The sequence below is a fragment of the Amblyomma maculatum genome, chromosome 6, assembly GCF_055883805.1.
Source record: "Amblyomma maculatum isolate TAMU_Amacu chromosome 6, ASM5588380v1, whole genome shotgun sequence".
In the NCBI taxonomy this organism is placed as follows: Eukaryota; Metazoa; Arthropoda; class Arachnida; order Ixodida; family Ixodidae; genus Amblyomma; species Amblyomma maculatum.
The window spans coordinates 5455558-5527646 of NC_139349.1; the positions used below are offsets into that span (position 1 = coordinate 5455558).

At 46.3% G+C, this 72089-nt stretch overlaps 3 protein-coding genes and 1 long non-coding RNA gene across 5 annotated transcripts in view; 2 read left to right on the top strand and 2 right to left on the bottom strand.

Moving 5' to 3' along the window:
- Positions 1-12935, bottom strand: part of LOC146184970 (peptidyl-prolyl cis-trans isomerase FKBP35-like) — a 22237-nt gene extending 9302 nt beyond the window's left edge. The window contains exons 1-4 of the mRNA XM_084605853.1: positions 12897-12935; positions 5595-5728; positions 2795-3047; positions 1330-1539 (exon numbers count right to left, since the gene is read on the bottom strand). Coding sequence (XP_084461979.1) covers positions 1330-1539; positions 2795-3047; positions 5595-5728; positions 12897-12935 — 636 coding nt within the window. The remainder of the gene's footprint in view (positions 1-1329; positions 1540-2794; positions 3048-5594; positions 5729-12896) is intronic.
- A 13899-nt stretch (positions 12936-26834) lies between these two features.
- Positions 26835-48596, bottom strand: Pp2A-29B (Protein phosphatase PP2A regulatory subunit A). 2 transcript variants are annotated; one of them, XM_084605928.1, is made up of 7 exons: positions 48332-48596; positions 46154-46244; positions 39232-39332; positions 38427-38807; positions 36280-37289; positions 29957-30048; positions 26835-27007 (listed from the first exon to the last, which is right to left on the bottom strand). In XM_084605928.1, the coding sequence occupies exons 1-7, from the start codon at positions 48413-48415 to the stop codon at positions 27000-27002; spliced, it is 1767 nt and encodes a 588-aa protein (XP_084462054.1). In that variant the 5' UTR covers positions 48416-48596; the 3' UTR covers positions 26835-26999. The 2 variants fall into 2 exon arrangements, with proteins under 2 accessions (XP_084462054.1, XP_084462053.1); XM_084605927.1 differs by having other exon boundaries at positions 26835-27010; positions 48332-48594.
- Positions 48597-49127: 531 nt separating this feature from the next.
- LOC146184972 (uncharacterized) lies at positions 49128-51663 on the top strand. The gene has a single exon (XM_084605921.1). The coding sequence runs from the start codon at positions 49234-49236 to the stop codon at positions 50671-50673; it is 1440 nt and encodes a 479-aa protein (XP_084462047.1). The 5' UTR covers positions 49128-49233; the 3' UTR covers positions 50674-51663.
- Positions 51664-61156: 9493 nt separating this feature from the next.
- Positions 61157-64656, top strand: LOC146184973 (uncharacterized). Its single transcript, XR_014707955.1, has 2 exons — positions 61157-61648; positions 61744-64656. It is a non-coding gene; the product is annotated as an uncharacterized LOC146184973 (long non-coding RNA).
- The last annotated feature ends 7433 nt before the right edge of the window (positions 64657-72089 follow it).

Sequence of the window (72089 nt, forward strand, 5' to 3'; positions counted from 1 at the left end):
AATGTAATCTCAGTCACCTTTAAAGTCCCCCGTCACCATTACAGTCACAGACCCCCGTCTACGTGCCTAATTTTCACCGTCTTTTTTTATATTATTTAACAATACAGACACGGCAGAACCGCACCGCCCACACCAGCCTATAGAAAAAGAAAGCTGATTGCCAAGTTTGCCTGGACTCTACTGAGCTATAAACTTTGCAGTCCTGACTTGGCACCATATTAATTAATCCTTGAACTTTGCAGGCACTGGTTTGAGAACGAGACCGTCATTCACTCCGTTAAGGAAAGGCTGCACCAGAAGGGAAACAATAAGGGACACCTAAGCTCTACCTTTATGGGTATGACGCTATAGCTAGCGCAGGCTATACCACCCAACATGTAAGCCCCACTTTGACTAAGCCGTATGAACGTGTCTGCGTGGCCTAGGGGTAACATGTCTGACTCCGCATCCAAGAGAATTCCTGGTTGATGGTGGGGTGATAGTGGAAGGTTGATTTTTACTCCATCTTCCCACCTCAAATGAGCAACCCCAGCTGGCAGCTTTTCTCAAATTTCTGATATCATGTGATCCCGTTCAGCGGTGCTCGTCCAAGTCGGCTGCCAGCTATCCCCTGCCAGCGCCATACCCGTGAAATTTCGCTCACAACACCAACGCCGACACGGACGCCGGATTTTCGGCGCAACGTCTATTGCGCTAGCGTGTTAAAACTTCGGGGACACTATTTCGCCCTGACAGTACGCCACTATAGCAGCTAAAGAATCCCCACCATCTCATGGGGTTCTCCTGACGTATCCTATCGCAGATACTGACACGCTTCTTAACACCACATCGCGCTTTTCAACCGAACGAAGTGAATTGGTAGCGTATAGTTTGAGCAAAGTGGACTTCTGGGCAGTTGGTAGGTCATGATTCATAGGGAGGCTTCGCGCTAAACCTCCCTGCAAATCATGGGCTAGTTTGGCTCACAACCGAAGCTAAAGAGGTTCGTATCTACCACGTCCCCACCTTTCTTAATTAAGGGGTCGTGACGCGTTACTTCATAACGGCGTCACGACCCCTTTCGCCGAATCAGAATTGTCTAGCCACGCTGACGCCAAGTTTTCCGCTCAACGCACTATCGCATTAAAAGCTGCTGCGAAGCAGGCATGCATGCACGCCTTTGTACATAGATCGCGCTATACCGTACAAACTGACCGAGACTACATCGAAAAATTTATGCCCGGCAGATGCGCAGCTATAATAATTGTGAATATCAATTATGAATATTTAAATCATATCATAAATTCTGAGTAAGAAAATTCGACAACATCAAGGTTCTGTCGCACGCACCCGCTTGTAGTCACGTGCACGTAGTGCGCACTGGGCCTCGTTGGCGAGCAGCGTGGTGAGCATGTTGTTGCGGCAGTCGCGCTCCTCCTGGTCCCCGGGCTCGACGGTAAAGCCCATGATTCGCTTTGCCACCGCATAGCACCGCAAAGCGGACGAAAACTCCCCGGCCTCGTAGTACCGGTTGCCATTTCTGAGCTTCAGCCCGCACATCTGCAAACAGAAGAAAAGACCGATGCAGGGAGACCACCGAATTACGGAGCTACACGACTAAAAAAAAGGCACCACAGTCTAAGCAAGCTTTAAAAATACAGCACTACACGCCACGGGAATGACGTTTGTGCAGAACAATGCAGCGCACTAAAGCCGCGGACAAGACGGACAAAAACCTAGCTTAGTTCGCCGAGTTTCCATACGTCTTTCTTGTCCGTATTACCAATGTGCTATATCCCTCTTATCATAAACCAACAAGCCAGCCGCCACGTACTATGCTCGAGTTTTAAGCTTTCTGCTTGGTTCGAACAGCAATAATAAAACGGGGCAGGATTTTTTTTTTTAATTTTCATTTAGGTCAAATACCAAGCATAGCTTTTATATGCATGCAGCATATAATACATACCGCGTGTCCCTGGTAACTGGAGGCAAGGGGTAAAAAAAAAAAACTAAATATTAGAGGCGGCCGAGAGAAGCCATACAGTTGTATATTGTAGGTATAGCCACCTTGCACAGTACTGACAATTTGTAGTTTTAACACCGAATGCTATTTAACTTTGTTAGAATTTCTAAATAATAACTATGGGGGATAAGTGAGATTGCTATACGGAAAAGCACCTTCAGAAACCACCATTCCATTTTTCGCGATAAAGAAAACATGGCATACACCTCCTTTTCCTAGCTCCAAAGAAAACCTGCGATATATCATGAAAAGAAACCACGGGATCCGCGATCCATGCTTTACACAAAACATTACCGCATAAAAAGTGGCGATTCCCGCGACATATCAGCGATGGTAGAAATACCAGGGTTGCATTGCACTGCACATTTGAGAGATGTATAGGCAGGGGGCTATCGCTTTATAGGTTTTATAGGTTTTTATAGGCTATCGCTGGAAGGATAACTGAGCAGGGCGGGCAAGGGAAATAATTTAACTGCCCCCCCCCCCCCACCCCCCCCTCGCCTTAATGAAAGTCATCATGTTTTCCCCGTGAAAAATTCCTGGCTGTGAGGAGAGCGGCAGCACGACCCCGCTGTTTTGCCACACCCCCTCGCCAAGAGAGGAATGAGAGGGAAACGTGGAGGGCATGGGGCTGCTCATCGCCGGGCAGTGCACTTGCACTGGCTACTCGCTACCCTACCCTACCGATAGTGGATAGCATGCTTTCTTCAGAGTCGACCAGCAGCGAGTCATAACGATACTTTTGCTAACATTAAAAAGCGACAGGTCAAACGCCGTAGTGGCTATACCCACATCATAGACATATTCGAACTTCATTGTGAGAACTTCGGCGCGCTGGAGGCAGTCCAGGACTTCGTTGTCATACTCGATCTCCAGGAACGACAGAAGATGTATGTCGTACACCAGTGTCGCTCCAGGTGGGATGCGAGGAAAACAGCCTCGGTCGCCGAAACCATATTCGGGGGCCACCACCACGCGGCACCGCTCACCCCGGCGCATTGTCCGCACCGCAATGGTCAGTCCTCGCACTGTCAGGTTGTTCACGCTGTGGGTGAGAGCGAGGGGGAAGAAGGCGAAAGCGTTACTTGATGCAGGATGTCTTGCACGGCTCGCGTTACGCGCCTGTAAAAACAACTGCTGCATCGATCCCTGTCGTCAGTCGTGACAAATCTACGTATCGGAGCTCGTGAACTCTCGTCGTACCCTTTGCGACGACATACGTTTCGCTGGTCTGCCCTGCACATATTTAGAGGTTAGGTCCACTATTTTTGACAACGTTTATTTATCATTTTCAGTTCCGCACCTCCTCGGCGCGCCCGCAGGGAGCAGGCGGCCAACCTCCGTTCTCGCCTCCGCGGCCGATTTCGACCTTTGCGCCTGGCTTCGTCTGCTACAGAATCGCAGCGTTCCATTGTGCTTCCGAACTGCGCTGAAGCACCGTTCGCGCTTCGTAGCATCTGCGCCTTGTTAGTTTACGGACTTGCGACTGTAAGGACGATTTCTGTTTACGGAAAGGGGGTGTCTGCGATAATTTGGTCCCTTTCGTGCATTCCGGCATTTGATGCTAATGCCTGCGCTCGTATACGCACACGGGCACTGCCGTGTGGTACAAAACTTAGGTGTGATTCAATCTTACCAGTCGCGTTAAAATTTGAGCGAAATTTGAGTAGTAGTTGTGATCTGTACCGCGCGTCAGAAATAACCGGGGGCTGCGTGGTAATTTGTGGTTCTAGTGATTGATGACTGATTGATTTGTGATAGACGATGAGTTAATGTAACTCACTGATTATTTGAAGAAATAAAAAAAAAATGAAAAAACTGCGTTCAAAGGTGTCAAACTGCAGAGAATGGCAAGCCAACGTTTGCAAAATTAAAAAAAGAAACGGCAAGAAAATGAAAATGTTAAAAAAATACTTTTCCGTGTGTGTGAAACGCTATAGCATCATATCTTCAACGGCGGAAGCAAGTGCGTACTCGCTATGGTCGCTCTTTCCTCGAGTTCTATCAAAACGAACGTTTCTTCATCATTATTACTTTAGCAGCATGTGATAGGTCACCCTGAAAAACAATGTGAGACGTGAGAAGCCTCTAGCCATTAATGTCGTCTGAACCCGAGGCGTGAGGCGATTCAAGGAGTGTCGGTCATATAAAAGAACGCCTTTAATTACTACCTACCCTAGTCTTACAGGTCTTGTGTGCTTCCATAAGAGCCTTTGGCGTTTATCTTCCCTCTTCCCTGAGCTAGCTAATTTATCTCTGTTTCTGCTGCGGGCTAAGGCCACACGAATCAGCCAGCCTTTTCAAATGAGGGGCCGCAAGGCGCATTCTTTTCATAGACGGCCTTCGATATTCTAAAAAAACATTACATCTATTTTTTTCCTATAAATTCTCAGTTTCTCTTGTAGATAGTCCCGCCACAGTTTGTAAAGCCTGCACAATCGCCTCTACATATCTCTTAGCGAAGCAATTGCTAGATCCATATGGCCAACGTCGACAGCAGTTGTTCACGGTAAGATATCTTCCGCAACTGACGACTTCACAAACCCCGGCACTCTTTAGTAATATTGCTGCCTTAGACAAAAAACAATTAAGAAATAAACTACGGCGGATGTCTATTTTCGTCTTCGCGAGAGCTGGTGATCGGCAGCGCTCAACGTTCGGCAACCCTATCCTTCTTTTTTTTTTTTTTTTTTTTTTTTTACCAGCCGATTAGAATTTACTTAGCTGATTTGCACGGTATCTTGCGCAGGTTACTTTAGTATACCACAGCGTGTCACTTTGCTGTCTTTCTTTCTTTAGATTTTCGCCATTCGTGATCAAGAAAGAAGTACAGAGGAGGATTCTGCATCACGCCCACGGTGTAAGAAATTATTCTTACACCGTGATCACGCCTGAGGGCCACCCACAAGGTTATGACCGCTTTTTCAATCGTTGATTGCATGTTTCCTTCCCGACAGTGTTGCCCCAACGCGGTGATGCGGTGGTTAAGATGCCTGACAGGTGTGTCGGAGTACCCGGGTTCGAACCCGACCGCCGGCGGCTGCGTTTGTTTCAGTGGAGGCGAAACGGAGTGGCGTCTGCGTACTGTGCGATGTCAGTGCACGTAAAGTATATACCCCAGGTTGTCGAAATTTCCGGAGTCCTCCACTACGGCATCTGAGCAGCCTAATACGCTTTGGGACGTTAAACCCAACAAAACAAACCAAAAACCGAAAGTGCGCGTTGTTCGCAACACTGTGTGCACGAGGTATCCCGCACTTGCAATAAGAGAAACGGCCATCGGGTGGCGTCTCTTCTCATTGTTACGCCGGTGCTTGCTGGAAGAATAACGCACTGGTATACAACTTCTCATAACCTCGTAAAACATTCTAAATGAGATAATAAAAGAAAGCGCCTATCTTCCATAGAGCAACTGTTTTGAAAACTTTGCACTCAAGAAATAATGTCCGGCAGTGCATGCTACTTGTAGGTCGTCGATTAATTATTCATGCAAAATGTCATCACCCACACTGAATTGTAGGGTGACATGCGCAGTACCGATAATGCACATATTATGCAAGCGGCTTCCAAGCATATATGGCAACAGGCTCACGTGTATCGGTGGGGATCGTTTCTTAGCCACGTACAATCGAAGGGCTCGTCACGATTTCCGTCAACGTAACCATTGCAGTGAAAAACTATGCTCGCGTGCTCGGGCACAGTTGGGCCGCTCCCCGGCTCGATTATCTGCAACGACATGTAAACATGAGCGACCTTCACTCCAGTAGATAAGGAACAAGAGAGAACACAGAAACAATACGAACATGAAGCGTCCACTCGCAGCTGTGGTAGCAAACGCCAGAGTTGTCTTCGCTGTCCTTCACTACTAAGGCTGATATTCTAAGTTTGGTTCCATAAGAAATCCAAAATTCTCGTCGATTTGGCTGAAGCAGCCCAGCTGTAGCGATTAGTGCAGGTGCAACAGCGCCGTCTCTCTCCGTGGTACAGGAACCCAGAATATTCGAAATTGATTTTAAAAAATTATGTTGGACCTTATGTTATGCCTTTAAACGCATGCATAACGTGATAGCGTAGGCTACTAGCTCACATACGAAGCCCCGCTTTAATCAAGCCGTATGAAAGCGCCTGACTGGCCCAGGGGTAACGTCAGGCTGATTCTGATGACACCTCCCCATAATAAAAAAGATGCCCGAGTTGGTAGCTCCTGCCAAAAGTAACATCAAGCTACCCAACGTCCAGTCTCTGCGCTGGCATGTCAGTTGGCAGTCGCCTTCCAGCGCCGTTGTGGTGTAACTGAGGCGGAAGCTGCACTACGCCAGCCAGTTCGAGCCTTCAGCGTCAGTGTCGATGGATGCCAGACATTACGTCGGGTCGCCAGACATTACGTTTGGCAGGAGCTGCCAACTCGGGCCTTTATCCTCTCACGTGAAAGAGTGATATCAGAATCAGCTTGACAGTACCCTTGCATTCAGTTACCCCTAGGCCACGCATGCACGTTCATACGGCTTGGTTAAAGCGTCACTTTATATGTGGGCTGGTAGCCTACGCTATCGCGTCATACCCTGAAAGGCGAAGCTCAAGTGTCCCCCATAATTTTGAAGCGGAAACCTCACGAAACCACAAATTAAACCACTGCTTAAACATATCTTAAGTTCAGCCATAGGTGTAGCCATGCAAAAAAAGCTTCCGCTTCCATCCAGGTTTAACCAGAGTTAAACCACACCCTTTTTTTTCTTTTTTAGCTCACAACGCCAGCGCTGTATTTTCGGTTAACGGGGTCTTAACGCTGTCGTGTTAAAACCTCAACACGCTAATAAACAAAACAAAACAGCACGTCTGAACCAGGTTGCGTTTGCCCTTTAGTCGTGCAGAAAAGCGCTCATGGCACACATCAAGCGCTGAATCACCCGTGTGTTCAAAGACAACCGTCGCCCTTGCAACAGTTCAACGCGATAGCATTATAGGGCCTCGTTCGCATCGGCTTCTCATGCTCTTCAGCATCACAACGACATATTTTTCATAACACACCACTCCTTTTTTGTTGTGGAAGCAACACTACGCTAGGTCAGCGATTTCGCAGTCCCGGAGGGCCCCAACAGCGCATGAGCGAGAAGCAAGTGACGTCACATGGCGCACATCTGGAGAGCAGCAGCGCGGAGCCGCCGCCGACTCCCACGCTGCGCGGGTGACTCCGAGGTGCCGTCGCCTCTGTTCCAGCTATGCATTCGAGGGTTTCAACACTGCTGAACCGAATGTGGAGCGAAAGCTTTGGCTGAAGCCGACCAAGCGCTGCATCGAACTCAACCAGCGTTCCGCTGAATGCATCAAAGTTCACCGGCGTTATAGGCAGAGTACCCGGGCTCGAACTCGACCGCCGGCGGCGGCGTTTCGACGGAGGCAAAACGGAGAGGCATCCGTGTGCTGTGCGCTGTCTGTTGTTTTTGTGGCTGTAGGCACGGGCCTGCTACTGACTCTGTAGCTGAGCCATCTCCGCTGCCTCGTTCAGACAAAAGAAAAAATAAAGAAAGAAAAGGTAGAGGGAGAGAAAGACGCGCGCCGCAACAACAGCCGTCGTCCACCACCTAAACGGTGTCGGGTGCAATGACGGCCTACAACAGATAAAAATTCTGTGGCAGGCTAGCCCCCGCCGCAAGCGGCGCTGAACTACCTGTCCCAGCCCCATCAGGGGAGTACCATGTCTGTGCACGTTAAAGATCCCCAGGTGGTCGAAATTACTCCGTAGCCCTCCGCTATGGTAGAGTGGCTAGAAGGAGAGGTGTGATGAACCAACACCACCTAGACTAAGAGTAGTCTAGGTGGTGTTGGATGAACGCGGTCCGCTTTCCATAGAGAGGGATGGCCCTCCCAGCGTGACAGCCGCTGAAGCCAGGGCGCCATTAGCATTCCGGAGGAGACTTGAACACGTCCAAGGAACGCCACGCAGCAGGAGCGGTGACGTACCGTACACACACACACACTTGCCGGAGAAAGTGACAGATACTGCGCCTTTCCTTTCCTGTAAACCAATTATAATTAAATGTAGCACTGCAACGAACGCCAGTAAGAGGAAAACGATAGGGGCCACCGCCAACTCCTTCGCTACGGGCACGAGAGGAGGTCGTGCACAAAGGTGCCGCCGCCGCTGCGATTGCCGCGCCGCACATGCGCAGTGACGTCATTGCTCTTCCGATGCGCCGGAGCGAGTATATATGTGGCACCGCGCCAGTACCGGAGCAGGAGCAGAGGTGGTGAAGGGTGGCTGATCCTGGTCCTGATGCGGCTGGGACAGGTAGGTCAACGCCGCTTGCGGCGAAGGCTAGCCTGCCACCGAATTTTATCTGTTGTAGGCCGTCATTGCACCCGCCACGGCTTCGGTGGTGGACGACGGCTGTTGTTGCGGCGCACGTCTTTCTCTCTCTCTTCTTTTTCTTCTATATGTTCTCTTCTGTCCGCACGAGACAGTGGAGGTGGCTCAGCTACAGAGCAAGTAGCAGGCCCGTGCATTTTCTTTTCCTTCTTCCTACAGCCACAACAACAACAACCTGAGCAGTCGGGTTATAGTGCCTAGAATATACTGGCTAGTGTGACAAGCGCCCGCGCTTCCCTATGGGCGAGGATGGCGCTATTTGCAATGAAAGCCAATCGTTAGCGGCAGAGGGCGCTGCTTGTCGGGAGGGTGCCACCTGAGCAGACGACGCAGTTTTCTCTCTTCAGAATACGGAAATCTGTTGGTGTTGTGCGTGCGTGTTAAACCTGCTTCTGCGCGTCTTTTGCTTTCACGAAGGTGCAGTAGTTTATTTACGGTGTAGGTGTTTGCTCATGCGAGTCGTTCCACACTTCTACCTGCTCGGCGACGATTGCATCGTTTTTTTTTTTTTTTTTTCTCGTTTTGTGCGCGCGTTCTGAGCTCGCCTGTATCACTTCTTTTTTTTTGCTGTGTCGCCAGTGGTGAAGCGCGGTTCCCGATTGTTGTTTCCCCAGTGCCTCTCACTAGACTGCAGAGAAAAATGCCAAAGAGAAAGCGGTGGTGTACAGAGAAGACTTGCTTTTTTGGCAAACGGGGCTACCGCTAGAACAAGGAGCGTACTACGTATTACTGCGCTATCTGATGCTACGTAAGTACGCATTCTGTACAATGGGAACGAAGCATCGATAGAAATGACGGAAGGTAAACGGCAACTGCTTTTGTTGGCGAGAAACATTTTTAGAGCATGCAGTTATATTCACAAGGATGCAAACCTGGGCGAGTCGGTAACGGTGCTCCATGGCAGTGTGTAGCACAAAGAATGTACACAGGCGCTACAGACAGCACCTGTGTTGTGTACCTTTTCTGTGTCCCTCGATTGTCCTTTTGCGCTACACATATGTCATATGGATGCAGTTATATATTAGGCGCATGTTTCACCGTAAGCGCGGCATTACCAACGAGCTTCATCGCGATTAACCGGCCGCGTCTCGTGCATATTGTGTATCTGAGAAAAAAAAAAAAACTTCGTCAGCTTCTTCATTCAAAAAATGGTGACTTCGGCAAAACCTTGTGCAATCGCAGGCCGCGATGTACCTTAATTAGCCGCTGTAAGTAAAGGTTCCTCGTTTGTGTTCTGCTGTTTTTTTATTTTTATTTTTATTCAAATATCTCACGGGCTCCGATTGGAGTATTATGTGAGGGGGGTTACATAACTGGGGTGCGAAACAGAAGCATGTAGAAGATGGTTATTTTAACATCGTTATTTTCAAAACGTTAACATTATACCCTCCACACCTTGTGCCCAAGACGGCACCAAAAAGGAAGGAAAGAAACATATGCGAGCAGCAACCAGCTCGTAAACGCCACAAGCGGGACGCAGGGACTGGACCCGGCGATCCGGGCTCGGAAATCAACGAGGGCTCCTGTTTTCTCGAAGCTGGCTTTCAAGACTGCAACGACTCCTCCGGCTCCAGTGAAGCGGGCATTGTGGGTGAACAGAGTGGCAGCCAGGCTACACTGCAGACACCTAACCACCACGGAGGCCGTCATCCGTTTGAGGACATTCTCATTCCGGTTACATGGATGCGGATACCTTCCGTGGATGACAGCCTAGCTTATGCTTAAGACCCAATAACTTTGAAAAGATGAAGGTTGACCTTGCATTCCAACTTTTTGGAGATGACTTTTTACTTTTTTTGCACCGGCGGCATATGTGGAGACCATATACACTCGGGTGCAACCAACAGAAGACTTCGTCAAGCTAACCAATCGCCTGATACGAGTAATGACCTTCAGGATAACCAAGCGTGCACTTAAGCCGGGTAGCCCAGACATGCGTTTCTTGGAAGACTTTTTAGGATATCTGGACAAGTGGGAAGAACATGCCAGCATTGCCTTCCACTCGCATTGTCACCTTTGATTAAACATGCTGCTTTCGTTCTATTAAACCGAATCTGTGTTTCGTGACTTGTATTCTTTGAGTTTGAATTCCTCCAAACGCGAAAGCTCTCATGTGCGTTTCCCGGGTTAGCGTGTGGCTCACGTACCGATTGAGCTTACAAGTTCGAGCAATCCGCACAAAGCAATTCGATATTAACATTAGCATGTTAAAACGTTATATCAGTCCTAGCTCCTGAAAGAGCTCTAAAACAAAGTATTAAACGTGAGCCAAAGCAACGCGCAGCTCCCTTTCCAACTCTCAGCAGCGCGGCGCAATGTGCGCGAGAAACCGGCTCGCACCCTCTCGCACCACAGCGCCGCTATGCGGCCGCCGGCGGCTTTCATTGCAATTCGAGCCATCCCAGCCGGCGCGCTCAACACACTAGCCAGTATATTCTAGGCACTATAGTCGGGTGGTTGCTCCTGGCCCTACGGGGCTGCTACTGGCTCTTTAGCTAAGCCACCTCCTCTGCCTCGTGCGGACAGAAGAGAAAATAGAGAAGAAAGAAAAGGAAGAGGGCGAGAAAGACGCGCGCCGCCACAACAGCCGTCGTCCACCACCCAAGCGGTGGCAGGTTCAATGACGGCCTGCAACAGATAAAAATTCGGTGGCTGGCTAGCCCCCGCCGCAACTGGCGTTGACTTACCGTCCCAGCCCCGTAGGGCCAGGAACTGCCACCGCGATGTCAGTAAAAAACTCTAGGTGACTGAAATCTCTGGAGCCCTCCACTATGACGTCCCTCACAGTCTCAGTCCCTTTGGGACGCTAAACCCAACATACCAAAGCAAATGTTCTTAGGGGTAATAACCGCGTTCGCGGCTTGAAGCCTTCGTTTTGAGGAGCCGAACGCCGCAATAAATGAACGCTGAGCTCTAGGCAGATGCACTGGCGTCTGTTGTTCGCTAAACTCCTTGCAGGAACGCGAATCACCCCTGGAAATGGTAGAATTTCCGTAAGCACAAGATGTCATTTATATTTTATAGTGCAAATAAACGGCAACTAGAAAGACTGCACAGTCGTACAAAAGTGTCTCGCTCATGAAAAAAAAAAAAAATATATATATATATATATATATATATATATATATATATATATATATATATATATATATATATATATATATGGCTCTCAGTTCCCGAAAGAAAAGCTACAAGTTACAAATACGAAGTTGCAATAAAACGTAACGGATTTTGAAGTTTTGGACGACCTACCTAATTTTAACGTTTTTCGCTACGATCGCAAAAAACTCTCGAGGCGGGGACGTTCTTATTGCTACTAAGGAACACTTGCCGTGTTGTTGGTTTGTTGGTTGGTTGGTTTGTGGGGTTTAACATCCCAAAGCGACTCGGGCTATGAGACGCCGTGGTGGAGGAGTCCAGAAATTTCGACCATCTGGGGTCTTTTAACGTGCACTGACAACGCACAGCACACGGACGCCACTCCGTTCCGCCTCCAACGAAACGCAGCCGCCGAGGCCGGGATTCGATCCCGCTTCCTTAGGCACAAGTCGAGCGCCGTAACTACTGCGCCACCCCGGTGGGGCCGTGTTGTATAATTAACATCAATTCTGAACTTGAAATATTGCGGGTTATCTGCAGTTCGGCTCCTCAAATAGTTATATTAGGTGTTTGCTATCGGTTCGCCTTCCCCTGCAAGCTACCCGTCTACGATCTCATACTACAGCGTTCGAAGAGTCATGCTTTCCTCGCTCAGCCGTAGACTGGAATGGCCTTCCACATGACACTGCTGCAGTCACCTGCCCATAATTATATACCTGCCATATTTAACCAATAATATGTTTACTTTGTACCTGATACGTTTATATCTGTACCCACCCCTTGTGTAATATCACAAGCAAAGTGATATGATGTTTGGCGACTCTGCGGAAACGCGCATGAAGATGTCGTTGCAGTCTGCTTAGGTGCTTACTCGGAGACATGCATCCCCTAATTCTCACGCGTTAAAAAGATGTCGTTTACTTCCAGAACGGTTTCATTAACGTGCACCGATATCGCACAGCAAACTGCGTCCGCTGCGTTCACCCTCCATCGAAACGCGGTCGCTGCGGGCTGGATTGAACCATACCCTGCATACTCACTTAGGCATCGATATTGGACTTGCGTGTAATGATTTATTCAGTGTTCAGTCCGGTCACCATAAAATAAAGCGTTGAACGGCTTTTTATAAACAATCAAGTAAGAGCGAATCTGCGCTCTCTGGTTCGGAAGGTCGGCGCTGAAATGGTGTAGCCGATTTAAAGGGGGCCTCGGTGCACGGCAGCAACAAAGAACGTTGCCTCACTCTCTGTCGACCATTCTAGAAGCTCCTGCTCTATAAATAATTCAGACACAAATGTCGGCCACGACACTAATGTGGTGAGCAGAGAAGATCCTCAAGCAACGCGATCAAAGGAAATAGGTGCACAAAGTGCGTTTGGTTTCCTCGTTTAGGCACATGAGAAACGAATAACACCAACGCTCTCTTACCCTTTTCTGAACTCCGCCGTCCTGGGTGAGCCGTTCCATGAACCCTTCAGCTTGCGGCCACAGCATCAACTTCAATAGGCCTCTTCGCGCGATAAGGGCGATACCAGTGGTTCTGCCCTGGCACATCGGCGTCCGAAACACAGAGGCAGCAGCACCCCTCGAGAAAACGCCCAGGTGGGAGCGTCACGCGAGCATGCCACTGTCACTGAGTGAATGAGTGAGTGAACTTTATTAACTGCTCGGGGATCTTTTTCTTCGCCTCTCCAACCGAGGCTGACGAGCGGTTGGCGCCCCCAGTCCAGGGCACCACTGGTTTTCGCCAGTTTGCGAGCTCTTGTGACCAGGTAGAGCTGAGCCTCCGGGTCAGAGCTGGTCAGCAAAGCCTCCCACTGTCTTTCATTTGGGTTTAAAATTTCATTTAAAAAAAGATGGTGATAAATTTCTCTGTTGCGTTGGTGTATTTTTTATTTTTTTTTGTAAAAAGTGGAAATCGACCCATTTTCATACCAGGGAACAAGTCGGAGCTAGCTCACCCTGTCCTGTGGCATCCTAGACTGGGTTTTGTTGACCAAGGGGAACGCAACAGTTGGCGCGTGTCTAAACCGGTTCCTGTATTTGTCACATGACCCGGCATCGAATAAGAAAAAGGCAGGTCAAACAATGGTACAGTAAGGGAGAGGAGGAGGAATAAACTTTTATTGAAGCTTCACTACAGGTCTTCATGTGACACTAAATTCGCCCTTCACGTAAACTTGACCTAATTAAGCGTGGGTGTCCATGATTTCATGGTGTTCACCCAAATGTATCACATGCTGGGGCTGGTACAGGTGGGTCACCGCCGCTTGCAGCGGGGGCTAGCCTGCCACTGAATTTTTATCTGCTGTAGGCCGTCATTGCACCCGCCACCGCTGGTGGTGGACGACGGCTGTTGTTGCGGCGCGCGTCTTTCTTTCCCTCTTCGTTTTGTTTCTTCTCTATTTTCTCTTCTGTCTGCACGAAAAAAAACTGATTTATTTATAGGAAGGGAAAGGCGCGGTAACTGTCTCTTGTTTTCTGTGGTCACCGCAATCGTGCCGTAAGGGAAGGGAGGAAGGTAGGAATGAAAGTGGAAAGAGAGAAAGAGGCGTAGTGGAGGGCTGCGGAGTAATTTCGACCACCTGGGGATCTTTAACGTGCGCTGACATCGCACAGCACACGGACGCCTCTTGATTTCGCCTCCATCGAAACGCAGCCGCCGAGGTCGGGTTCGAACCCGGGTACTCCGGCACAGTAGTCGGGCGTCTTACCACTGCACCACCCCGGCGGGGCTCTGTCTGCACGAGGCAGTGGAGGTGGCTCAGCTACAGTCAGTAGCAGGCCCATGCATTTTATTTTCCTTCTTCCTACAGCCACAACAACAGCGCCTTCCATTCCAATGAAACTAAAAGAATTACGAGGGACTTTAGCGACTGAAGTAGTGAAAGGTGAAAGCCTGAGTGCCAGTGACAAAAGCACGCGTGTAACCATTCTACTTAGAAAGGCCTGCATGACAGCCCGAACGGGAATGCTCCTTGTACTTGGGGACTTTAACGCACCGCACGCAGAATGGGGGTACAGAAAGGCTTGTGGCCGTAAGGGAGCTAAGGTCTGGGAGACGGCTCAAATGCTGCGCCTCACTTTACTCCTCGACCAACCCACCCGTTTCGGCAACAGCGTAACGCAAGACACTTGCCCAGATCTCACATTCGCTCGTAACATCCCGGACGCCCGCTGGGAGAACCTTGGTTTGAACCTTGGTAGCGACCATTATATGCTGAGCACTACTTTTACAGCTGCACATTGTAAAGCCCCCCGCCGCACGATTACACACGTCAACTGGGACGCGTTTCGGTATGTGCGAGCTCAACGCACCCCAACCCTATATCGATGACAGCCGCATGAACAGACTCTTTGCTTCAGGACGCTACCAACGCCACCTCCACGGCCACTCAGGAGGAGGACGACCCCACGCCCGACGCCAAACTAATGCACATGTGGGCAGCTCAGCGTAGCCTCCATGCCCCGTGGCTTCGCCGTAAGCATAACCGTAAACTTAAGGTCCTTCTCGCCCGCCTTGAACGCAATATCGAGGCCTATTCAACCCATTTAAGTCAAGGGCAATGGCATCAGCTCTGCGACCGCCTCAATGGGCAGTTAGGATGCTATAAATCGTGGTTCTTGCTCAAACATCTGATAGACCCTGCCCAATTAAACGAAATACGCTTCACAAAAAAAAATCTTACCCGCGTCATACATGCTTTTTGCTTTTCAGGGCACAAATGCCGAACTTCTCAATTCTCGCAGAGTCTTGGAAGGTGAGTGAGTGAGTGAGTGAGTGAGTGAGTGAGTGAGTGAGTGAGTGAGTGAGTGAGTGAGTGAGTGAGTGAGTGAGTGAGTGAGTGAGTGAGTGAGTGAGTGAGTGAAACTTTCTTAACTGCTCGGGGATCTTTTTCTTCGCCTCTTCAACCGAGGCTGACGAGCGATTGGCACCCCCAGTCCAGGGCACCACTGGCTTTCACCAGTTTGCGAGCTCTTGTGACCAGGTAGAGCTGAGTCTCCGGGTCAGAGCTGGCCAGCAAAGCCTCCCACTGTCTTTCATTTGGGTTTTCAATTTTTTGTAGTTGATGTGAGCTGCATTCCCATGTTATGTGGTACAGGGTAGGGGTCTTCCCGCACCACGGGCACTCGTCTCTGAATGTCGTGGGATGCATCCTGTGTAATATGTGTAAATTAATGAAGGTGCCCGTCTGTAGCCGCCTCAGATCTATGGCCTCCTCGTTGCTGAGCTTTTTTATGCGGCTCAGGATATACTTTCCGCAAGCCTCTGTAGTGTTGTAGTATTTGGGTGTAGTCAGGGTCAAGCGGAATCAGGTCCTCTGTCGCGAGACTGCTGGGCGCACGGTAGGTTGCATGTCCTCGTGCTACCCTGTCTGCGTACAAATTCCCCGTGATCCCTGCATGCCCCGGAATCCACACTAGTGTTTGAGTGTATTGTTTTGTTGGCTCGCTTGTGGAAGAAAGGATTTGGTACGCTACCTTGGATAACTTACCCCGTTGAAAATTTCTGCACGCGGATTGAGAGTCTGACAGTATCGTCAGACTCTCTCCCGTTTCTCTTCCTTACCTAATGGCCAGTGCGATAGCCACTTCCTCTGCCTCCGTGACTGTACAGTTTTGGATCGAGGCGCTAACTGCCTCCCGGCCTTCGCAGTCTGTGACCGTGGCTATCGCCCTCTTTGCGTTGGTTTCGTATAAGGCTGCGTCGGTGAACCTTGACGTGTCTTGTTGGCCGAATGTTTTTTCATAATACTCTGCCCTTGCCTGCCTCCTTCCCGGGTGTAGGCGGAGGTCCATGTTTCTTGGTATGGGCCGAACTCGGTACCATTTTCTGACTTACCGCGATACCTCTCTTGTCTTGTTATAAGCCTGTAGGTGTGTGCTTGTGCTCCTCCATGGTCGCAACGCGGAACACTTCCAGGGCCTGGCGTCTCTTCCGGTCCCTCCTGGCAGAGCCATCATCACTCAGACCGCACGTGTTCATTGTCGTCCTCCACGGCTTTTCCTTCGAGGACTTGGCCAAGGGAATGGCAGAGACATTCTTTCCGGCCAAGAGCCTTCAGTCCCCAACCCCGGGCCAACACCCCCCTGACGGCCAACACCAGATTGGCGAGCGGGTACGTGTGCCCCCGCCCGCTCCCCACCAAGGACCTCTCCTACACGGACCAGGCCTTCTTCCTTCACCTCCGAGTCGGCTACACTCAGCCGGCTTCCCGTCTCCACAGGATGGGCCTCAGCCATCCCCGGCATGCCTGCGGTGTGAACATCACGATGAGGAACTCGAACACCTCATATGTGAGTGACTATCGTTCGCGCCAGCCCATTCGACGGCCTTGAACTGAATGCCAGGGCCATCGCTGGACCTTAGCTTGTCCCAAGCTTCTTTAGAGTGATCAGGCAAGAGTTCTGAGGGAGGCGTATGGGCTTTGCACGCCCAGATCGTATGCTCGTGTTATTTTTCTCCCCGCAAAACCGGCAGAAGGGATTGATATCCTTATTTATGAATTTTGATATGTAGTTTGCATTGGGGAGCGTCCCCGTCTGTAGCTGTCTCCATGTTACTTGTTGTCTGGTAAGTGTTTTATGGGGTGGTAGGAGTGTTCTTCTCATTGCTTTGTAATGTACAGTGATTTCGTGGTATGATACGGCTGGCTCATCGAAGGGTTCCAGTTCCTGATTTTGCGCCACCGCTCGGCCGACTAATTCTCGAGCGTATTGGTGGGCAGCCTCATTTCCCGGAATCCCCGCATGAGCTAGGGTCCATATTAATTCGATATCTCTATCGAGAGGAGATTCTCTCAGTTCACTGAGTATTTGTGAGGCGGGTTTGGAGACTACCTCTAGCAAAGTTACTGATTGCCAATTTGGAGTCGCTTACTGTGGTTGTTGCATTAGTAAAAGCGATGGCCGCGGCGATGGCGGCCTCCTCCGCCACTAGTGGTCTGGATGTGGAAACATAACGAGTCTCGCTGGGTTAGTGTTGGGTTGTGTGACTCCACATATCGAATATTTGTTAGGGTCTTCCGCGTCTTCTGCGGCGTCGACGTAAATGACATCCTGTAGCCGGCTCAGGGTTTTGTGCAGGCTCTTAGCTCGTGCTTTTCTTCGGCCTTGATGGGCGTGGGGGTTCATGTTCCGGATACTCTCGGATACTGCGTGGAATAGTTTGAGGGAGGTCTTGTAGGGGTTCGCCCTCAATACCTAATATCTCAAGCATTATCCTACCGGCGGGCATGCTAGATAGGCGCCTTATTTGGGTAGTTCGTTGTGCTTCCTTGAGTTCCTCGTAGGTATTGTGGACCCCGAGTTTGTGAAGCTCTTCGTTAGGAGTCGAGCGAACCAGGCCCATTGCTGTTTTGTAAGCCATTCTAAAGATGGCGTCGATTTTCTCAACTTCGTTTCTTTAGTTTTAGGTACGGGAGGGAGTATGTAATCCTGCTTATGATGAAGGCGTCTATGAGTTTGAAGAAGTCGTGTTCTTTCATGCCTCGTTTTTTATTAGTGATTTTTTGTATTAGTCTGGCTGTTTGGTGTACTGCCCATTTCAGTTTGTTGATTGCTGGCGCGTTTCCAGAGTTTGTTTGTAGCCTGAGCCCCAGGATCTTGATCTCTTGAACCTCTGTTACTTCCACGCCCTGTGTAATGACTGTCGTCAAGGGCGAATTTAATTTGCCTTTATGAAACACTATAAGCTCCGATTTTTCAGGGGAGCATTCTAGGCCCGCTCTCCTGGCCTCTTCATCGATGACGTCTGCAGCTGCTTGAAGAGCGGCCTCGATTTAACCATGACAGCCCTTAGTTGCCCCCACCGTAATATCGCCCGCGTAGAGGCTGTGCTGTACTCCTGGTATTTTGACGAGTCTATCCGGGATCTTGATTAATGCCAGATTAAAGAGGAACCGTGAGAGAGAACAGCCCCCTGAGGGGTGCCTCTGTTTCCCAGCTTTATCGAGTCGGATTTCAAATTGCCTACGTGCAGTTCCACCGAGCGCTCACTGAGAAAGGCCTTGATGTTGTAAGCTTTTTGCCCAGGGTTAATTTCGCTTAGGGCTCTAGTATAGTATAATAGGAGACATTGTCAAATGCTTTCTTTAGGTCGATAGCCAGGATTGCCTGCATATTTACCTTTTTAGATATGTTAATGATGTAATGTGACAGTTGAAGCATGACATCCTGTGTATCGAAAGTCCCCTTCTGAAGCCCACCATGGTGTGTGGTAGAAGCGAGTATTCTTCGATATAGTCCTGCAGTCTATTAAACACAACATGCGCCATTAGCTTACCTTAGCACGAGGTAAGCGAGATTGGCCTTAGGTTATTGAGGTTTATCATCTTGTTGGGTTTTGGAATAAAAATCATCTTGGCGTGCTTCAAGGATTGGGGTATGCTACCACTCTCCCAGCACTCATTCAAGTAATCCGTGAGCGCTGTGACAGACTTAGATCTAGGTTCCGCAGCATCTTATTGATTTTATCTGGTCCAGGCGCAGATTTTGTCTTTGGTTGAGACAGTGCGGCCCAGATCTCTGCGTCCAAGAAAGGCTCGTCAATATTTGGGTTGTCGAGTCCCGTGTAGTCCGGGCACAAATCTGCATCTTTGCTGGAGTTTACATATTTACTTGTAGCGACGATAACAATTGTTCCCCGCTTCCGGGATATGCATGGATGATTTGGTCTATAGCGTTTCTGTTGACTTTCTTGGACTGGGCTGGATCAAGAAGGTGGCGGAGAAGGTTCCACGTGTTCTTGTTTTCAAGCTGCACGTTAAGTTCGTCGCATACCTGATACCAGTTCTGGCATGTAAGGTTAATAGCGTGTTCTTCAATTTCCTTCGCCAACACTCAACAGACCTAGCAAAGTCGTCGTCTACGTACGACGTGAACTAACATATGTGCTCCACTCTGTTCCCCCGAACAATGACAACCAGTATGTGTGTTTGACCGTGAAGCGTCGCGCGCCCTGACATTTACGCTAGTGGCTGCATACCTGGCACCATCAAGTCACTTCGACGATGACAGATTAAGTGACCTTATAGCCATCACTTCTGGACCATGGATAATCACAGGTGACTTTAATGCTCACCACCCCGTTTGGGGAGGCGTTCGGATGAACTCTAAAGGCAGAAAGCTTGTGTCCTTCGCCTCTGACAATGGTCTACTCTGCCTTAAAGGGCCACTGTCCAGGGAAGGCCCTTTTAAGCAAAGGAGCCCAGTGTTTCGATCAGGTACCGGAGATAGTCTGTGCAAAATGCTACAGTGACACGCGCGCCGCAAAGCATCGAAAATACAATTCAAATCTCTCTCATGCTCTCCTTTGGGAAGCCAGCTTCCCCGTTTCCTGCGCTGGCCTGACGGGCCCCAGTAATGACGTACGTACCGCGAACGACGTCCATTGGTCCGTCTCGCTGACTGACGGGAGAAGGATGGGTGTCTACCGCTCGCTGCGCGCTTTTCCCTCGCCACGGCCAGACTGAATCCAGCGGCGCGCGCTCCCTCGGCCGTTTCTTTTTTTTTTTTTCGCGCTCGCGGAGTGCCACGCCCCACCTCCGGTCAAACGCGGAGGAGGAAGGGGAAATTTGTCTTGCGGAGGCTAGACGACCTCGGGCAGGAGAGTGAAAAACCTTTGCGAGGGAACGGAAGGAGAGAAGCATGACAGAATCGGGTGATTGCGGTGGCTGTAACTGCGTTATTAGTTACTCTTTTCAAAAACATTTTGCGGCCTTGCGTTCTAGGGGCGAAGTCTCACAGTCACCGGGGAAGAAAATATTTTCGACCGGAGGGTGGACAGTGCGCCTTTAACGATGGAACGCCGACCTATATTAGAGGTGTTAATTACAGCAGCTGCTTGGACTTGACTTTCGTTTCACATTGCCTTACAAAACATGTCCGGTGGTTTACAGATATAGAAACTCATGGCAGCGACCATATCCTAACCTACCTCAACATTACCGGCCATTCGACATCTCTCACAGCGACACGTATGCGGCGTATTGATTGGACACTTTTTAAAACTATTATGGAAGATACTTGCACCCAAGACTTGTCCACAAGTCTCGAACAAAAAATTAAGGACGCTATGGAGAGTGCAACCTGTACCTTTAACCCTTTCGCAAACTACACAGATTTTGACTTTGAACTACAGCAACTACGATCGCTTCGGCGCAGGGCGGAACGTAGATACCGGCGCACAAAGTCTCGTCTAGACCTCACATACGCAAGGCGCATACAGAAAAAGATCCAGCGCAAAATTCAATCCCTGGAGTCGAACCGTGGAGTCATTGTCACGTATCTGGACTGTCATTCGCGGCCTTCGTACATCACCTCAACAACGACACCCTTTCAAATCAATCGCGCTTCACCAGAGATGCAGTGAGGTCGACGTAACCGAAGAATTCTGCGCAAGAATAACAGGACCTTCAAACACACTCGCGCCACAGCAGTGTAGTGATGTTCCGCCATCGAGGGATTCACGGATGGATCTACTGTTCACACTGGAAGAACTTGACGCTGCTCTCGCTTGTTGTAAAAGGTCATCTTCGCCAGGGCCAGATGGTGTGACGTACTCTGCGCTTGCCAATCTAGGCCAAGAGCCTCGACAGGCTCTCTTGCAGACATAAAACAGGTCATGGAGCGACGGCAAAGTTCCTAGTGAATGGAAGACAAGTCGTATCATTCCACTTCTAAAACCCGGAAAATCACCGCTCGATATTAATTCATACCGCCCCATTTCGCTCTCCAGCTGCGTCGGCAAAGTAATGGAAAGGATGCTATTAACACGCATTGAGTGGTACTTGGAACGACACAAAAAATATCCAGATTTCATGTCTGGGTTTCGACGCGGCCGCTCCTCTATAGATAATGTCGTAGACCTGGTTACGTCAGTCAATGTCCAAAAGAATCTGAAAAGAATGACTGCGGCATTGTTTTTAGACAATAAAGGTGCCTACGACAATGTAACGCATGAAGCCATCCTAGATGCACTGGAAACTGCGGATATCGGAGGACGAACTTATAGCTGGATACGCAGTTATTTGTCAGACAGGTCACAGTTCATCCAGACAGAGGACGGACGAACATCCTCACATAGAACCTCTCGCGGAGTTCCGCAGGGTGGGGTACTGAGCCCCACTCTATTCAATCTTGTGCTCATCGGCCTAGTCGACCTGCTGCCTCAGTCAGCTCAGATCTCCATATATGCGGATGATATTTGCATTTGGGCCTCAAGCGTGACTCGACCCCAAGTTCGTGCAAGACTACAAAAAGCGCCATCGATTGTGATGTCATATCTTCGTGTACTATCTCAACAGAGAAGTGTTCTGTGGTGGCCTTCACACGAAGATCAATGTCACAATACGCAGTATACATAAATGGCAAAGCTATTCCTTATGAAAAGAGTCATCGCTTCCTTGGAATCGTCATTGATAGGAACCTCTCGTGGAGTCTACATATCAGTGGTATGAAGAAAAGACTGACGGCGATTGCCCATGTTCTCCTTTCTAGGAGGCAAGTCCTGGGGCGCGTCAGTGCACTCTATGCTGCAACTATACCGTTCACTTTTCCTGGGTTACATGCGGTACAGCTTTCCAATATTCAATAATATTAGGAAGACGAACATCGAGATCCTCCAAAGCGTGCAAGCTCAAGCTCTCCGCATCTGCCTTGGACTGCCAAAATGCACATCAACGGCATCAACGGTTATTCTCTCCCGCGAGCATCCCATAGCTACATATATTGCTGTTGAAACCATGAGGACACATATACGACACCTCACCCGGGTTTCCCGTCACCACCTGGCAACTGTCCCAACAATTAGACCACATACTGCATTTGCCAAAGCCATAGCAGCTCATCGCACCTACCTTCTTTCACAGTTCACTCCAGCTTCAAGACCGAGTTTACCCATATGGAGCCTACATGAACCGAAAGTTTACCTATCTATTCCGGGAGTAAAAAGGAAAACGGGTGTACCATTGCCTGCCTTGAAGCAAATGACGTTGGGTCACCTGTATTTTATGCACAATAATCGTGAACACGTCTACATCGATGGCTCAGTTGCTTCAACAAGCTCCGCGGGGTCCGTAGTGATACCGTCGAGGTCCATTGTGCTGAGGATCAAGACGACGTACCCCACCTCTTCAACTGGTGCGGAACTGGCTGCCTTACGTGCAGCTATTGAATACATCGGCCAGGAACTTCCAGGTGTCTGGTCCATTTTTACGGACTCGAAAGCAGCGCTTCAAGGCGTTCAAGCTGCGCTACGTCGTGGATCACATGAACAACTAACTGCAGAGATCCGCGTGCTATACCACGATGCTACATCAAAAGGTCATGATATAATTTTCCAGTGACTACCTGGACATTGCGGTATTGAGGGAAACCACCAGGCAGACCAAGTTGCCCGTTCTGCACACGACGGAACTACAGTGAACATTCCTATATCTAGAGTTGACGCAGCTTGTCGACTTCGTTCCTTAGCGGCGAAGCTAACGCTTTCAGCCTGGAACAAAGGAGAATTTTCCAATCGACGCCTCAGGGAACTAGACCCTGGGCTGCGCCTTCGTGTTCCCCCTAACAAAGGGCGGCGCGAAACAACACTGATGTGCCGTATGTGGCTCGGTGTTCCATTCACCAAATACGCTTGTGATGAGAATGGCGGATAGCCCTAACTGTGAAAGATGCGGCTGCAAAGAGACCACACAGCATCTCCTTTGCGAGTGCCCTGCTTTTTCAAGCGAAAGAAATGCGCTGCGTTCGGCTCTGGACCATCTTGACAGCCGTCCTTTCACAGAGAAAATCCTCGGCCCATGGACACAGAAGGCGTCTAACGACAAAGCCTTCAAAGTACTTATGTGTTTTATGAGAGACACAAACTTGAGAAACTGTGACTGTGCTCCTCGCCGCCTTACCTTTCCTATCTCTCTCCTTTAAACTCCTCATTCCCCTTCCCCAGTGCAGGGTAGCAAACCGGAAGCTTTCCTGGTTAACCTCTCTGCCTTCTCTCCAATTTTCTTCTCAAGCTGTGCAATGCATAACTTGAGCTTCCGATTCTCTGCTTTTTCCATTTCTTCAAGAGGGCGTGTCTGGCTTCCCACATGTGCGCTAGCCTGGAGTCTATGATGGTTTGCTCCCCGTCCGTTTCTATGTTACTGGTGTGCTTAAGGGCGTCTACGCATATATCCTGGACCCACTTCTCCAAGTCCGAGATGCTGCACGGCGCATTACTCTCCCTGTCTTTCCTGAATTTATCCCAGTCGGTGTGCTCACAGGAGTTTCATGCCCTCTTATTGCGACAGTTGGTTTGTATTGTAATGGCGAGAATGCCGCGAAAGCACGTTTTCGGAGCAGGACTGGCTGTTCGTCTACGTGCACCACAAGAACAGCGGCTGGCGGCGTAGTTGGGCACCATGTTGCGCAGTGCATACCAGCCATACATTAGCCCAGCATGTCCCTTGCCACTTCCGCTTGTTCGTCGATGATTGTATCATTTACCGCACAGTGACCCTTCAGGCAGACACACATGTGATAGGTGCTTGCAGTGCAAGATGACAGCGACAATTTGGTTTCATACCATTTATCTCAGCTGTCAGCTTTCCTACTCGTTGCGCAATGACGAATAGCGGACAATGATAGTGTAGTCCTGAAGTGAAGGTTTTACAATAAAACAAGGGGTATAACTGCGCTGCGCATTCTATTTGGGTTCAATGGGTCTGCCATTTGGTTTAACTTGTTCTGGCTGAGGATTTCAACAGAATTAATAAACTGGCTCCCAAGATTCCAAATCGCTTCATTACTCCCAAAATTGGGTTACCAAATTGGAGTCCTAGAAATCCGTCCCAAGCTCCAATTCATTCTCGAGGTTCCATTTGGTTTCACTTCCTATTGGACCATTTGGAACTAACTGCAGCTTCTGCAATTCGGGAACCAGTTGGAAGCACCCGTTCAATAATATTCTTAACTGGAAAATCAGTCAATGATCTCCTTAGCAGAGGTCTGCATATACAGCTCTTTATTATAAAAAGAACAGTGAAACAGGTAGTGGGTATAATTATATAACTGATCAATAGACAAAGTTCCACTGGTCCCAAAAGGAGTCACATTAATTGGGCATACAAGTCTGTGCAAAAATTGAGGGGATGCTGAAGCTGTGCCTGAAGAGTAGATGGTATTACCACCCTTTCATTCGGCAAATTTTCAAGCATTTTGTATTTAAGTTGTATCAAGTTCCTTCATTAGGGTAAGGAAGACATAGTACCTGTCTCATGTATCTGTCAACACCAACACTTACAGCTGACAGAGGTACACATGTAGTTCCTTTGCAAACTAGCCTCCAGCTTGACTAGCAGATGGATACTAAATGGCAAGCAAAATGGTAGGACACCACCCTGAATGCTATACTAAGAATAGTTGTTTAAATATTCTGATAACATAACCGCATGTAAAAGATTCTGGAGTCTGGAGGACTGTCTCTGCCTGCTGCCGATTTTTGCACAAGTACACTGACACTAGCTCTTTTGGGAAACAACATGGGGTCTCGCACTATTGTGTAGCGTCATGCAGATACGCTTGCATCTATTTTATGTGTTCCTTGTGTGTGACGCAAACTTGCCTCCAATTTCTACAAGTGCTTGCAAATCTCAATTCCGTTGAAAAAACGTTCACTCAAATGTCTTGCAGCATGTGCAAGAAAAAATCCAAATGGAATTCCCTTCTCTTTTGATTATACTCAATTTCAACTAAAACATTGAGCCCCAAAATTCCTCAAACTCTGGCATCCACGGAGATATTGAAGCACAAAATTTCCTCCTTTCATGGCAGTAGGTAACACAGGGCAATGTATTTGCCCTAAACTGCTCAGTTTAGGGCAAAGGCCGGAAGGGGACCAGTGTTGGGAACAGACTCCATTGGCTGGAAAGCACCCTTGGAGGGGTATTTGCTGCAAATGAACCATTTCTGATGGGTGGCAAGGACAACTAGACGTCAACCAATTGCTTCAAATAGACAATTTCCAATTGTACTTTTCATTTTTCGCATTCTAGGTGTGATGCAAGGCAGTATTTCAAGGGGTAATTGCCAACTGAGCATTGACTGCACTATGAGAGCTGAAGAATGGCGATGAAACCTCCACCCTTTGTCCACCTTGAAAATGGCACTGGTCTGTCCTTTCTTGCTTCCTTCTTTCTACACCAAAGGGCTTGTGTCAGACTATTTTTGCTCTCGATCCTGCTCTGCACACTTTCAAGATGTCCAGAGGGATAGCAATGTCTCTTAGTTATCTCAGCAGCATAGCTGTAGCCAACTCTACAAGGAGGCACCTCAGTTGCTTTTCCGGAAACCACTGGCAATGTGCACACCTATATCTGGTCAACTCTGCGCAGCGATGATGTGTTGCGATGCTGAGAGAGCTGAAAATACAGTTCCAGAGTTTTTAAGCCACAAGCCAATAAATGAATGCAGTTTACGCACGCATGCCTTTCAGTCAGTGGGAGGCACGTTGATGCTCACACAGTGCACCTGCACATCTTACAGAATGACATTTGCACAGCATAATGCTTTGCCTCTTCGGGTGCAAACACCAAGCGCACAAGCAAAGTTAGCATCGTTGAAGCACTGCAGTTCCAAGTGAAGCCCAAAGCTCAGGATGACACTTTCATGGTTGCAAGAATTTCTACATGGCCAAAATTATGCATACATGGAACAGCCTTTTTGCCTCGCGTTTCTTTTCTCTGCATTACCGGCTGTCAAAGTAAAGAGCAGGCCTTACACGAGTACAGCATTATTTTTACCTAACACTTTTCTCTTTTGCACAACACCACACACACTGTAGTAAACAGCTGTAGAAGAACTCTCACAAACATCATGTTCGTGAGTTGTGATGTGCATCAAACAGAGCAGCAATAACATTGATGATGCAGCTGGAGATGGAACAGAGCAGTGGAAGCAGGCATGGTTCATAGAAATGTGGCCGCTCAATAAAGGAGGGAGAGAAGAAATCAGACCGCTCCACTATTTAGTATGTCAATATTGGAGTAAGGTTTGGTGTGCAACATATTTTTCCCACTCCTCCAACATGCACCAGCTAACTGGTGCATGTTGTGAGCAACAGCAGTGTTACCAAACTAACAGTCAGAAACGCAAAAAGAAACACCAACAGTGTGGCCTCGTGAATAATGTTTTACTAATTTGTATTAACTTTGCCACAAACTTTATGGCAAGAACTTTGTTACATTTTTTTTTTCTTCCCTTCAAATGCACTTGGCTATGCTCCCAAGTCCTCACGTTATCTGTCAAGATGGACAGCAATGCTCAGGCCGCACGGCAGCAATGGGAGGCCCCTGGGTAAGGTGTAGGAGTGCGTGTACGATGTGCTGCGGCGGGCGGACACTTTTTTTATTGTCACAGGCTAAGACAGGTTCTGAACAGCAGCAGGTTGGCCAGATTGGCTAGGCTGGCCAGGTTGGCTAGGCTGACCAGGCTGGCCAGGTTGACCAGGTTGGCCGGGTTGGCCCAGTTGGCCCGCTTGGCCGGGGAGGTTCACGGCACTACTGGAATAGCGAAAGAAAAAAGCACGGTCAACATGTTTGTCCACTAGTTGGAGCCCATTCTGCACCCCCAGCAAGCCTACCTTTGTGGCTGTTTTCCGCCTTCTTTCCCTGCTGGAAGTCGTAAAGCATAGTTCGAACGCTTACTTCACATTTCTCTCGTGTGCTTACCAACATGCGCAACAGCTTGAATTGAGTAAAACTTCCGTAGAAAGCAAGGACAACTGCATCAAGCTCTAGTTCCTTGTAAAATAAAAAAGCTGGTCATTTAGCAGCTCTGTGAATATTTGGTCAGCATCGTGTATGCTTCCTTGCTGAAGTGTTTTTCATTGCCACGCTGGTTAATACTCCCGATGTCTGCGATAATATTAGGACATGTCTAGCATTTCTTTTCATCCTCTCTGCCACATATGACAGGAAGTCTGTGATAGCAATATAATCTGATTTTCCCTTTTTCTAGCTTATCAGAGTTGCTTTCAGCAGAAGTAATCTGTTTGTTTATAAAAAGTGACAACTAGTTGAAGTAGGCTAACCTGAACTGAACCAATCTGCTCTGTAAAATGCAACAGCATGCAAATACAGCTGAACCTCATTTTAATGAATACTGATATAACAAATTATAGGCTTTAATACGCCCAGTGAAGTGATATAGACTGTAACTACAAAAATATTTCGTTTGTGTGAGACTCGAAAATGAAACAGTAGCACAAAAGCAAAATAAAGTATGAAAGAAAATTCAAGACGCATCCTTTTTTTTTTTTTTCAGTTGGTGAAGATGTGGAAGTGTTCAGCTTCCAACACAAAAACTATGCGTCTCACTGGTTGCGTCATCCGTGACCAGAACAGGAAACTCAAAGTGCGCAACTGCACACGACATGACTAATAATGGCACTATCTGCCCACCGATCATCATCAATGCTCAGTTTGCTCCATGTAGCCGGATAAAACTTCGAACTGAGCGAGGCTCGCAAGCATTGATTTGAAGACTTCGTTTTGGCTGATAAAAACTTGGTCATGATGCCCGTTCTGACAAGGAAATAGAAGTTCATGCTGTGTAGCCTCAGGGGAACACAGCACTGATAGCAAAGATGATGAACAGTGTTAAGAACCACTGACAAGTGGTATGGACACTGCAGACATTGTCAGAAGGCTTTAAGTTACTTAGCCAAACCCCTGACGACTAAAACTACCAAAATAGAAAGGCCCTCTCACATATGCATGTACATTGTAGGAAGTTTCAGTGCCATTCGCTGTGAAAAGCCATCACATAACCGCTTCCTTCTTCAAATGAATGAAAAGGCAGACCCATTTCATCAAACAAATTTTGCTGTTTTAATTTGACCTTCCTACAAGTCAGCTTTATTTTGATTTTCTTAAAGTGCCGCAAAGAAACCGGTAGGATTATTTATACAGTCAGTCCCAACAGGAACCGTTACAGGAGTGGGTTGATATATACAGGATTTGAATACAATCAGACATACAACTGGAGCGAATGAGGAGGAAGATCTCGCAGTAATCTTATACAAACAAAATAACAGGCACAATAAATAATAAGACGAGGAATATCAATTTTTTTTCAGTTGATAGCACTGCTATAGCACAAATTTTTCCAGCGAAGGCTGTGAAGTAACCAGCTTATCTAGACAGTTCCATTTTTGCATATTGCCCATGAGGAAAGAAATATACATTGTTGGCACAAGTGTACTCTTAAAGCCTAAATTCTTGCTTATGGCGTGTTTCCCTGGTGTGGTTGGAATTGACATATGCAGCAGGAGTCATGTTAATTAGTAAATATAAAATCTTGAGTCTATGCAGGGTTGCACGACTTGCTAGCCTAGCTAGGTCTGCTCAGATAAGCAGTTCTGTGGGTGAGTCTGTGCACTGGTATCTATTATAGACAAAATGAAGCGCTTTTTGTTGCACTTACTAGAGCATAACTGTCATTTTGTGCGTACGGGAACCAGACAATGTTCACGTATCCTAAGATTGGTCATAGAAGAGCCTTGTATGCCAGCAGCTTTGTTTCGGAAGCAGAAAAACTCAAGAGGTGCTTAAGAAAGAGAAGACTGTTCATTGCTTTTTTGTTTATGTTTTGCACATGAGCTTTAGATTAGATGCCAGGTCTTCAGAGATAATGCGTAGGTATTTCCAACTCATTTACAATATATTTAAAGTCTAAAATAGTGCATTTTGGTATCCGATTTCCACATGGGCAGATTTCCATTTGTTTCTGCAGATTTTTATGTCTACTGTCACAGCTGGATATATGGATACAACTAGTTTATCGTCCCGATGCTATTTCGTTAAAATGAGGTTCGACTGTACTCGAAAGCATTGGTAAGTTTACGGTATTTTTGTTTAGAATCCTTCCACAGTTACAATGAGTTTGAATATCTTGAATATAAGAAAATTAAATTTTCTTGCACATATAAACAAACACCACTGCATGAGTAAAATACCTGCTGTGCAATAACTGGTTCTCATGCCATGTGTTGCAAAAAGAAATAAAACATTTCTTTACCAATTTCAAGTAAGAGTACTTGTACCTCTAATGTTCAAATCAATTTGCACCATACCGATTCACAACTCAATTTGCAACACAATTTACACTTGAACACTTACAGACTTGGAATTCCACCCGCAAATCATTTATATATCAGACGCACAAACAATGTCAAGAAAGAAAAACTCACAAATCAATGCAGAAATCACAGCCATGCCCTCTCCCAAATGTCCTAATGAACAACAAGTAGAGAATGAACACTCACAAGATGAGTGCTGCAATAACAAAATATTAGCCATCTATCTTACCACAAGCAGTAAGTGGTGCTTACCACACAATGACCGGTCTACCGTAAGACAAAATTAAAGGCTCATAAGGCATGCTGTTGCACAAAGACTTGGCTAGCAAAACTGAAGTACAGTTCTCCCCAAACTGCACTCACTCACCAGTTAAGGCTTCGGAAGCAAAGTACCGCACATCAACGTCAGGGTCTGTGTTCAGCTTCTCCAGGCAGGGCTTCACTTGGCTTTGCAGAACCCTACACAAAACCAATTAAACATGACATATGAACAGCTCAAATTCTGGTTGCAGAGTTTTCCCAACATGCAAAATGTCCAGTTCGTACCATTCTCACCAAAAGACAACTAAACGCTATCTTTACAGCCCACTGATGTGGGCTGCCTTTCCATTATACAACAGCTCTGCTGTGCAAAGCGCAGTATTAATAAATATGGCAACTCTTTCAAACAGTACATAATAAATGTTTTATGCAGGACTACAGATGCAAGCCGCAAATCTCGGGCAGTGATGTTACAGTGTATAAGGCGCTGGGAGTAAATTATTGACCAATTATTGCATTTTAGTTCTTTATTCACAAAATTCATCTATAAAAGCCAGAATATACCAAGATTTCATGTACAACTACTGCCGTTGCACCTTGATTTTGTAAATAAACTACTCGTGTTTGAGACAGTACCATCCTTTTTAGCAGTATAGACTTGAAAATTAAGTGCCAAGAAAATGTTTAGGCTTCTCAGCAATAAATTACCTTTCCAGTGCTTGACAATACATAAGCATACAAAAAAAATCTTGCAAACCTCGGGCTCATGCATCAAAACAAACCTAGCATCCCTAGTATGTGCATCTATTAAAACCACAACTGGTGCCTATTCTGGGGAAGCCAGTGGACGCTTCAACAGTGACAAATTCCTTTTTTTATTTTTCAGTTTTCAAGCCGTCGAGGACTTAGTCCTGCTTTATTTTCTTCATAGCAGCCAGAGTGTCGAACTGGAATTGAACCTGCATTTTTGCCCGGAACTGAACTGGAACAAATTGTGAGAATTTTCGCCTGGAATAAGCAATCTTAGAACCGAACCTGAACCAGAACAAATTGGAGAAACCACTCGAAACCAATCCAGGGTCCGGTTCCGACCTAATCTTGCTGCCAATTTGCCATCCTTCATTCATTTTTATTGCTATGTGCTAAGCGCTCTTGTTTGCTTCCAAAGAGCCCCTGCACGCTGTAGAAATTGCAACCGTTTTGAAAAATTGTTTGCAAAAAGATGAAAAGACTGAAGGAAACCATACTGCCATGTGCCCTGCACAAAACTTTATTGTCAGGCTATCACTTCATACCAAATGCGCGCCTCTGCACTGCACAACAGCACTGCTCATGAAGAACGTTGCACCATTAACGAGCTCCCCTAGGCAGTGAAATAACATAATTTAAAACAGAAATTAATAAATAAACAAATATTATGCACAACTCAAGCAACAGCATCATTGCTTGATGAGAGCAGAGGAACAGTGAGTGTACTTGTAATACTGATGAAGGGAAAAAAGCTGCAGGTGATGATACAATGGAATAGGTTGATCGGATTCCTGCACCCTAATTTCTGTAACACACATCATCAGAGAATATTTTATTTGTACCATGATCCCTACATCTCTCATGTACTCAGCAGATTTTGTGCAAAGAAAAATCCTCATCTCTTCAGGCTCAAGAACATAAACCAAATTGGCATCAGGCTTGGACATAGCTTCTATCCTTGGCACTGAGCATATGACTGTGTTAGCAAAACACAAATAAATCAGAACAATTGTTTTGTTCTGTCTGCAGTTATAAGTAATTCTAATACCCTGTCACATGGTTAGTTTCAATGCCTACTGAAACAAGGCATTGATCTCAATGACGATCGCCCGGCGCCACATGGCTATTTTTAATGACCACTGTACTCTATGGCATCGACTCAACAGAGGGTGACGAATAGCCATTAGGTTTCAACTCTAGCATGCTCTGTGGCAATGGAGACTAGCAAGTGCCTAACAAGTACTGGAACAATGTAGCTTGTATATGACAAAGGTGGTCACTGGTGGGTGGCAGCTTACAATGGCGAACAAAATTTAAAGATTCTGAAATGAAGGGACGAACGCTGCATAGTTGCCCCACCTTCACAGTCTCTGGATTGTGTTGTACTGTGAATTATTTGAAGGGCTTTTTCAAAAAAAAAAAAAAAAAAAGAGAAAGAAAAAAACATCAATTCTGAAATGCATTTACTGCAATGTTCTGGTCATTTAATTCAACTTCATTTCTTATTTCTAGTCACTTCTACCCCTGTCGGATCACATGCTAACTATATAATGATAACTGACAATTGCCATGTGGCAGCTCTGCACCTGTATGATCACTGAAAATTTCGACTGCCTGCATGACAGGCAGTCGAAATCTTAGGCCTGCTAGGCGCTCACCTGCACAACATAATGTGGAAATGTTTTGCAAATTAAAGTTCCTGTATTAGTCAAACAAAATGTGTGCAGTGCAAAAGCACAACCCAGCAACAACTAGAACTAAGGCTGCCAGGACAAGAATGGGCAGATGCAGTATTGGCCTGAATGTATCCAGCGTCGCCTTGCCAAATTACAAACTTAAAAAAAAAATAAATAAATAAATATTGTCCTAATTATGCATTTTTGAAGATTTTCCTGCTGTAAACTTCAAATGCTTCCATGCAGTTCTAGAGCATGCAACTGCATTGGCACTATTACGCTAATGTAATTACATTTTCAGTTTGTCTTTTCCCCAGTGGCGCCTATTTTTTTACCTGCTGGTGAAAGCAGCGGAGCATAGAAGTTCGCATCAACCGCCTCTGCCAGTGTGGCAAATGCCCTAAAATGTGAAAATCTAGTGGTTCAGCTGCGTCCACGGTCGGTTTTGTCAATGATCTAGGTAGGAGTAAGCCTGATAATGCTGCCTCATGGCACAATTTTAGCTCAAAGGGCGAAAGACATCCTAGAAACTAACACTCCAGTGCCTTAGCCAACTTTCTCATTTGGACCAGCCAAGCAGCCATATTTAAAGGGCCCATAAAAAGCTATTCACTAGAATTATAAAAACGTGCACTAACAATAGATATATTATCTCTGCAACGAAAGTATCTTTAAGCACCGAAGATATGGGCAATCGAAAATGATTCTCCTCCTCTTCCCCCTCAACTCAACCCACACCAGCGCACAAGAAAAAAAAGAAAACAATTCATGATGGCGCCCCACCACGCCCCGTCCCGCTCGCCTAATGTGGGAGCGTCCAATGAGTGGGCGCACCCAGCAGCCCCACACGGCGATGCGTCGCCTAAATCGGGTGCAAGTGGTCGCCAGGACCATGTTTAAAAATTATTTGCAAATTATCGGCACCACGTAAAGCTTTTCAGTCTGACTCGAATACATTGATGTTACGGACTTCGTCTTATCTATGTCCGGTTTCCACATCAATTGGGCAGGATTCGATACCACCTACGCTGTGAAAAGTATGCCCACCTGTTTTGCCTCATTTCACAGCTTCCTGAGAAACTTCGTAGTTAAAGAAAAATTCGTCCTGATCCGGGAATCGAACCCGGCACCACCGCCTTTCCGGGGCAGTCGCTCTACCGACTGAGCTAACCAGGACGGTCAGCAGATCAGATGGTAGGGCGAGAGCGAATTGATCTGTAACTCGAAGTGGGAATGGTGTTGGTCAAATATTTAGGGGAATCCCCCAAGGTGGAGTAGATTTGTGATAAGGGAGTAATTACTCATTGCATCCACCCAAGCGCAGCCATACGGCCACAAAGGAAAGCTGTATAGCTTTCCTTTGTGGCCGTATGGCTGCGCTTGGGTGGATGCAATGAGTAATTACTCCCTTATTAGTGTTAGATGTTAGTTCCAAGAACGTAATTGGTCTGAAAAGTGACAGCGCATGGGCACATAAATACAAGTGCCACAGTTTTACCCCTTGTCTGCAGTATTGGCTCAAAATCTGGAATGTCCCTGTCACCTACACTGCCCGTCTCTTGAGCCTTTAAAAACTACAGCTGCCCAAATTGTTAACTGCCGTACGGGATGGCCACATTTTCTGTGCTCCTGCGCCTTCAGTTCAGTTCAGTTCAGTTCAGTTGTTCAGTCGTGACCGACTCTTCGTGACCCTATTGACCATGTCACGCCACGCTTTCCGGTCTCTCACTATCTTCCTAACATCACATAACTTCATCTGCAGAGCCTCGAGGATGCCATCTAACCATCGGGTTCACTGCCTACCCCTTCTCCGGCGACCCTCAACCTTTCCCAACATCAAATATTTCTCCAGCGACTCCTCTCTTCTGATCAGATGACCAAAGTAGCTGAGCTTTAACTTTAGAATTTGACCCTCCAATGAGCAGTCAGGGTTTATGGTCGACAATATTGACTGATTTGATCTTCTGGCAGTCCAAGGAACTCTCAAGAGTCTTCGCCAGCACCACAATTCAAACGCGTCAATTCTTCGGCGGTTAGCCTTTTTCACAGTCCAACTCTCGCATCCATACATCACAACTGGAAAGACCATAGCACGAGTTATACGGATCTTGGTTGGCAGACTAATGTCTCTGCTCTTTACTAGGCGGTCAAGGCTAGCCATTGCTCTCTCTCCCAGAAGCAGGAGTCTCCTAATTTCATGGCTGCAGTCTCCTTCCGAGGTAATCTTGGAGCCCAAGAAGAGAAAATCTGTCACAGCTTCCATTTCTTGTCCCTTGATGCTCCAGGACTTGATAGGGCAAGACGCCATGATCTTTGTCTTTTTAATGTTCAGTTTAAGCCGAAACTTCTCACTCTCTTCTTGTACGCACATCAGAAGTCTCTTGAGTTCCGTTTCACTTTCTGCGCCTTAGGGCAGATAAAACTTGCTGGAAAGTCAAGATTAAGCTAAGGCTTAGTGAGCCTTTACTTATACTTGGGACATTTAGCAGAATAATTAACTCCTCTGTAGTGCTCAGAATGACGAAAATGCGGCCGTCACGCACACCAGTGGCTGTACTACGCTGCTGCATTAGTTTCCTTTTCATAACGGCGCTTCACAGAGCATTTTTGCTTTGACCGTTCGGCAGCTTAAAATTATTTTAATATGTTGTGCTGGCAGCGTCTCTTCATTTGCCCGGTGCCCTTTTTTCCTTTTTTTTTTTTTTATGCAGTCAGTATGGCATAATGGTCAGATGACGATGTGTTCCCCCATCGGATTCAGCTGCATCTGCCGCCGACTGCCCACAAAGTGGCGGTTATGGAAATGCACCACAGGAGAAATTTGTCATGTACACAGCTCTTTCCCCAAAGCACCATATTAAGTACCAGAAAGATGCAAAATGCCAACAGATGCCACTGACCTGCTGTTTCTCTCCATTCCGTGTAATGCAGACATGCATAATGACTGACGCGGATGCTAGGTAGGCGCTTTTCGTGGGGAATCTATGTTCCTCTCCGCAGCATCCAATGGCAACGCAATGCTACATATTCCACAAGAAAATGCCTATCGAAGGACACCGAACCTGATGTAATACTGAGTTCTGCAGCAGATGCGTGGGCCCCGTGCAGAAACAGCCGTACATTTAGTTTGCATTGCAACAATAAACGCAGACAATATATATGCTTGTCAGCGCAACATATTGTGCTGCTACTTTGGTCTCGTCACACGATACTACCGCTATCATGTAGTGCACATAGCCTGCTTTAAAAAGCTTCCCTCCTTTGCTGCTGTTCATTCCTTGGAAGAAATAGTTTCAATCACTAATCTCTAACCAGCGGCACGTTGCTAGCAGACGGAACCCCTTTGGAGGCACAGAAGGAGCCATCCTGACGGGGACGTGAAACTAGCCACACGGAGCGCTGAACACGGCACTGGTGGTAGCGGCGCCTGGCGGACACAGGGTACCTACATTGGCATCACCAGCACAGGCCCTTTTCACAAGGCAACTGCAATGATACCAACTAGTTTCATTTCAGACCTTTGAACTAGACCACACCACCATCTGCTTGCAGGAATCGGTCATGAAATCGATCATGAGATCCAGTATTCTCTAAGTGTTGTCATGCACTATTAATACTTTGAAATAAATAACAGGAAAAAAATGCCACCTATGCAAATCAAATCTATCAGCGGTAAATATTTTTTTCACGGCCTTATGAAAATGGAATGAAAAGACCATAAGCTGCAATTATTTAGTTTTGGGGAATCCCCCAATACAGAGTAAACTGAAATAAGAAACCAATTACTCATCATCCTGAAAGCATTGTCAAAACCTTCGCAGTTACAGAAAAGTTCATCTTGGCTGGGTATTGAATCCAGCACTATAGCCTGTCCAGTGCATTAAGGCAGTCAGCATGGCTAAAAGCTGGCACGGCAAGGCCATCTCCAATGCAACTTGGCATTCTTGAGCTAATTAAGGTTTGCTGTTCACAGAGACCACACATTGCAAGGTGGGACACTCACTGCGGGTCCAGCAGAGGGGCAATGCGCTGCAGGGTCTTGGCCACGTTGAAGCGCACATTGGCCACAGAGTCGGCGGCCAGTCCAAGCACAGTGGCAAGCATGAGACGGCCAGTGATCTCGCCGCCGCAGGCTTCAGCCAGCACGTTGATGCAGAAGAGGCAGGTCATGCGGTGCAGGTAGTTCTGGTCGCGCGACATGGTCAGCACCTTGGGGATGACCGTAGCCTGTGCCCAGTCACGGCCAAACTTGTCAACCAGCTTGCGTAGGTTCTGAGTGGCTGCTTCACGGATGGCAAACACATGGTCCACCAGCCACGTCATGCACAGCGCGTTAAGCTTCTCGTCAAAGAACTCTACACCCAGTTGCCCGGCCAGCAGGGGCATGTATTCGATGATGGCAAGGCGAACGCGCCACTTGGAGTCCTCGGCCAGCTCAACGATGGCTGGCAGCAGGGACTGGGAAAGCTGCTGGATGCCAATCACCTCATTGACACAGTCCAGGTTGGAGATGATGTTGAGGCGCACTTCGGGGCACTCGTCTTTGAGCTGCGAAAGGAAGAGTGGCAGCAGGTGCTCGACGGTATTCTGCTTGCCCAGGATAGGCGAGAGGCCCATGATGACCGAGGCCAGGGCTGACTTGACGTGTTGATTGGGGTCTGATACGAGGTCCTTGACGCATGGGAGGATGTTGCTCATGATCACCTGTTCCTGCACCTCAGCGGGTAAGTTCTGGCAGAAGTCACGGACCTTGTGGGCGGCCGCCGCGCGCACCTCAGCCTCGCAGTCCTTGAGCAGATTTTGAAAGGCCAGCACTAGGTCGGCACGTGTCACCTCGGGCCCTAGGGCCTTCTGGAGGTCAGTGAAGCGGTCAGCCACCATGTAGCGCACTCGCCAGCTCTTGTCTTCCGCTGCCTGGCGCAGGGTGGGCAGCAGCAGCGGCTCCAGCTCCTCTCGGGGCAGCAGGCCCGCCAGTGACACGCATGCCTCCACTGCCAGTAGACGCACGCTGTCCTGCAGGTGTACCAATGCAAAAAGGATGAAGAGAGAAAACTCCAATAATTAACCTCCTTGCATGTGCTTCCCCTTTCGTTGGGTTTTTATTTCACCCCCATTTTTTACAGTGGTTGTATCTGAGTGTTGTCCGTGTACTCTGGCATATTAAAGCCTATTCGAGTACGTAACTCGGTGTTTGTCCCCTCTGGGCCGAACCTGCCGCGGTGGCGACTTCTCGCACCGCAGGTTGGGAGTCATAGCTCTGTCTGTTAGGGCTGGCACACCAGGGCTAGAAGGTAACTGCAGAGTCTAGCTCCCTTCGGTACATTATTTCAAGAATAACCCCCATAACCACGGTTTGTGTCCAACAGATGCAAACATTCGTGTAACCTTGGCAACAATACAGCACAGCTTTCAAGTGGCAGTGAGAATCAGAAAACATTGCAGCAGAGCTAAGCTTGATGTGTCGGTAAAAGTGCACAAAGGATTGGAGAAAGCAAAAAGTAAAATTTTTAAATATGCTTTACAGGCCATTCCTTTTGTGGACCAAAGTCTGGACGATACCCTGCTGTTGAAGACATGGTATGAGACTGGGTTCACGACTAAAGCAGCAAGAGCCTCGGTGTTTGCTACAGTGAAATCGAAGCCAAAGTACATGCTTAAACAGCGCTTGTTAGGGACTGCCAAACAAGCATGGTCTCTAGGGCGTTCATTGCGCCCAGCATCTCATCACTGCTTCCAACAGCCAGCAGCAGCAGTGGCTCAGATGACCGTCACTGTGTCCTTCTTGCGAGAGAGAATGATTCGTAAGAGGCATTTAGCGTACGAATAAACGTCTTTGAATGACTCAGTCTTGTGAAAAACTTACAGGCGAGCTATGGCTGCAGTGCATTTTAGTGTTGACCTATATCCAGGGCCAAACTTTTTTTGCTAAGAAGGTTTCGCGAGCTCGGGTAGAGGGACGACTTAGGAACGGCAATGCTATATGGCAATTACAAAAGGCTACCACTCAACCTTTAGTTAAACCCAGGTGAACAACCGACAAGTTTTCCATAAATGGGTACTGCTTCTGCCATAAATTAACTGCCACCTGAGCAACAGAGAGTCAAACAATCAAAATTCTGCTGAAAACAAGAACAGGGTGTGATCCCTCACCTGCTCGTCCTGGGCCAGGTAACCCCACATGGCTACCAGATCTCCCTTGAGCCACTCGGGCTCTACAGCCTGGGCCAGCTCACCAAGCTTGGAGGCGGCAGCACGCCGCACCATGGGTGTGTCGTCCTGGCACAGATTACGGAAGTGGCTCCGCAGCTCTGCCTTGACGGCGGGCGACACACGCGGGTAGCAGACGGCAAACAGGCCGCAAGCAGATGTCCGCGATGTGAACCAGTCGCCCGAGGCGAGCCGCTTCACCAGTGGCACAAAGTACTGCTCCAGGTCGGCTGTGCTGTGCTGCTGCGAGATGGCGCGCAGGGACTCGACCGCCTTGTCCCGCACCACTGTCTCCTCCACGGTGGCCAGGCTCTCAAGGGGAGGCTGCACATGCACATACCACACTCGAGCGACTGCACAAGTCAGTCCAGGAAAAGTACACTTCCTGATATCACAAATGACATTGACACACCGTTGAGGAAACATGAATGCTTGCCGAGCACCGAAAAACCTTCAATAGCCTACCAAGATGTTAAATATATGAGAGCTTTAAAGCACGCATGGCAAACTTATGCAAAGAAAATTGAGAAGAAACAAGATATTAGGCCTGAGCACTTAATACTATGGCCAGGAGTTATTTTTATAATATCTGGCCACATAATCAAAACCCAAGCTGCTACTGAATGCTGACAAAAATAAAAATTAGGGGGCCGCTCAAGCTTTGTCTTAAAAAGACAATTTGACAGCGAGTGTCCCCATGTCAACTGTTCTAACATGCCATGCAAAACTGAGTCACAGCATTACTCACCAAGAGGCAATGGACAAATTCGGAGCCACCAACCAGAGGGGTGAAGTTGCCCAGTTGCTCAGCCAGCGCCAAAAGCACCTCATCCTCATCGTAGATGGTGTCTGCGGCACACCAAGAGATGGGACACTCGTTATTTGATATGCCCACACCGAACTAAAATGCAGTGTGCTACTAGTTCATGTTTCTCGCAATGTTTGCTACACAAGTGATACAAGCAAACAATCGAAAGCGTTACCTCTAACATACAACCGAAAAGAAAGCTATAGCCAATTGGGCACGAAGACGGCAAAGTGCGCAATAAAGCTTTGTCGATCACAAGAGGTTGTGTTTACCTTTGACCATGCCTAGGGTAGCCAGAGAGGTCGGCTTGTTCATGCCACCACATGCGAGCGACAGTGACAGACAAGTGTGGTGCACTGAAGCAGTACAAAGCCTCTCACAAGAGGTTTCTTTCACATGGTATTTCTTTTTCTGGCCCCACTACAAACGCCCTGGAGCCAGGATTGTAGCGTCAATTGGAACCTCATACTGCAGGTGTACTGCCTGTGAGAAGAGGAGTCAAAACACCCTTCCATTCTTTTCTCGTTATGTTCGAGTAGGATTCTGTCTACTCCAGCAATCTGCGACGTTCATAGAAGACAGTTAATCCTGTTCAAGCCAATTAAAACTGCATAACGAAACCTTGCACAGAGTGCAACTCCAGAATGACAGTTCCACAACCCTGGCACAACTAGCACACATCCCGAATCGTGAAGTAATGAAATTGACATGTACAGCAACTGCCCACTCCAGTGCCCACGAATAGCCATAAGGAGAACCTAATATAGCTACTAAATGCTGCCAATCACAGGTGGCTAAACAGGCCTTCAAGAAAGTCTGGTGGTGGAAAACAGTACACCCAAAACATGGTGTAACTGCAAGCAGTGTATTTTCTATAAGTGGTAACCGAGACAGACTGACAGAGATAGAGTAACATGTAGTCAATTCAAATTTACAGTGTATCTGCACCAACACCAAGGTCTCGTCAATAAGAAGAATATTGAAAAGGCACCCTTTAATTTCAAACTCTGCCTAATTTGCATGAACAGCTCATCCTTTTGGTTTTGAATTAATGAAAGTCAAAGTGCACATTAAAATCTCGCTATAATGAATATTGCTTTCACACACACAAAAAAAGAAACAATTCGTAAACATATATTTCCACTTCATATATTGAACATGATCACATCAAATTCTCTAGGGCGAAGCAACGTCCTGTAAAATAACAGTAGGAAGGCTTCGCTACCCTACCAGAAGTGGTGTGGCAAGCCTTGGAAACCATCTCACCCCATCTTGCATTCCTCAACAGCGGCACAAAAGATAAGAGATGAATGGAGGGCTCCAACCATGCAGTAAGTGCCCTGTGCTCATGCCTGCCATCCCTGACGTGGTGAAAATGGCAACACCTTTTGCCCGAACATACCATTTCTCCCTCAACGTGGCTGTAATGTGGGGAAGCTATCCTACCTAGCTGGAACTCACTGCTGTGGCTGCGCGGTGGTGGTGCTGCGTGGAGACACTAGCTTAACCAATGCTCAATTTCTTGAAGCCTCTGAAATCATACGCGAGTTTGAAATAGAGCTTAACGTTTGTGACAAGTCTCCACATTTCTACAGTAAGTATTGCTTGAGTTGCTATCCATTCACAGACCATATTGAAGTACGGCTGTTTTTCTTTTGGATGTTTTAAAATAAATCTTTACATTATGAACTAGGAAATTAAACTATTGAATATTTTAAAGTGTTTACTATAACAAGGCTTCACTGTGCATTATTAACCTCGTCCTGGAAGCGTCTAACTAATGGGTTGGTACAATGAAAATGAAGCTCCAAGATCAGAGCCCTGCCAGCCACTGAGAACAATGAACACAACCCGAGTCTCCAATCCTCATAAATGCACTATATTGCATCCACTTTAGCACAGACATATATAGGAAGATGCATAAGCCAGCAGGAGGCTGAAGGCATTCAACTAAAAACATCCACACACATACACACCAAGTGTTTCACACAACGCAGACCAAGCCTTACAAAGAAAGTGGAAGGTCATACATAGATGAAATATGCTGCCGATTGCTAGTGTTCATGTTATGCAACTTAGATTATGCTCTTCCATCAAACCACACATAATTTTAAGTTTTCATTGCAATTCATTGCTTACTCATTCTGACCACTCTGATGTTTTTTAAAGTTGCAGAAATATGTTCAAAAACACGAGATCCATTCACATCATCAAGCTACAATTCTACAGCTGTGTGCTTGGCTTACAATGCCCTAAGCCTGCTTTAAAAAAAATAATAAATAAATAAATAAAGGTGCCCACACATGGGAGCATTTGACCAGCCTCTCACTACAGAGCATAAAGGGGGAAGAGAGATTGTTCAAAATTACAAGTGTCCCATTCATAGTGCTAATAATGGGTGTGTCCAGCCAGGTAAGGCATACACTGTGTGAAGCTTCGGTAGAACACACACGTCCATTCCCGTATACAAAGAAGTGTTAAGCCATAATGTCATGCCAGGGTTCGTACAGATTCAAAACAGGCTAATTCAAGGATATTCAAGGCCCAGTTGGAGTATTTTCAAGGACTCAACACAATGCTACCTGCAGCAGTTTTCAATATCAGGTACCAATTTAACTGAACAAAATCGAAAAAGATACAATTCAAGGAACAGCTTGTATTGCACTAAGCCAACATAATAATGCCAGTATTGCACTAAGCCAAAATAATTTAAAAATGTTCAGTCTTGAAAAACACCCTGGAATGCATTGCAACAATGTCAAAGAGCAATCCATTCTGCAAAACTGCTAATGGCAACTTCAGGGGAGCTCCCGCCACTTTTCCTGAATCTTCTCGTTGAGGCTACACAGTTCCTCAGTCTTGCTTCGTGCAGCCTTCCTCAGGCTATTGGATTTGACAATTTACGTTTGATCATTAGCTGCCTCTGCCTTTGCAGCATACGTATCTGCTGAAGCCGGTGTGAAACCGGTGCAACAGCAAGCGGTGCAAGCCGGCGAAACCAGTGTGCCACAAAGTTCAGGGGAAAAGTCTCCTGATCGGTAACTGCTGAGAAGTCTTGCCTCCTTGCAGAAGAACCATAAAAAAGCGCGCTCAGACTGGAGAGCAGACAGTTAACTCCCCATTACTTGCTGTAACACCTGCCCTGTAGGCGTTGTGCATGGTGTGGAGGCCACAGGTCCCAATGTCCAGCATACTGGTATGCTTGATGCAGGTGCTCTTGGAAATTCTTGAGTAACTTAAAGTTAACATTGGGACCATCCATTGAAATTTGAAGAATTTTCTCAAGAGGGAAAGGCTCGAGCGCACTCAGCAGCTTTCCTTGGATGTCCTCGGATGTCGAGTGTCCCATAAACACCGAAGTATAGTACCTCGTTGCCGCCTTGTGAGACGAATTCCAAAACCGGATGTGAACATCCATTTGTTTCTGCTGCAGATAATCATTTGTGGACTCGTCGAAGAGTACCACATAGTAATCACAATCTTTTATCTCCCGCTGCAAAGCAGATAAAAAGAAGGGCCTCAGACCATGGTAAGTCACGTAGGCACATTTTTTTCTCTCCGCAAGAAAATGCTTTGGCCACGTCACTGTCCGGGAACTTACGCTGGAATAGCTGGCCTGCTTCCGATGATGACCGATAGGAGAAATGCAATGTGACAACCTTCAAAGTCCACAGAATCTCTGCGTTTGTCACCATCTCGTGTGCCTTGCAAGCATCATTTAGCTTTCCCGATTGCGAAGGAGGCGGGACGGCTGACTGTTGGCTCGTACTTGGAACTAAATACTTTCGCACCGAGCTGTTGGCTGCAATCTTCATGACACCAGCATGCTGAGCACTCTTCATATGGCTCTTTAACGCCGACTCGCCCATGGTGGTTATATCGAAGGTCTTGCTGCAAAGCCTGCATCTTGCACGGTACTCACTCGTCGTATCTGGTGCAATCCAGTCTTTGCAAGCGTCGTTGTGAAGCCACGTGCCTTGAAATTTGCATTTCCCAGGTATTAGCTTTGCAGTCGGATGCTTCAGCCGCAACAAGTCAGGTGCAGAACCGATGTAAAAATACAATGCCATCAACCACCATAACAAAGCGCCAAAATCGGATTGGACTGAATCGGCTCAAGTTGGTTGTAGAGCGAGTGGCTCCAATGTGGCTAACCGTCACACAACGTTGGCTATATTAGCACAAACTGACTTTTTACGCCTGAAACTCAGATACTGAAACACGTATTGAAAATAAAAATATTTTAACCGCATCTTTTTTTTATTAATAACCATTTGCATGCAATACGCTAGGATTCAAGGATTTTCAAGGGCCTTTAAAACGAAATTTTCAAATTCAAGGGTTCTCAAGGACCTGTGCGCACCCTGCATGCATTGGCAACGCTGGCGACAACAGTAACTTTCGTGGTATGATTAAAAGCCAGAACAGTCTGCCCGGGTGTGCTACGCTTTCTTGTTTCTGAGCACCATTCAGCAATATTTCGACAAGCTGTGGTACAGCTGGCTATGTCACGAGACACAAAAAAGGAAACGTCCATCTCTTTCAATTCTCTTCCAGTCAGATGAAGGTGAAAGCCCTGAAGGAGCTCTTCAACAACAGACCGGCTTCTCAGATAGCAAATTTTCTCATGGAAACTTGATCAATTAGTTCAAAGCTCTTAGTCCTCATGGGCTGCTTCATGGTAGTGCAATCAATGATGCAAAGAAACACCTGCTGCTCCATAATTTTGTTGAGCCCTCAACATGAGGAGCTTCGACAAGGTATTCTGTGCACCTTGTCATCTTAAGTGCAAAGCAGGAAAGTGCTGCCGGATCCCATTCATCCTAAGTCAGAGTATCTCTTCGTGCATAAAAGGAAGACACAGAAGCTGCAACCACGTATCTTCAGCATTCAGGTTTGGTTTGTGGGGTTTAACGTCCCAAAGCGACTTGGGTTATGAGAGATACTCTTCAGCGTTCACTCCGAGTCGCTAACTGTGACATTGTCGAAGCAGCATCAGATTTGGGAAGTAGTATAATGCATAATTTCTTCTCAATTGCCACCTTTATATCTAAAGAGCAATTAAATGTTGCTTATGTTTCCACAAGGTCCCACACCGTTATTTCCCGTATCTTTTGAGTTTTCTATGTGAAGGTAAGCAAGAACCTGCCGAACACACAAAACACCACACCAAAGTCACTCCGGTCAAACAGAATAATTATAATATATTATCAGAGATGTTTAACGTACCAAAGCAACACTGACGCCGCATAAGGTTAAGCAGAATAGGCCGCAAGCTTCAATAAAAATTCTACAGTACAGCACAATATATTTCTATTATTTTTATATTAAAACTATTTTTTCCCCATAATTCATGAGCTCGGGGCAATTTTGCAATGTTGGCAAAAACAAATTGTTGAAGAGCTGTCCAGTACATCTAGCTAAGCAGAGTGAGCGCACTTTTCACAAGCTCGAGAAAAACATCATTGTAAATGCTTGCGCAGCTCTCCCAAAGCCAACAAAGTAAAAGGAGATGATTCTTCCATGCCTCCATGTGTGCAATACAAGGACCTCAACTCCCGGCACGAATGATTTTTTCATCAAGCAGATGTTAAGTTGGCAGCACACTTGACAAAGCTGCAAAGAGCAAAGAATGCATTTGTGTTATTCAAAAAACTGCACGACTTAAGTTTTCAGTAACTTTCCACATTCTGTAGAGCGAAGATGCTTAGAGAAAGCAGAAAGCACACCACAAGGTTGTCACATGAAAATGCTGTTTTGCTTCATAATCCCTAGCATCATCTTCCACCTTTGCATGCACAACAACCAACCAGCAAGTTGAAAGCTGCACATGGTAAGTTTTTCTATACACCTCGAACTTTCTTGGTTTCATTTATTCAGTCAATGCATTCGCCCATCATAGCTACACAGTTGATGCCGACTAGGAGCGGAGAGGCCAATACAGTGCCCCACCTATTAATTCCATCTGGGAAAAAGGTTGCAAAGGTGCAGAAATGCTCTTCAGCACAAAAATATATCAGTCACAAGTGAAGCATGTACCTCAACATATTTGTATGCACAAGTTGGCTTTGAAGGCAGCATCACTTGGCACAATGAAGACATGCTATGGTTTTGCCCACCCTTGTGTCCCTGCTAACTCCAATGTTTACAAATATGATGTTTGCTTAAGTGATGGAAGGCTGATAAGATGAGGCCATGAATCGAAGCCGATGTTAGCCATCAGGCCAACATAGAAAGAGGCAGGCACTGATGACTTTACTCATTAAATGCACGCATTATATAGCTCTAAAACAGGTACACATTTAAAACCTTCTTTTTCCCCATGATTCATGAGCTCGGGGCATTTTTTTAAATGTTGGCAAAAACAAACTGTTGAAGAGCTGTCCAGTATGCAGTGGGTGCTTCGGAATAATAGACGTTTCAGAATACATCCTACAATTTTTACTCATTACAGTGCTCTGAAGTGGGCAGTAATGAATTGCATAATTACAATGAATTAGTCAATGGTGCACAATATATAATCGACAACCGATTCCATTTGTGCATGACACAGTCGCTTACGTTTTGCATTCGGCTTGGTCTGTGTTGAGACGCTTGCATTAACAACATACAGAACTGTGCAATATGAAAGTGTGCAACCGGCCAGGTGTTAAGATGCACCCTACATGTCGAGCTACACCATACACACTACTTTCCACCATGCTAACAAAGCCGACATAACAGTTAAGGAACCAGCACAGAAAAGGAAAAACATACTTCACAGCCCTCTGGCTCCTTATCACATTAAGCAAGAAAAATGTAAAAATAAAATAAAAAATGAAATAAAATAAAAATTGTTAGAAAAACAAACTGTGTGACGTACCAGTGAGGAAGGGAATGAGCTCGCTGCGGGTCCTCTCCACACCAAGGGCCAGCGCAATGGTTGACAGCTTCTTGATGCTGTTGAGACGTAGCTGAAAAGGGGGAACAGTTCGTTTGCTCTACAGAGTGCCGGCACAATTATGTTTCCCTGTCTTTATTGAACCAAAGTAATGAATAAGCACTAGTCATTGTTTAGCCCTCTAAAGGATAAGGTACACCGACAGATCCACACGTCTTTAAGATAAGCATATTTGACAAATAGTGGGTGTGAAGTCAGCTGAACATTTTGATTCGGTATTCGATCTCCAGCACGGAGTGTATGACGCGAAGTAGCTGCTCAGTCTGCACCTGTCCCCGGTCACTGTGATTACTAAATTGGTGGAACCACGAATGCACGACGGAGGCTCGGTGGCTGCTCTATTGTTGTCAAAGAGACCCGCCGCTGCAAAGCGCTCATTCCGTCCCCGTCTTGCCTTCCTACTATAGCTGTCATTCTAGCACACAACTTGTTGCAGTGTTCACAATGTTGAAGTCATTTCTGTGACCAGTGCGACGTTTTTTTATGCATTCTCGTTTTGCTGCATGCGCATCATTCCCTCTGCTCATGTGCATATAGGCTATTGTGCAGAAGCAGGTGTACAGTGGCTGACCAGTGTGATGAGGCACCAATGGGTCGTTCGAGCTGCAGGTGCTCAGAAGAAGAGCTTGGTTAAGCTGGAGTTGGCACTGAGCATTTCACCCCTTAGCAACGGCTTTCTTTTTTTTATAAGGAACCATAGAGATTGTTCCCGCAGCCTTTGTCCCATATGCATGTGTGCTGAGAGAAAACATCGGAGAAGGCAGAGGTTCGAATTGCAGTCACCTCAGTGCTGTTTGTATGTTTGCTTGGGACCTCTCCTTTCCCAAGTATTTAATTATCCAATATCCTTTCCCCAATCTTTGGTTAGCTGACGGAACTTTATTTCCCTTTCCCTAACTATCAATTTGTAGGAAATGTCGCCTGATTGCTTATCGGCGGCTGTCTCCGCCCTTGTCCTGAGGGCTTAAAAGTAAGCGCACTGGGTTAAACCGGGGCCAATTTTGTCTGATCAATGGGTCAGCCATGTAAACAGCTTTCTCCTCGCTTGTGTCTTTTTATTTATGTGTAAATAAGTAGTTAACCTTTCTGTCGTGTCATCAAGTAATGTGAATGTTTGAGAGTCCGAAATATATCAAGAACATCGATATCCTCATCAACAAGTGTTTTCCCAACACCACCGCATGAAAGGGAACTCAACTGTGGGTTTAACCCAATGGTTTGGGTCTACGCATTAGAGAATGCGAAAGGGAAGTAACTCCCTTTTCTAGAATTCTTGCACAATAAAATAAAGGAATAAAGGCTCCTGATGGGCGTCTGTGCAGTACACGAATTTGCTAGGAATGCTATTGCCTCTCACAGGGTGGTTCAAGTTAAACCCCACGCAGTACATCGAAAAACATAGTACACGCGCATGTATTATACGATATAAGCTTGTTGCGCTTGCTGCAAGAAGCGACGGCAACACTGCAGTAAACCTCGCACACTGAGCAACGTGATTGATAGCACAAGACCCCGACATCTGTATTGCCCCATGCAACACAGCTTTAATTATTCCCACAATTTCGTTAATGTTCATGAAGGTACGGCAACCGAATGCTTTTAAGAATCGCCACTACCTGAAAATATGCTCAACAATCATAATAATCCCGGTAAGAAATTTCCGAATCGAGAACTACTACTGAAGCTAAAGTATGAGCCGGCAGCGCCCGACTAACAGCCAACAAACGCCTTTGTAACGTTTAATTCTTTCGCAACACATTCTTTTACCTAAAACGGAAACCTCGCTCAACTCTCTTTGTGAAGAGACGACTCAACGGCGACATTCCGTCTAGGTCGCAAAGCGTCAAATCGCCCACCGGTACACCATAGCGCGGTCTCGGCAGCCGCACTGAGGCAGTCACCCAATAACGAGTACTTCGCAGGCCATAGGTTAGAACGGATAGTTCTTTAATTATAAGTAAGAGCAGGAAGAATGCCACAGTTCCTCTAAAGAAGAAAAAGGCACAACTTGCACCGCGTACAGAACCGTCGCCATACAATCCGTTAGGACTAACCTCGGAAGCCGGAGTAGGAGAAGCGACTAAAGCAGCGCCTCCTTACCTGGACATCTTCGTTCCTCAATTCGTCAATCAGCACGGCGATTGGGTAGAGAGAATCTTCCGTGTTTGTGTCGCTCGCTGCCATTTTAGCGGATCCTTACGCAGATCCAACGGGTCCAACAAGACCCGCTGTAATGAAAACAACACAGGCGACAGAGGCCGCAGCGAGGAGAGTCAGGAGAAAGACTGCGAGAGTCACTGCATTCCTAGCCCGTGCGTAGACTAATGGCAACTACGGACCTACGGGCTCCTCCTCGCTGCAGTTGTTATGGGGTTATGGCAAGTCCATGGTTATGGTGCTGCACTGCAGACAGCTGCAGCCAGCTTCCTTCTTCCATGAGTTTCAGCGCTAGTTTTAGCAGTTTTAGTCAACGTTGGTTTTAGTTATCTGTTGAACACATGTCCATATGTTTCATGAAGACATATTAATGTGTCTAGCTCGCAACAAAGTTAATATTTCTTGCAATAAATTTTATCGGTAAACTGAAATAGGAACTATTTATTATGCGTTCATAAGACTAATGAGTTTTTCACGGTAATAAAATAATACACAATCCAAAAACTTCTGTCCATCATAATGTTACAGTGTTCAAGCTGCGCCACAACCTTATCTAATTTTCGTAGAAATAAATGTTTTGTCTCTGTAATTTAACTGGGCCAGTGTTTCTAAATCACCGTTATATTATTATATAACATGATAGAACTCTTTTTTCCACTGTATGGTGTTATATGGTTATATAGCACTGTTTTAGCGAATAACAGCAGCTGACTTGCCAACAATGATTTCTGTCAGCAGGAAAAACAAACTACACGTGTCGCCGTGTTAGACGCCAGCATGAAATTTGCTGTGTTCGGGTGCGTTGCGTCAGAACGAGTTGGTTTTGTTTAAAGTGATGAATTCGTATGTTCAACGCAAAGTTGTGTATCAGAAAGCATAATATTTGTCGATTGCGTTCTTTCGAAACTTCATTTGACAGAACAAATACGATGCAACGACAGAGGCAGAGGGACACTATGGGCGTGATGCTCCTGTTGAACCACGTACTGTTTCAGGTGGGCCTGGAGGCCATTCCTCCTGTCACGCTTTTGATTGTCGTCGCACAAGCGTGTGTCTTCCTGCAGGTTTTTGATTTGCCATGGTACGACCTTTCCGGTGCGTGCATGAGTGTTGACAACGTTCTTTTCAGAAAGCAGTGGTGGCGCATCATCTATGGCACATTCGAGCACGGCGACAGCCTACATCTTTATTATAACATGGTGTCATTCATTTGGAAAGGAATGTTGCTTGAAAGCGTCCTCGGGAGCGCCCAATTTCTCTACATCATTTTCCTGTTCACAGCGCTGTGCGGTGGCGCGTTTGTTGGTTTAAATTATCTTCTGGGCACGTTCGTTGACAGCTCGTTCTACTACCAGTGTGCTGTCGGTTTCTCGGGGGTCATATTTGCACTTAAGGTGCTCAACAATTACTACTTCCCTGGCCGAAGCCGGCGAATTTTGGGCCTGGATATCAATCTGCCCTCGGGACAAGTCGTGTGGGTCGAGCTTCTGCTTATTCAGCTCATCACACCGAATGCATCGTTCGTCGGCCACCTTGCCGGTATTCTAGTCGGCCTCGCGTATGTTTGCGACATCATCAAGCCCATCTCTGACCTCGTCTGGAGCATACTTGGACAAGAACCCATGCGTTTCGCGCAGCCTCAGTACGTTCGAAGAAGTTATGCCGACCTCCCTGCTTCAATCCCTCTGGGCGCGGTCTTGCTGTCGGCGACGTTGCTTGCGCTACAGTCGAATTTCGTGCCGGGCCATTTGAAGCAACTGGTGAACAGTCCGTGCCTCACATCTTCGCTCGTGATCGGGCATCGGCAGTGGCAGCTCCTCTTCCTACCTGCGCTACACACTGCGGGAACTTTTCACCTGGCCTACACGATATTCTCATTGCTCGGTCTCGGCTACTACCTCGAGCGAAGAATGGGCAGTGTACGCTTCCTGGGCGCGGTCTTGGGCCTTACGGTGATCACCAATATCGCCTTTTGTCTGATGACCTACTATGTCTTGCCGAACTACAAGGAGATTGCTGGAGTGCACGCCTATGAGATGCACTACAAGTGTTTTCTTGGACTGACGGCTGCGCTGGTGGCTATGAAGGGCCTCTACAGTCTTTACTACCCTCATAATCAATATTTGTTCCTGTTCTTCTTGGTGCCAGTACCCAAGCTTTTAGGTGCCATTTTTGAAGTTGCAGTGCTGTATTTTGCACTACCTCACATATGGATAGTTGGCAATGTGATAGGTGCTTGTACTGGACTCTTGCTATTTCTTGTGTCCACAAATGGACAATATTGATCACATAACACTGCTGTATAAATTAATTTGCCTACCTTTCCACATGCCCTATTTCAGTCACTAACTCCATCCCATGAAAACAGTTGCTGTACTGAAATATATTGAGTGAAATGGCCTGACTGGAAGTGGTTTTCATATGTCTACTTAAGCATTAGAAGAGAATATCATTTCTGCAACCACTCATAAATGTATGACTTCAGTGGGTAAACATTACTACTGTGCTTCAATCTTTCTGTTCATTATGCCTGTTCAATGGAAGCATTGGCTGACACCAGCAGTAGCCTGCGACAAGATGAACTCATAGCCTCTTTTATAACTTAAGAGCATTGAAGGCTCCATTCTCCTGAAAATCCAGCGTGGGCATTGTTGGCATTGGTTTTGCAAGTGAAAAATCGCAGGCAAGGCTCAGGAAGGTGGTAGCTGGCAGATGAACTTTCACGCCTGCCTATTGAAAGTGCTTCAAATCAAACCGTAGACGAAGAAATAGTCTTGGTCGTGTCATCATCCGTGACAAAAGAGCAGCTGCAGACGAGCTATTGCAACAAGTTGTGGGGTATGTCACGAAAGGGTGGCCGTCGAAAAAGTCCGTGGCACTTGATGTCTTTCCTTACTTTGACGTGCGAGAGGAACTGTCTCAGGTGGATGGCTTGTTGCTCCGAGAAGAAAAAATTGTAATCCCCGATGTGCTGAAGGCTACGCTTGTCAGCTTCGCACACGAAAACCACCCTGGCATAGTGAGAACCAAGCAAAGGCTGCGTGACCTCTATTGGTGGCCTCGAATGGACAAACAAGTTGAGGAAGTTATAAGTCACTGTCACATTTGTCAGACACTCGACAAGTCTGCTAAACCATCTTTCGCGCCTGTGCAACCTGTGACAATCCCAGATAAGCCATGGCAAAAGCTCGCGATGGACATTGTCATCATCATTATCAGCCTGACTATACCCACTGCAGGGTGAAGGCCTCTCCCATATTTCTCCACTTAACCCCCGCGAACTTATTAACCTCATCCACCCACCTAACTTTCTGCCACCCCCTGCTACGCTTTCCTTCTCTTGGAATCCAGTTTGTTACCCTAAGCGACCATCGGTTATCCTCTCTTCGCACTACATGTCCTGCCCATGTCCATTTCTTCTTCTTAATTTCCACTAGAATGTCGGTAACTTGAGTTATTTCTCTGACCCACTCTGCACGCTTCCTATCTCTTAATGTTACCCCTACCATTTTTCGTTCCATAGCCCTCTGGGTTGTCCTCAACTTACGTAGAACTCTCTTGGTTAGCCTCCACGTTACAGCCCCATAGGTGAGTACAGGTAAGATGCAACTGTTGTATACTTTCCTCTTGAGCGATACCGGTAAGCTGCTAGTTAAAATTTGCGAGTGCTTGCCAAATGCGCTCCATCCCAATCTTATTCTTGTTATTTCCTTTTCATGGTCCGGATCTGTGGTTACTACCTGTCCTAAGTAGACATAATCGCCTACTACTTCCAGTACTTTGCTACCTAATGTAAACTGCTGTTCGAGGCTGTTGAACATTACCTTAGTCTTCTGCATATTGATTTTCAAGCCTACCTTTCTACTTTTCCTGTCTAGGTCATCAATCATTATTTGCAGTTCATCCCCCGAGTTGCTTAGCAAGGCAATGTCATCAGCAAATCGCAGATTACTGAGGTATTCTCCATCTACCCTTATCCCTAACTGCTCCCATTCCAAGTCTCTGAATACCTCCTCTAAGCAAGATTTGAATAGTACTGGGGAGATTGTGTCTCCTTGCCCAACTCCTTTCTTTATGGGAATTTTGTTACTTTCTTTATGCAGAACTATGGTTGCTGTGCAGCCACTATATATATCTTCCAGCACTTTCACGTATGGCTCATCTACCCCCTGATTTCGCAATGCCTGCATCACTGCTGATGTTTCAACTGAGTCAAATGCTTTTTCATAATCAATGAATGCTATGTATAAAGGCTGATTATATTCCGAGCATTTTTCTATCACCTGATTGATGGTATGGATATGATCGATAGTAGAGTACCGTTTCCGAAAACCTGCTTGATCCTTTGCTTGATTGCAGTCTAAGGTTGCCCTGATTCTATTAGTGATTACCTTAGTAAATACCTTATACGTAACAGACAGTAAGCTGATTGGTCTGTAATTTTTAAGGTCCTTAGAGTCCCCTTTCTTATGAATGAGGATAATGTTTGCATTCTTCCATGGTTCCGGTACCGTCGATGACACCAGGCACTGCGTATACAGGGTGGCCAGTTTCTCTGGCCACTGGGATGGACATTGTAGGTACTCTTGAATGGGCACCTTCCAATTGCCGATACATAATAACCCTGATTGATTACCAATCGAAGTGGCCTGAAGTTGCATTTGCACCGACGACAGTAACGTTGCATACTGCTGTTGAGTTCCTGCAAGGAGTATTCAGCCGGGAGAGTTTCCCGGACGTTGTAACTGACAACGGACTGCAGTTCAAGTCTCAAATGTTCGAGGAATGCTTGCGCGAGAGGAGTATTATACATCGTTGCTCTTCAGTGTACTACCCCCAGGGAAACGGTGCAATAGCAGGGTGCTCAAAAATTGGATACAAATGGCGAGGTTGGAGAAACACCTGTTGCAAACTTCCTTGGTTGACTACCTCGGTACATATAGATCGACTCCACACGCGACGACTGGCTTGTCACCTGCGAAAATCCTACACGGTCGTCAACCCTGAACACGGCTCAGTATTGCTGGAATGCCCTCTGGGAGCGAAGTACACTCTAATGCTGTATTGAAGCCACTTCGCGAGAGGGTTCAAGCTAAGCAGTCGTACACTCAACAGTATACGGATAGGAGACGTGATGCTAGGGCCCCAACATTTAGAAACGGTGACCTCGTTCGAGTAAGGATTCCCACAGCTGGAGGCAAGGCATCGCTCTGCCTTCAGAGCGGCCGGAATTTCTTTCTCCTAAGTGATGGCCACATCTGAAATACTTCTAAATTAGCTCGCGTACCTGAAAACAGCTCTGACTCTACACCGCCCTGGGCACTGCTTCCAGACAACGAGCCAAGTACTTCTGGAGATCGCGCGGAAGAACCAGCACCAGTTGAAACGACATCTGAACCACAGTCTACTTCTCCAGTGGTTGAAGCAAGTTCAACTCCTCCGCAAAGCAACGACACAGGACAAATGCTGCGTCGAAGTGCAAGAGACCGTCGCCCACCTGACAGACTTCAATACTGACTTTACTGTTTCTGCCCTTGTGCATACTGTGCTTTTACTTGTATTTCGTGTTTTTTTTTTTAAGCGGGAGGTGATGTTGTATCCCGCACAAGTTTCAGTTTCGCTTCCATACACCAGTGCTATCATCATCAGCACATTTCTCTCTCTCTTCTCTCGAGCTCACACGCTCACACTCTCTGACGTAAATAGACAGTCTACCCAGAGCTGCGGTCTGCACCTGTTCGTTCCCTCTGTCCGGATACCAGACACCACAGGTACTGATTGACTATAGGTTTGTGCAACATTATACTACATGTCATGCCAATTTGGCAGGAGGTGCAAACCCTGGCTTCTTATTTCAGATTGCTGGCTGAAAGGAATTGAACCCTCCAGGATCGTTGCATTTGGAGTCTGACAAGTTACTCCTAGTCATGCTTGTATGTTCATATGGCTTAGTTAAGTAGAGCATTATATCTTATTGGGTGCTTACTCAAGAGTATGGTATGCTCAATAGTACGTTTGAGATAAAGGCAATAGGTACAAGTGCCACAGGTAAAAGTACCAGTGATTAAGTGAGCTTCATGTATGCGAATAAGGATCTGCAAGAACACACAGTGGGAGCCATTAATGCTGTCATGTCATACTCTTAACAGCAGAGTTTAAGTATCCCTCTCAATTTTTTATACAGGGGTATGGGATAGATCTATTTCTGACTCTCCTAAGTTTAATATTTTCACACTGATGCTATGTTCTCAATGTAGGGAAACGTTATTGATTGTGTGGTTTGGTTACAAAACTACAATTGCCAACATGCTATTGATTAAGTTTGAGATATGAGTGGCCCACACAGTTACTATAAGTGCTCATCCACACTTGGGATGTACAAGGAAATTTTTAGGCGTTTGCAGATTAGTATTTTCCGAACTACGGAAGTTAAGTATGTGTCATCAGTACTGGAGGGTTTTACAGCAAAGCAGACGTGTGTATGATAGCACTTTATAGAGTAATGAACTAAAATATTTAACTAACTTTTTATTTTAAGCACCAGTGCTATACTGCGGAATTTCAAGTGTTGTTTTAATACTGAACATCAAAAATATGCATTTAAAATTTCAAAAGGGCTTTGTGTCATTGTGCTTTCAGGAAATGGCATGTAATGGTAGTAACAATAAAGGCTGTGGCTAAAGGTACGTCGGACGGACCCGATCAATGGTCTTAAAGGTACGTCCGACGGACCCGGTGCGTTTTTCTTCGGGATCCGTCGGATGGATCCGGGAAATATTTTTCAGAGGTACGGCGGACGGACCCGATCGGTAGGGTTCTTCCGACGGACCCAACGCATTTTTCTCCGTTATGGGCCTTGGGATCCGTCGGGAAAGCCGGACGGATCCGAGATCCCCAGATGTGGTTGTAGCAACAACATGGTAGCCATATGTAGCCAAATCGAAGTTGGTATGAGGTGTACGCATGGTGTACATACGTACGATATAGTGCCTAGAATATACGTATAGTGCCAGTATATTCTAGGCACTATACGTACGAGGTGCAAGAAGTATGTATACATACTGCATGCGTGAAATGTGAAATTACAAAGAATAGTACAGTGGCAAGAATAGTGCCTAGAATGGGTGATATACTACGTGATGGCATGATGATAGGTTTACGTGAGTTGGACCGCGGCAGGGTGGCAAGCACGACCAGAGCGCAAGCGCATGTAATCGCGGTGTTGACGGCCAGGCCGCGGCCCGCACGCCCGCTCATTTGGTCCTCGTTATCATGTGGATTAACGTCTACGACGGTCGTTATGTAATTATGTACTTTTGATTCTTCAAAGTTTCCTCACTTCCATATGTGATGAGATGCGTCACGTAACGCATCGCTTTCTGCTCGCATTGAGGTTTGGTGCTGCAAGTTCTACGTAGTACAAGCGGCGCTGAAAAAGCTGGGCACCGCCGGCGTGTCTCTAGCCCAAGCATCGCGTCATTCGTGTTTGTTGTACAACTGGAGGTGTGGTTTGTGCTTACCGTGAGATGCTGTGATTACGGATTACGTCCTACTAGAGTGCTGTGTGAGACTACGAAGAGTGCTGTGATGAGTGCGCCGATGCCCGGACGGACATCAGTGTGTCCGTTTATGATCGGCGATGTTGCACGTGCATGTCAGTGTTTATTAGGTGCAGTAGTAATTTATTTACACGCGCTGTGCAACAATCAGGCGAAAATAAGTCATCGACAATTTGTTAGCCTGTACTGCAGAGCTCAAAACTCGGAAAATGGGAATGCACATGATGCAGTTTTCGCATGTTGGAGTGGACCGAAAAATAAGTGCCCAGCCCACACCGCCGGGATGCGCATTCCTACAGGTGAAATGGTTCAGGTTTCTGTAAAATAGCTGCCTGGCACAGCACCTTTCGAAATTTTCAGGCTTTGTACTATTGTTGAAGGCCACTTTATCATTAATAAAGGAACGAATATGCTTTATGTGTTAATGACTAGTGTTTTTTTCAACATATTATGTTCATTTTTTTTTCGCTTTTCCTTAATTTCCTTTGTTTTTCATGCTAGAAAAACACAAATAGTACACTTTTAAACTTGTCAGTCCAAAGCTGAACATGAATATCTGCCATGCATGTGACAGCTTTAATGCTAGAAAGGTTGACATGTATAGCATGTACGTACACGCTGCGACATCTTAGTGGCACGTTCGGCTACTTGCCCCAAGGACGTGATGTTTAATACCAGTGATGGCAGTCGCACTTTGGTGCAGGTGAAATGCAAATGCTTCTGTTTTCTGCAAGATGTCAATGCAAAGTACAAAGCCTGGGCAGTCAAATTAGTCTGGAGCTCTCCACTACGGTATTCTTCATAGCTACATATGTCACTTTAGGATGTGAAACCCTACATGCCACAGGTAGGCTGCATTGTTTTTTAGATTTTGTAACCTCTCATCTATGTTTTGCAACATTTGGCTAATTTTAGTTCCCAAACAGTTGCTAAAGATGAAACCGAAGCAGTTCTTGGCATGGTTTGCTGCTTAGATTAATTTTCTAATTGCAGTTCTTTGAAACTTGCATCAATGCTGGACAGTTCAAATAGCAAGCAGTTGAATTACAGAAATGATGTGGATCAGTTCTGACAAGTGGAAAGTAATGGTCTCCTCCTTGCATGCATAGGTGCCTTTAGACAAATACATGCTCGGGTGTGTGATTGTGACGCATATCAAGGGCCAACAGAAAGCCATGTGGAGCCAGTGTGATATTGTTCATGAAGGCTGAAGTAAAATTGTACAACAGCTGCTGTACCATGCAGAAAAAAATTGATCATTTAGTGTATGATTAACTGACCATGAATAGCATCTTACTCAGAGTATGATGTGATATATATCTGGTTTAGCATCCCAAAATAACTACGGCTATGAGGAACACAATAGTTGAGGGCTCCGGTATAATTTCGACCACCTGGAGTTCTTTTACATGCACTGACACCGCACGGTGCATGACAGCCTATTGTTTCGCCTCTATTGAAATGCCTCTGCTGTGGCTGGAACCAAATCTGCATCTTTGGGTTCAGCAGCCAAGCACTCTAACTACTGAGCCAGCACAACGGGGCCAAGTATCAAAATGCATGCCATTACATTTCCTTCTAGCCTGTGGTTTTCTTCACAGAACTAATGTATACAAGAAAAAGTAAATAGCAATAAAACATTAGTTTTATTGCACATTATATTCACATTTCAGCAAACATTCTCTAGGAAAAAATTTCTCATAATGTTTGCATGGAAACCATGAACATCTTACAAAAACAAAACAATGCACTTACTCCACTCCAATTATTAATGGGCAAGGTTGCATCTATGCTACTACACTGCACTTATCACAAAACCACAAGCCCCATCTGCTTTGGCCAATCACTTGATGAAACTAACGGAGACAGATGTCGCACACCACAGACTGGTCGTCTCGCAACATATCTCTGCATATGTTACATTTCAATTTCATGCCTTTCCACTTAGTTTCAACTGTTGCCAGCATTACTAGTTACCCATCTTTTCTGAAATTCCTTTTTTACGCTGTTGGGATCAGCATCCTTGTTAACGATGGTCTCTGGAATTTTCGATGCTATCATTTTCGCATCTTCCTCATCTGGAAGAATGAAGGAAATGACAAGCGTTGAGCAGCAAAAAAATTAGGGAGACTCCTAATCTCCACCTTTAAGGGTATGGTGTGCCAGCATTAATGGTTCTTGTCTGCAGATCCCACTGTGGATTCCCATTAATTTACATGCCCTTTGCTACAAACATAATTACTAATTCCTTAATTCATGTCTCTGTTATCTCAGATATACTCATTAGCATACGGTCGTAGGCTGCCCTGTTAGGTGATAGACAACCTGGCATAGACCTCTGTAAGCCTCAACCTTTCTTAATTGGAGCTGAAACGTCCCAGAACATATTTCAAATATAACTTTGTAAGCTTGACTTAACAGCTCCTGCCATGTCGTGTGGCCTCGTGACATTTGGCTCGTGGCACTTTTGGCTTGTGCACAGGGGTCATCTGTTAAATACTGGTTAACATGCATGACAAATACATTTTCACACAAACTGGTGGCAAATGGTCAAGTGGTGCACTGCAGATTCTGAAATGTATACCTAATATGCATGCAAGGATCGCACCATCACATAACATGATCAAGAGTTCTATCAGTACCTGTAGTTACATAGCATTTCAATGCCCATTAAAGGACCACCTCAGACAATGGTTGTTGTTACCACAATACCTGTTCTAACAGCGTACTGACACCATTCCACTGAGCGATGGTCATGTATATGCACACCCTAGATAGCTCATGATTGTGGATCTCATTTATTTCTACGACTTCCAAGGAGTTCCTGTCGTCAGAAACCCTACACTTTATGAAATCGGGACAGTTGTCTTGAAAGGTGATGAAAAGAAATAACTAGCTTACCTTGACGCAATGCTAAATTACAGAGGGTGAATATGCTGCATGAAGATACCAAGAAGCTTGTACAAAGAAAAGTGAGAGTGAAATGGCAGGATTTTTGAAACAATGAAATAAACTACAAACTATACTTGTCAAACCTGTCATTAAGGAATGGAAATCATGTAGTAATCAAAAACACAACATGGAGGCCATTTTAGGTCATCTTCACAAAACACATATCCACACCTCACACACAGCTTCATACTTATGAAAGAGGACAAACCAATATGCAAGGAGTGTGGAGATGAACTAACAATAAACCATATCTTACACGTGCGCCAGAGTCGAGAAAATAAGAGGAAACATTTTGTACAATTTTGCAACAGATCCTTTTCCATACCAGCATGATTCTAGGAGAGACGTGCAAATTTCCTGCATTTTTGGTTTCCTAAAATGTTCCTAAACAAGCTACATCCTAAAGAACATTTTAGTCATTACACACAAAATAAATACATTACACCTTGTTCTTGGTGCATGGCAGCATTAGTTGCTTATGCACCATAAAAATCAATACAATGCTGTAAGGTATACCTTGGTTAGCTATGTTATATGAGACAAGCTTTCGGTCTGGTGTGGTCCTTATTCACGTGACAGCGCTGTCATGAGGGTCTATGTCCCAGCGATCGGAAAGTGACCTATTCCAATAATTCTACAAACTGAAGGCGATTCTACAGATTTCTAAAGACTGGAGTGCTCAACTGTTTTATCAACGTCCGCCTGCTTTGACAGCCTGGAGTGAAACTGTTGAAGAGAATACATTTTTTAACATTTAACGCGTTTCTGAAGGCGTTGCTTTCAATTACGGGGCCCACAAAAAGCAGCTGAATGTCAAACGCCGCCTAGGTAGGCTTTCTAGCTAGACAGCGGTGTAACGTGGAAAATCGCTCCGCCGGTCCATCGCTGGCGCCGCTGACTTGACAGGCGAACTGTTCAAACTTATAGCTACAGACCACACCTGAAACACTGAATTGCGCATGATCAAGGCAGAATTTCTCTAACACTGAGCACTGGTAGCTATCGATTTCGCGCCCAATATTGCGAAAATCTGTCCTCTCTTCGATCATTGATACGTCCACGGTTGAACATTTATGCGCCTCGGGGTAGGCCAGCCGTTGGAACATGGATGCGTGGTTGTAGCAACGATCACTTGCATGGCACACTCTGCAAAATTCCAAGAGTCAGCTTCTGCAACGAAATGTGCAGCGCACATTTTCTACCGCGTACCTAAGTCCGGCGATGCATGCATATCGATCCCGATCGTTTCAAAGCTGCGCGGCCGTTCAGTCGGGTCACGCTAACCTCGAGCATGCGGAGGTTTAAACTACATGTACGCAAAATTCAACGACAAGAAAAAGATGCAGGCTAAGCACAAAGAACATTGCTGTTCACATGGAAATCGGATCATTCGCGCTTCCGTCTTTCCGGTTGTGCACTCTTGCGGTGCGGTGCAGTAGGTCTCCGCCTCGACGAGTCGATGTGCAGCTCGCCGCAGTAGCAGCGCAGGCCTCTAGTAGATTCGGCATGTCTTCTGCCACGACTCTGAGGTAGAATTTAAACGAAGAATTTAGCTAGAAACATCCTGTTTCCTCGGTCTGCATGTGAGGAACAAGCATAATGCCATTTCACATACATACTTCGGACTGCTGAATGTTCTGCACGGCGAGGTGCGTGTGTGTTGTGCCAGCGCTAGATCTTCGGAGGTCGATGCACGACCTAAGACAGCGTAAATGCTAGGAATAGCTCGCTCGCATTACGGGCAGATCGAGGTGATAGTTTAGTGCGAAGCGAAAGCTGCTCGTGAATGTGCGTATCTCGATGCCAGCTGGTGGAGCTGGTGCAGTACGTAGCATCGCCTGCAGCTATGTGCGTGACAGCGATGCTTGCCGTACACAACCCTAAGTGAAGACCGTATTCTATGTTAGAACGGATGCACTCTTCGTAGCACCTCATCGAGAGTCCGGCTAGCTGATATCATAGAGGATAGGATCATTCACGCGTAGCAAGCGGAATGTGGCCGCGTTCGACGTGCATATAGCCATGAGCCTGTATATCGCCGTCCGCCGTATCTTTACGAGAATCGAATGGATACGTCGGACGTACCTTTAGACACTTCGAACAATAAATGCTAGGCGCATGTAATGTTAAGAGAGAGGAACCGTGCATAGTGGGTCAGAGAAATAACTTGAGTTAATAAGATAATAGTTAAGCCAATGAAACAACCTTTCAAATTCACATTTTTGATGTTCAGTATTGCTAACGACGTGCCGTTTAAGAAAACGAAGTGTCTAAAGGTACGTCCGACGGATCCATTCGATTCTCGTAAAGATACGGCGGACGTCGATATACAGGCTCATGGCTATATGCACGTCGAACGCGGCCCCATTCCGCTTGCTACGCGTGAATGGATCTCATCCTCTATGATATCAGCTAGCCGCGACTCTCGATGAGGTGCTACGAAGAGTGTATCCGTTCTAACATAGATCACGGTCTTCACTTAGGGTTGTGTACGGCAAACATCGCTGTCAAGCACATAGCTGCAGGCGATATGCTACGTACTGCACCAGCTCCACCAGCTGGCATCGAGATACGCACATTCACGAGCAGCTTTCGCTTCGCACTAAACTATCACCTCGATCTGCCCGTAATGCGAGCGAGCTATTCCTAGCATTTACGCTGTCTTAGGTCCAGCATCGACCTCTGAAGATCTAGCGCCGGCACAACACACACACACCTCGTCGTGCAGCTGAACATTCGGCAGTCCAAAGTATGTATGTGAAATGGCATTATGCTCGTTCCTCGCATGCAGACCGAGGAAACAGGATGTTTTTAGCTAAATTCTTCGTTTAAATTCTACCTCAGAGCCGTGGCAGAAGACATGCCGAATCTACTAGAGGCCTGCACATCGACTCGTCGAGGCGAAGACCTACTGCACCGCACCGCAAGAGTGCACAACCGGAAAGCCGGAAGCGTGAATGATCCGAATTCCCTGTGAACAGCAATGTTCTTTGGTATATAGGGGATTACTTGACTAAAGTGCTTAGGCTGCATCTTTTTCTTGTCGTTGAAGTTTGTGTACATGTAGTTTAAACCCCCGCATGCTCGAGGTTAGCGTGACCCGACTGAACGGCCGCGCAGCTTTGAAACGATCGGGATCGATATGCGCATCGCCGGGCTTAGGTACGCGGTAGAAAATGTGCGCTGCACATTTCGTTGAAGAAGCTGACTCTTGGAATTTTGCAGAGTGTGCCATGCAAGCAATCGTTGCTACAACCACGCATCCATGTTCCCACGGCTGGCCTACCCCGAGGCGCATAAATGTTCAACCGTGGACGTATCAATGATCGAAGAGAGGACAGATTTTCACAATATTGGGCGCGAAATCGATAGCTACCAGTGCTCAGTGTTAAAGAAATTCTGCCTTGATCATGCGCAATTCAGTGTTTCAGGTGTGGTCAGTAGCTATATAAGTTTGAACAGTTCGCCTTTCAAGTCAGCGGCGCCAGCGATGGATCGGCGGAGCGATTTTCCACGCTACACCGCTGTCTTGCTAGAAAGCCTATCTAGGCGGCGTTTGACATTCACCTGCTTTTTGTTGGCCCCGTAATTGAAAGCAACGCCTTCAGAAACGCGTTAAATGTTCAAAAATGTATTCTCTTCAACAGTTTCACTCCAGGCTGTCAAAGCAGGCGGACATTGATAAAACAGTTGAGCACTCCAGTCTTTAGAAATCTGTACAATCACCTTCAGTTTGTAAAATTATTGGAATAGGTCACTTTCCGATCGCTGGGACATAGACCCTCATGACAGCGCTGTCACGTGAATAAGGACCACACCAGGCCGAAAGCTTGTCTCATATAACATAGCTAACCAAGGTATACCTTACAGCATTGTGTTGATTTTTATGGTGCCTAAGCGACTAATGCTGCCATGCACCAAGAACAAGGTTTAATGTATTTATTTTGTGTGTAATGACTAAAAAAGTTCTTTAGGATGTAGCTCTTTTAGGAACATTTTAGGAAACCAAAAATGCAGGAAATTTGCACGTCTCTCCTAGGATCATGCTAGGATGGAAATGGATCTGTTGGAAATTGTACAAAATGTTTCCTCTTTTCTCGACTCTGGCGCATGTGTAAGATATGGTTTATTGTTAGTTCATCTCCACACTCCTTGCATATTGGTTTGTCCTCTTTCATAAGTATGAAGCTGTGTGTGAGGTGTGGGTATGTGTTTTGTGAAGATGACCTAAAATGGCTTCCATGTTGCGTTTTTGATTACTGCATGATTTCCATTCCTTAATGACAGGTTTGACAAGTGTAGTTTGTAGTTTATTTCAATGTTTCAAAAATCCTGCCATTTCACTCTCACTTTTCTTTGTACAAGCTTCTTGGTATCTTCATGCAGCATATTCACCCTCTAATTTAGCATTGCGTCAAGGTAACCTGGTTATTTCTTTTCATCACCTTTCAAGACTACTGCCCCGATTTCATAAAGTTTCTGACGACAGGAACTCCTTGGAAGTCATAGAAATAAATGAGATCCACAATATGAGCTATCTAGGGTATGCATATACATGTCCATCGCTCAGTGGAATGGCGTCAGTACGCTGTTAGAACAGGTCTTGAGATAACAACAACCATTGTCTGAGGTGGTCCTTTAATGGGCATTGAAATGCTATGTAACTACAGGTACTGATAGAACTCTTGATCATGTTATGTGATGATGCGATCCTTGCATGAATATAGGTATGCTATGTAACTACAGGTACTGATAGAACTCTTGATCATGTTATGTGATGATGCGATCCTTGCATGAATATAGGTATACATTTCAGAATCTTCAGTGCACCACTTGACCATTTGCCACTAGTTTGTGTGAAAATGTATTTTTCATGCATGTTAACCAGTGTTTAACAGATGACCCCTGTGCACAAGCCAAAAGTGCCACGAGCCAAATGTCACGAGGCCACACGACATGGCAGGAGCTGTTAAGCCAAGCTTACAAAGTTATATTTGAAATATTTCAGCTTCAACGTTTCAGCTCCAATTAAGAAAGGTTGAGGCTTACAGAGGTCTATGCTAGGTTGTCTATCACCTAACAGGGCAGCCTACGACCATATGCTAATGAGTATATCTGAGATAACAGAGACATGAATTAAGGAATTAGTAGTAATCTTTGTAGCAAAGGGCATGTAAATTAACGAGAATCCACAGTGGGATCTGCAGACAAGAACCATTAACGCTGGCACACCATACCCTTACAGGTGGAGATTAGGAGTCTCCCTAATTTTTTGTCTGCTCAAAGCTTGTCATTTCCTTCGTTCTTCCAGATGAGGAAGATGTGAAAATGATAGCATCTAAAATGCCAGAGACCGTCGTTAACAAGGATGCTGATCCCAACAGCGTAAAAACGAATTTCAGAAAAGATGGGTGACTAGTAATGCTGGCAACAGTTGAAACTAAGTGGAAAGGCATGAAATTGAAATGCAACATATGCAGAGATATGTTGCGAGACGACCAGTCTGTGGTGTGCGACATCTGACTCCGTTAGTTCCATCAAGTGATTGGCCAAAGCAGATGGGGCTGGTGGTTTTGTGATAAGCGCAGTGTAGTAGCATAGATGCAACCTTGCCCATTAATAATTCGAGTGGAGTAAGTGCATTGTTTTGTTTTGTTCATGGTTTCCATGAAAACATTATGAGAAATTTTTTCCTAGAGAATGTTTGCTGAAATGTGAATATAATGTGCAATAAAACTAGTGTTTTCTTGCTGTTTACTTTTCCTTGTATACATTAGTTCTGTGAAGAAAACCACAGGCTAGAAAGAAATGTAATGGCATGCATTTTGATACTTGGCCCCGTTGTGCTGGCTCAGTAGTTAGAGTGCTTGGCTGCTGAACCCAAAGATGCAGATTTGGTTCCAGCCACAGCAGGGACATTTTAATAGAGGCGAAACAATAGGCCGTCATGCACCGTGCGGTGTCAGTGCATGTAAAAGAACCCCAGATGGTCGAAATCATACCGGAGCCCTCAACTATTGTGTTCCTCATAGCCGTAGTTATTTTGGGATGCTAAACCAGATATATATCACATCATACTCTGAGTAAGATGCTATTCATGGTCAGTTAATCATACACTAAATGATCAATTTTTTTTCTGCATGGTACAGCAGCTGTTGTACAATTTTACTTTAGCCTTCATGAAGAATATCACACTGGCTCCACATGGCCTTCTGTTGACCCTTGATATGCGTCACAATCACACACCCGAGTATGTATTTGTCTAAAGGCACCTATGCATGCAAGGAGGGGACCGTTACTTTCCACTTGTCAGAACTGAAATGCATGATCCACGTCATTTCTGTAATTCAACTGCTTGCTATTTGAACTGTCCAGCATTGATGCAAGTTTCAAAGAACTTCAATTAGCAAATTAATCTAAGCAGCAAACCATGCCAAGAACTGCTTCGGTTTCATCTTTAGCAACTGTTTGGGAACTAAAATTAGCCAAATGTTGCAAAACATAGATGAGAGGTTACAAAATCTAAAAAACAATGCAGCCTACCTGTGGCATGTAGGGTTTCACATCCTAAAGTGACATATGTAGCTATGAAGAATACCGTAGTGGAGAGCTCCAGACTAATTTGACTGCCTGGGCTTTGTACTTTGAATTGACATCTTGCAGAAAACAGAAGCATTTGCATTTCACCTGCACCAAAGTGCGACTGCCATCACTGGTATTAAACATCACGACCTTGGGGCAAGTAGCCTAACGTGCCACTAAGATGTCGCAGCGTGTACGTACATGCTATACATGTCAACCTTTCTAGCATTAAAGCTGTCACATGCATGGCAGATATTCATGTTCAGCTTTGGACTGACAAGTTTAAAAGTGTACTATTTGTGTTTGTCTAGCATGAAAAACAAAGGAAACTAAGGAAAAACGAAAAAAAAAAATGAACATAATATGTTGAAAAAGCATTAGTCATTAACACATAAAGCATATTCGTTCCTTTATTAATGATAAAGTGGCCTTCAACAATAGTACAAAGCCTGAACATTTAGAAAGGTGCTGTGCCAGGCAGCTATTTTCACCATTTCACCTGTAGTAATACGCATCCCGGCGGTGTGGGCTGGGCACTTATTTTTCGGTGCACTCCAACATGCGAAAACTGCATCGTGCATTCCCATTTTCCGAGTTTTGAGCTCTGTAGTACAGGCTAACAAATTGTCGATGACTTATTTTCGTCTGATTGTTGTACAGCGCGTGTAAATAAATTACCACTGCACCTAATAAACACTGACATGCACGTGCAACATCGCCGATCATAAACGGACACACTGATGTCCGTCCGGACATCGGCGCACTCATCACAGCACTCTTCGTAGTCTCACACAGCACTCTAGTAGGACGTAATCCGTAATCACAGCATCTCACGGTAAGCACAAACCACACCTCCAGTTGTACAACAAACACGAATGACGCGATGCTTGGGCTAGAGACACGCCGGCGGTGCCCAGCTTTTTCAGCGCCGCTTGTACTACGTAGAACTTGCAGCACCAAACCTCAATGCGAGCAGAAAGCGATGCGTTACGTGACGCATCTCATCACAGATGGAAGTGAGGAAACTTTGAAGAATCAAAACTACATAATTACATAACGACCGTCGTAGACGTTAATCCACATAATAACGAGGACCAAATGAGCGGGCGTGCGGGCCGCGGGCTGGCCGTCAACACCGCGATTACATGCGCTTGCGCTCTGGTCGTGCTTGCCACCCTGCCGCGGTCCAACTCACGTAAACCTATCATCATGCCATCACGTAGTATATCACCCATTCTAGGCACTATTCTTGCCACTGTACTATTCTTTGTAATTTCACATTTCACGCATGCAGTATGTAGTACATACTTCTTACACCTCGCACGTACACCTCATACCAACTTCGATTTGGCTACATATGGCTACCATGTTGTTGCTACAACCACATCTGAGTCCGGCTTTCCCGACGGATCCCAAGGCCCATATCGGAGAAAAATGCGTTGGGTCCGTCGGAAGAACCCTACCGATCGGGTCCGTCCGCCGTACCTCTGAAAAATATTTCCCGGATCCGTCGGACGGATCCCGAAGAAAAACGCACCGGGTCCGTCGGACGTACCTTTAAGACCATTGATCGGGTCCGTCCGACGTACCTTTAGCCACAGCCTTAAGAAAATTCATAAATGGGGCCCGCCTTTGATGACTTGAAATGACAGTTAATTATCTGTTCAATTATCAAGCCAGGTAATACAGCCTTTGTAAAAAGTGTAGAGCCCGGGGGGCCTTCTTCTGAGCCGCGTAGTGGCGCTCATTTAGAATTAGTGGATGTCCTTCCCATTGGAGAGGGTAGAACGAAAAATCTTACCATCAAGAGATACGGAACTCTTGAACTTCATTACAGGCCGCACGAAGTGGCTCAGAAGCAGACCCCCTGGGCTCTACAATTTTGACAAAGACTCTACATATGTCTACCTCATATTAAAACACACCTGTGCAGACCATGCAAGTGTATCTCTTGCAGTTCCTGAAATACCTGTTTTTAAATCATAAAATGAGTCGCCCGGTGTGGGCAACACCGTTGGCCATAAGAAAATTGAACTTGTTCCCTTACTACCCCTTTGTCTTTATGGAAAACAGAAGCATGGGCTTTGGGCCTTACACAAGTAACCTATTCGCCAGACTTAAGCAAGGTGGTGGTGTGATGGTAGTTGCTGGTGGTGGTGATCTCAGAACATAAATAGTCAAACCCTGCTACAATGAACGCCACTTCAATGAACTTTTTGCTTCACTAAAATAATTCGGATAAAACAAGCACATCTTAGTATTTTTCAGATGTCAGGAGAGGTGGTGGGCCGCTATTTGGCTTCCAGAAGTCTAATCTGATGTGAAAGCAACTTTACATATGCATTCTATTAAGAAGCCGTTAATGCCTCATTGTTGTCGACAGAAAGTTGTCATCAGAAGTGTCATGCTTTCGAGAGCGCAAGTTAAAAAATAATAACCCTTGTCCCCAATGTGAACTGAACCTCCATCCCTAGGATCCTCAGCCCAACACTTTCCCAACTGCGCCACGCCCCGGATCACGAAGCACTCTTAGTACCTAATTCTCCTTGTCTACCATGATAGCGGGATTCCGCGAGTGACAGATATTGCGCCTTTCTGTTCCTGTAAACGAATTATAGAATGCCGGTGTCTCCTGGAGAAGTGAAAAAGTGAACCTGGGGTCTGACCACAGCGTGATCAGCATCACGATCCGAGGTTCCCAATATCGGGCTGTGTTGGAGACAGCGCGGATCACCGATTGGGACAAGATGAGAAAATTCACCCAGGGACAAGAAGAGGCGTCTGAGGAAGAATCGGGACAAGCTGAAACGCAACAGACCTACACCGAATGGTCGAGGGACCAGAAGAAGACCCTCCAAAAATTTACCCAAGAAATCACAACGACGTCGCAGACACACCGTACGTGGACGCCAGACTGACCCACATATGTGGGCGGCCCGGCACTCGTTAACGCGGTGATGGAAACGTCAGAGGCACAATAGAAAGCTGGCCAAGCGCATAGCAGCCTTGAACAAACAGATCGCGGAGCACGCGCCCAGACTATGCAGGGTCAATTGGCTGAAGACCTGCGACGGCCTGCAGGGCACGTTCTCAACGTGGAAGACGTGGTGTCTCTTGAGGCATCCGATCGACCTGCTGAGTAGCAAAACTGCGACCAATCGCAACCTTACGAAAGTATTGAACATGCACAAGGGAAACGGCCGCTCCTGGAAGACCTGAAGGCGAAGTACCTATAAGACAGAAGGGGCAGTACCCGCGGTGCCGAGAGGTACGAAGGACCCGACAACGAGGAGTTGGACCGGTCGTTTTCCATGACGGAACTGTGGACAGCGATAAATGAAAGTAACAAGAGAAGTGCAGCCTTCATCTCATAACCTACTGATGCCCTGAGGCAATAAATATCGACTAAAAAAAAAAGTGCACCCGGCAGGGATGCCATAACATACAAGGCTGTGACAGCTAAAGGTACGTCGGACGGGCCCGATCAATGGTCTTAAAGGTACGTCCGACGTACTCGGTGCGTTTTTTTTTTTTGAGATACGTTGGACGGATCCGGGAAATATTTTTCAGAAGTACGGCGGACGGGCCCAGTCGGTCCGATAGACCCTATGCATTTTTTTCCGGGATACGCAAGGTAGATGGATGGGGATGGGCCTTTTGGACTTGGGATACGTCGGAAAAGCCGGGTGTGTAGATTGTAGTGGTTACTTGCATAGAGTTAATACACCATATAACAAAGGCTTTGTATTAGCTCCACATTAACTCTATGGTTACTTGGTAGCGATAGCCAAATGTAGCCAAATCAAAGTTGATACGAGGTGTGCGACTATAGTGTTGCACATCATTTGGCTAATTGTAGTTCTCAAACAGTTGTTGAAGATGAAACCAAAGTAGTTATTGGCATGGTTTCCTGCTTGAATTAATTTGCTAATTGCAGTTCTTTGAAGCTTGCATCACTGCTAGACAGTTCAAATAGCGGGCAGTTGAATTACAAGAATGATGTGGATCATGCATTTCTGTTGACAAATGGAAAGTAATATGGTCCCCTCCATGCATGCACAGGTGCCCATAGATAAATACATAATTGGGTGTGTGATTGTGACAAATATCAAGGGTCTACAGAAAGCCATGTGGAGCCAGTGTGACATTCTTCATGAAAACTAAAATAAAATTCTACAACAGCTACTGTCCATTGCAGAAAAGTTTGGTCATTTTGTGTGTGATTAACTGACCATGAATAGGATTTTAATCAGAGTGATATATAATATCTGGTTTAGCATCCTAAAATAACTATGAGGGACGCAACAGTCGAGGGCTCCTGTACAATTTCGACCAAGTGGAGTTCTTTTACGTGCACTGACACCGCACAATGCATGACAGCCTATTGTTTTGCCTCTATTGAAATGCCTCTGCTGTGACTGGAATCAAATCTGCATCCATGGGTTCAGCAGCCAAGCACTTTAACTACCGAGCCAGCACAACGGGGTCAAGTAATAAAATGCGCGCCATTACATTTCCTTCACAGAACTAATGTATACAAGAAAAAGTATATAGCAAAAAAAAAAACTAGTTTTATTGCACATTATATTCACATGTTAGTAACATTCTCTAGGAAGAAATTTCTCGTAATATTTGCATTGAAACAATGAACATCTTACAAAAACAAAACAATGCACTTACTGCACTCCAATTGTTAATGGGCAAGGTTGCATCTATGCTACTAGACTGCACTTTTAACAGAAAAAAAAACCACAAGCCCCATCTGCTTTGGCCAATCACTTGATGAAACTAACAGAGACAGATGTCGCACACCACAGGCTGGTCATCTCGCAACATATCTGCATTCGTTGCATTTCAATCTCATGCCTTTCTACTTAGCTTTAACTGTTGCCAGCTTTACTAGTCACCCATCTATTGTGAAATATTTTTTTACGCTGTTCAGATCAGCATCCTTGTTAACGATAGTCTCTGGCATTCTCGATGCTATCATTTTCACATCTTCCCCACCTGGAAGAATGAAGAAAATGAAAAGCCTTGAGCAGACAAAAAATTAGGGAGGCACCTAATCTGCACCTGTAAGGGTATGATGCACCAGCGTTAATGGCTCTTGTCAGCAGATCCTACTGTGGATTCCCATTCATTTACATGCCCTTTATTTATTTATTTATTTATTTATTCATACTGCAGACCCAGTGAAGGGTCCTGGCAGGAGGGGCAATAATTCCAAAAGAAAACAGAAAAGCATAAAGTGCAAAAACATGAACATAAAATATACACGAGTACAAGCAAGACAACTTCCTACAAACTTAATCACTAATTCCTTAATTCATGTCTCTGTTATCTCACACATACTCATTTGCATATGGTCGTAGGCGGCCCTGTTATGTGATAGACAACCTGGCATAGACCTCTGTAAGCCTCGCGTTAACCAAGCTGTACAAACATGCCTCCATGGCCTCGGAGTAAGCTTTCTTACTCGAAGCTGAAACGTTCCGGAACATATTTCAAAATATTGTAGCATGCGTTGACGACAAAGAAGCGCAGAAGTGTGAGAGGAAGAAGAAGTGTGCTAACCTCGAGCCTGAACTCTGACGCTGTTCGTAGAACCACGCCTTGGACCTCGGACGCAACTGTAAGGGTCGCTGTTTGCGCGACATCTGGTGGAGGTGCCGGGTACGATTTTCATGAGCCGGACGCCCCCTACAAGCCCAGGACGCACCCCTAAGGTGGAGACCCCAGTACACCAGAGCAGCCGCCGACTACAAGGTCTGCCTCCCGAGTGTGGTCCTCTCCCTGACCACAGACCAACAAGGAGCGTTTCTGTCAGCGCGATGAATCCCCCGGTATCAACAACTCCTGTCCTGCTCCACCACCAGCGGGATCCACCACATTTACACGGCCTGCCCCATGAGGACGCTGAAGACTGGCTGGAGCAGTTCGACCGGGTGGCTGCCTTCAACGCCTGGAACGCTGACTCGAAGCTTCGCCATGTCTACTTCGCACTGGAGGATTCTGCGAGGACATGGTTCGAAAATCAAGAAGCCGGACTCCGAACGTGGGACACATTCAAAGGCAGAATTCTTGCGTATGCTTACCAACACGCTTCGCAAGGAAAAAGCGCAACTGCTTTTAAATAGCCGTATACAACATCCGAATGAAACTGTTACGGCCTACGCCGAAGAGATGAAGCGACTCTTTCGACGCGCGGACCCAACCATGTCGGAAGAGAAAAAACTGCGCCTTTTGATGCAAGGTGTTAAAGAGCAGTTATTTGCAGGCCTGGTGCGAAGTCCACCAACAACTGTCGCCGAATTCATAAGTGAGGCGTCTACCATCGAGAAGGCACTTGACATGCGCGCCCGGCAATACCAGCGCACTACAGTGTCTATGAAAGCCGCGAGTGCAGGTGAAGCCATACAGTTTTCGTCAGAATCGTAGCGTGATACGATCCAGGCGATAGTCCGGGAAGAGGTGGCCAAATACCTGCGGATTCCTCCACAGCCACAGGTTGCCACAGTTTCCGATATCATCCGTGAGGAAGTACAACAGGCGCTGGGTGTTCCCGCACCCGTCACCGTGCCCGCACCCGTCACCGGGCACGCACCCGT

Coding starts and splice junctions, on each gene's coding strand:
- Pp2A-29B (XM_084605927.1), bottom strand. CDS start 48,415: ATGGCAGCGAGCGACACAAACACGGAAGATTCTCTCTACCCAATCGCC. Junction 46,245..48,331: donor TGAGGAACGAAGATGTCCAG/GTAAGGAGGCGC, acceptor CCCCCTTTTCAG/CTACGTCTCAACAGCATCAA. Junction 30,049..36,279: donor GCCCCTCTGCTGGACCCGCA/GTGAGTGTCCCA, acceptor GGTTTTGTGTAG/GGTTCTGCAAAGCCAAGTGA.
- LOC146184972 (XM_084605921.1), top strand. CDS start 49,234: ATGTTCAACGCAAAGTTGTGTATCAGAAAGCATAATATTTGTCGATTG.